The 72,089-nt window shown below is 38.9% G+C and overlaps 1 protein-coding gene across 1 annotated transcript; it reads right to left on the bottom strand.

The window, feature by feature from the left end:
• Positions 1 to 21,623: 21,623 nt before the first annotated feature.
• On the bottom strand, positions 21,624 to 51,518 carry LOC140122875 (receptor-type tyrosine-protein phosphatase eta-like). The gene is made up of 12 exons (XM_072144120.1): positions 51,480 to 51,518; positions 48,381 to 48,438; positions 47,801 to 48,052; positions 32,839 to 33,087; positions 31,631 to 31,879; positions 28,972 to 29,226; positions 27,550 to 27,807; positions 26,869 to 27,126; positions 24,284 to 24,538; positions 22,953 to 23,207; positions 22,016 to 22,270; positions 21,624 to 21,652 (listed from the first exon to the last, which is right to left on the bottom strand). Exons 1-12 carry the CDS (start codon positions 51,516 to 51,518, stop codon positions 21,624 to 21,626), a joined length of 2,412 nt encoding a protein of 803 aa, XP_072000221.1.
• Positions 51,519 to 72,089: the final 20,571 nt, after the last annotated feature.

The raw sequence follows: 72,089 nt of genomic DNA, 5'->3' as shown, positions 1-72,089 counted from the left end.
AGCATCTCATGATTTTATTAATCACAAATACATTTGAAATCAACATATTGTCTATACATTCAAGCACAGCACAAGCTTTGTACAACAAGAGAGAAACTTTGTTCTTGCTCTCTACTTTGGCCAACAGATTAAGCTCCTAAATCAGGCATCTCCACCCTACCTCATTTAGATTTCTGTTTTAGAGTGTTTACAAATTCGTATTTTTATCCTTGACAATCTCATGATTAATCAGTCTATATGAAACTGATGAAAAATTGACAATCATCAAGAACATACTTGTATCTATAACTTTTCTTAAACTGTTTGCTGCTTACAGACTAAATTATATCAATATTTTTACAAGCTAAACTTTGGTTTATTCAAAAATTTCATTTTTACCAGAATAGGAACGGTCATTTTTTAATTAAATTACACTTATAAAAGCTGAATTTAAAAGATACCTACTTGTGTACTCAAATATTGATGAACTGTTTCCTGTGATGTTTACTCCTACAACAGCTGTGACAAGGAATGTATAACCATACCCAGGTATCAGGCCTTCAACTAAAGTAGATGTTGTAATGACACTACTATTGAAAGATGGTATTTCCAAAATCTGGATATAATAAGAACTTGCATTTCCTTCTGGTTTGCTCCAGCCCAGTGAGATAGAAGTGGTGGTAATGTTTTCAGTCAAGAGGTTCTTTACTACTCCAGGTTCTGAATTGGTAAAGGAAAGAAATGTTTATTGCACTTCACTCATTTTATCAAGATATGAGCCTGTCGATGAAATGTTGTACATTTAAATGATCATTTTTAGATTAACTATCAGGAGGTTTAAATACTAAAATATTTCTAAAGGTTTTCACTAAGAATATAACTTCCAGTCTATGATTTTATTTTTCTCATGAAAATTGTCTTTGTCATAATTATGATGCAGTTTAGAAAAAATCTTCAAAACATCTCATGATTATATTAATCACAAATACATTTGAAATCAACATATTGTCTATACATTCAAGCACAGCACAAGCTTTGTACAACAAGAAAGGATATTTGTTCTTGCTCTCTACTTTGGCCAACAGATCAAGCTCCTAAATCAGGCATCTCCACCCTACCTCATTTAGATTTCTGTTATAGAGTGTTTACAAATTGGTATTTTTATCCTCGACAATCTCATGATTAATCAGTCTATATAAAACTAATGAAAAATTGACAATCATCAAGAACATTCTTGTATCTATAACTTTTCTAAAACTGTTTGCTGCCTACAGACTGAATTATATCAATATTTTTACAATCTCAACTTTGGTTTATTCAAAGATGTCCTTTTTACCAAAATTGTACCGGTCATTTTTTAATTAAATGACACTTATAAAAGCTAAATTTAAAAGATACCTACTTGTGTACTCAAATATTGATGAACTGTTTCCTGTGATGTTTATTCCAACAACAGCCGTGACAAGGAATGTATAACCATACCCAGGCATCAGGCCTTCGACTTTGGTATTTGTTGTAATGACACTACTATTGAAAGATGGTATTTCCAAAATCTGGATATAATAAGAACTTGCATTTCCTTCTGGTTTGCTCCAGCCCAGTGAGATAGAAGTGGTGGTAATATTTCCAGTCAAGAGATTCTTTACTACTTCAGGTTCTGTTTTGGAAAAGGAGAGATATATTTATTGCACTTCACTCATTTTATCAAGATATGAGCCTGTCGATGAAATGTTGTACATTTAAATGATCATTTTTAGATTAACTATCAGAAGGTTTAAATACTAAAATATTTCTTAATGTTTTCACGAAGAATATAACTTCCTGTCTATGATTTTATTTTTCTCAGGAAAATTGCCTTTGTCATAATTATGATGCAGTTTAGAAAAAATCTCCAAAACATCTCATGATTTTATTAATCACAAATACATTTGAAATCAACATATTGTCTATACATTCAAGCACAGCAAAAGCTTTGTACAACGAGAGAGAAACTTTGTTCTTGCTCTCTACTTTGGCCAACAGATTAAGCTCCTAAATCAGGCATCTCCATCCTACCTCATTTAGATTTCTGTTATAGAGTGTTTGCAAATTGGTAGTTTTATCCTCGACAATCTCATGATTAATCAGTCTATATGAAACTGATGAAACATTGACAATCATCAAGAACATACTTGTATCTATAACTTTTCTTGAACTATTTGCTGCCTACAGACTGAATTATATCAATATTCTCAAAAGCTAAACTTTGGTTTATTCAAAAATTTCATTTTTACCAGAATAGGAACGGTCATTTTTTAATTAAATTACACTTATAAAAGCTGAATTTAAAAGATACCTACTTGTGTACTCAAATATTGATGAACTGTTTCCTGTGATGTTTACTCCTACAACAGCTGTGACAAGGAATGTATAACCATACCCAGGTATCAGGCCTTCAACTAAAGTAGATGTTGTAATGACACTACTATTGAAAGATGGTATTTCCAAAATCTGGATATAATAAGAACTTGCATTTCCTTCTGGTTTGCTCCAGCCCAGTGAGATAGAAGTGGTGGTAATGTTTTCAGTCAAGAGGTTCTTTACTACTTCAGGTTCTGAATTGGAAAAGGAAAGATATATTTATTGCACTTCAGTGATTTTATCAAGATATGAGCCTGTCGATGAAATGTTGTACATTTAAATGATCATTTTCAGGAGGTTTAAATACTAAAATATTTCTTAATGTTTTCACTAGGAATATAACTTCCAGTCTATGATTTTATTTTTCTCAGGAAAATTGTCTTTGTCATAATTATGATGCAGTTTAGAAAAAATCTCCAAAACATCTCATGATTTTATTAATCACAAATACATTTGAAATCAACATATTGTCTATACATTCAAGCACAGCACAAGCTGTGTACAACGAGAAAGGATCTTTGTTCTTTATCTAAACTTCGGCTAGCAGATCAAGCTCCTAAATCAGGCATCTCCACCCTACCTCATTTAGATTTCTGTTATAGAGTGTTTACAAATTGGTATTTTTATCCTCGACAATCTCATGATTAATCAGTCTATATAAAACTAATGAAAAATTGACAATCATCAAGAACATACTTGTATCTATAACTTTTCTAAAGCTGTTTGCTGCCTACAGACTGAATTATATCAATATTTTTACAATCTAAACTTTGGTTTATTCAAAGATGTCCTTTTTACCAAAATTGTACCGGTCATTTTTTAATTAAATTACACTTATAAAAGCTAAATTTAAAAGATACCTACTTGTGTACTCAAATATTGATGAACTGTTTCCTGTGATGTTTACTCCAACAACAGCTGTGACAAGGAATGTATAACCATACCCAGGTATCAGGCCTTCGACTTTGGTATTTGTTGTAATGACACTACTATTGAAAGATGGTATTTCCAAAATCTGGATATAATAAGAACTTGCATTTCCTTCTGGTTTGCTCCAGCCCAGTGAGATAGAAGTGGTGGTAATATTTCCAGTCAAGAGGTTCTTTACTACTTCAGGTTCTGTTTTGGAAAAGGAGAGATATATTTATTGCACTTCACTCATTTTATCAAGATATGAGCCTGTCGATGAAATGTTGTACATTTAAATGATCATTTTTAGATTAACTATCAGGAGGTTTAAATACTAAAATATTTCTAAAGGTTTTCACTAAGAATATAACTTCCAGTCTATGATTTTATTTTTCTCATGAAAATTGTCTTTGTCATAATTATGATGCAGTTAAGAAAAAAACTCCAAAACATCTCATGATTTTATTAATCACAAATACATTTGAAATCAACATATTGTCTATACATTCAAGCACAGCACAAGCTGTGTACAACGAGAAAGGATCTTTGTTCTTGATCTCTACTTCAGCCAACAGATCAAGCTCCTAAATCAGGCATCTCCATCCTACCTCATTTAGATTTCTGTTATAGAGTGTTTACAAATTGGAATTTTTATCCTTGACAATCTCATGATTAATCAGTCTATATGAAACTAAAGAAAAATTGACACACTGGGGCATAAAGCAAAGATGTTAACGAAAAGCCGGGTAAGGAAGCTGGGCGACAACAGGATTGATGCCATCAAAAATAAAGCAGGCGAGACAATTCGGGACCCTCAAAAAATTCTCGGGGTGTTTGCGGATTTCTATTCAGGTCTTTATAATTTGGAAAAAGAAGAAGGTTTTCAGAAACCAGACCTGGGCCGAATCAACGAATTCCTCGAGACACTGCATATTCCCAAACTTAATAAGGAAAAAGCTGAGGCCTTAGGTGCTAGGTTTAGTACTGAAGAAGTACTTAGAACTATGGAGAATTTAAAAAAAGCAAAGGCCCCAGGCCCCGATGGCATCATTAATGAATTCTATATAGAATTTGCTAATATCCTCTCCCAACCGCTGACTGATTTATTTAATAATTTCAGGGAAGGAGGAAAATGTTTGAAAGAGATGTTAGAAGCAACAATAGTTACAATCCCTAAAGCAGGAAAGGACAAAACATTTTGCGAAAATTACCGACCGATATCACTTCTCAACTCAGATATTAAAATATTTTCAGCAGTTTTAGTGGCAAGGTTAAGAGCGGTCATTGAATCAATAATTCATCTTGATCAGCTGGGCTTTATGCCAGGTAAGCAAACAAGAGACTCGACTAGACGCACTATCAACCTAATAGAGATTGCAAACAAAATGAGGGCTCCCAGTGTACTTCTGTCAATCGATGCTGAAAAAGCATTTGACAGAGTACACTGGGACTTCTTGAAGGCTGTCTTAGTAAATATGGGACTGCCAGAAACTTTTATCTCCTTAGTTATGAACCTTTATAACAGGCCCTCAGCCTCAGTATCTAACATGGGACTCTTCAGTGAGAAATTTGATCTAAGCAACGGCACGCGACAGGGGTGCCCACTATCCCCCCTGCTCTTTAATCTGTTCATTGAGCCCCTAGCATGCTCAATAAGGCATAATGGTGAGATAGAAGGAATTAAAACGAACGCATCGGAGTATAAAATTAGTTTGTATGCTGACGATATTGTGATCTCATGCTCAGACCCGCTAGTTTCACTAAAAGCCTTAAGTAGCACGATTGAGGAATTCTCAATATTGTCCTATTACAAAGTAAATGCGAACAAAAGCCATATTTTGGTTCTTAATGGGAGTCCTATGTTGGAGCAAGAAATAGCAAGTAGATTTAAATACGTAATTGCAAAAGAAAGTTTTGTCTACCTTGGAATAAGAATAGGACGAACAATAGACTACACAAGAAGAGTTAACAGTCAGCTTGTTCTAGAAAAGGTTAAAGAGATATGTAAAAAGGGCTCATCTTTAGTGACAGCTTTACTGGACAGAGTCTTTTATGTTAAGCAAAATATTTTGCCGATAATCCTATATAACCTTAGATGTGTCGCGGTTCCACTAACTAAGCACGTCATAAAGGAAATAGAGAAGTACTTGGTTATATGGGTCTGGGCACATAAAAAACCAAGAATAGCGAGGAGGGTTCTCTACTGCCCCAAGGGCTTGGGAGGTGCAGGACTCCCTAGTATAGCGCTCTATCAAGAAGCAGCATTACTAGAACCTATTTGGAAGTGGTGGGCCGCAGGGAGAGTACAGGATAGGTGGGAAAGAATAGAATTAGAGGTAGCAGATGTACGCTCACTAAAAGCTCTGTTGTTGGATAAACTATTAGAACTAAAGGGGAAAAAAAGAGTAGGTACTTTACGGAGGGATATACTAGTAACGACAGGTGAGACGCTGCATGCATGGAGCAAGTACTGTTATCTGTTTAAAGACAAAATAAAACTTTCCCTAGAGGAAATAGATCTAATATCCGTAGAATGCTTAGTAGAGGACCTTGACTTGACAGAATGGATCAAAGCAGGAATAAAAAATCTTAGGGGTCTGAAGAGAAATGGAAATTGGATATCATTTAGAGAATTAAAAAAGGAATTTAATATACCCCCATCGGATTGGTTTATATATCTCAGGTTAAAATCCCTATCTCATTCATTAAAAGATTTTTTAGAGGAATCGGTCTACACCAGGTTGAGATTCTTAACATATATTAAGGCACTTAGACCAAAGGAAGGCACCTCTGCAGCTTATAGGGATCTTATTCACCGATATAGTAGGGGCAAATTACCGTATATGGTAAGGTGGGAAAAAGAACTGGGACTGTCCTTCTCAGAAGAACAGTGGAGGAAGGCAATAGAGGATTCAAATAGGAATCTGCGATGCACAAATCACATGGATAATTTGTTTAAAATCAGGAGTAGGTGGTATTTAACCCCCCAAAAACTTGCAAAGGCTAATCAAGATGTCAGTGAGTACTGCTGGAGGGGATGTACGGACATAGCATCAACTCTACATATGTGGTGGACCTGTGACCGAGTGGTGCATATATGGAACTATGCTTTTGATCTTATTTCAATAATAAGGAATACACATACTCCACCTTGCCCCGCCATTGCTTTATTGGATATATATATGAGGGGTTTTTCTGAGAATGAGAAATGGCTAATAAGCAGACTATGTGCGGTAGTGAGAATGACTATTGCAAAGCAATGGAAATCTGCTAGCCAGTTTAATAGAGACTCAATAATAGAGAATATGAATGAATGCCATCGCTATGAAATGTATATGTGGGAACAAGGCATAATAAGAAGTAAACAGTTTAAACATAATTGGCGCCCGTGGTTAATTTTGAATCTATGAACCCGAAATGCCCCTTCAAATTCAAATTAAAATTTTAAATTTCAAACCTCAATCTGGTTAGTGTTTAGTCACATATACCCTATAAAGTTAGGAACCGAGATACCTCCTTTGGTTCTGCTATAGTAACTCGCTTCCTGTCAGTACATAAGCGTATTAGGATAGAAAAATACTATATTTATTCTCCCCTTTCCTTTTTTTTTTTTCCTTTTTTTCTTTTTTCCCTTTCTCCCTTTCCTTTTTCCTTTTCTCTTTTTTTTTTTTTCTCTTTCCTCTGTATCTGGGACTCGGATAAACATGTGCCATATTTAAGTATTTAAGTATTAGGAGAAGTACGATGAAGGGAGGATTTTTCCTCCACAATGTATCTATTGACATTTTCATGTTTAAGAAATAATGTCGATCCATCGCTACACTGGAATAAGTAGTAACTAACGGAAAGATTTGCTGTAATAAGTAGTAACTAATTATAAGATTGTTGTTCTATATGAATCAATTTATGTTTTCTGTTGAATGATCAATAAACATGTTGTCAACCCCCTAAAGAAAAATTGACAATCATCAAGAACATACTTCTATCTATAACTTTTCTTAAACTGTTTGCTGCTTACAGACTGAATTATATCAATATTTTTAAAAGCTAAACTTTGGTTTATTCAAAAATTTCATTTTTACCAGAATAGGAACGGTCATTTTTTACTTAAATTACACTTATAAAAGCTGAATTTAAAAAATACCTACTTGTGTACTCAAATATTGATGAACTGTTTCCTGTGATGTTTACTCCTACAACAGCTGTGACAAGGAATGTATAACCATACCCAGGTATCAGGCCTTCAACTAAAGTAGATGTTGTAATGACACTACTATTGAAAGATGGTATTTCCAAAATCTGGATATAATAAGAACTTGCATTTCCTTCTGGTTTGCTCCAGCCCAGTGAGATAGAAGTGGTGGTAATGTTTTCAGTCAAGAGGTTCTTTACTACTTCAGGTTCTGAATTGGAAAAGGAAAGAAATGTTTATTGCACTTCACTCATTTTATCAAGATATGAGCCTGTCGATGAAATGTTGTACATTTAAATGATCATTTTTAGATTAACTATCAGGAGGTTTAAATACTAAAATATTTCTAAAGGTTTTCACTAAGAATATAACTTCCAGTCTATGATTTTATTTTTCTCATGAAAATTGTCTTTGTCATAATTATGATGCAGTTTAGAAAAAATCTTCAAAACATCTCATGATTTTATTAATCACAAATACATTTGAAATCAACATATTGTCTATACATTCAAGCACAGCACAAGCTGTGTACAACGAGAAAGGATCTTTGTTCTTGATCTCTACTTCAGCCAACAGATCAAGCTCCTAAATCAGGCATCTCCACCCTACCTCATTTAGATTTCTGTTATAGAGTGTTTCCAAATTGGAATTTTTATCCTTGACAATCTCATGATTAATCAGTCTATATGAAACTAAAGAAAAATTGACAATCATCAAGAACATACTTGTATCTATAACTTTTCTAAAACTGTTTGCTGCCTACAGACTGATATATATCAATATTTTTAAAAGCTAAACTTTGGTTTATTCAAAAATTTCATTTTTACCAGAATAGGAACGGTCATTTTTTAATTAAATTACACTTATAAAAGCTAAATTTAAAAGATACCTACTTGTGTACTCAAATATTGATGAACTGTTTCCTGTGATGTTTACTCCTACAACAGCTGTGACAAGGAATGTATAACTATACCCAGGTATCAGGCCTTCGACTTTGGAATTTGTTGTAATGACACTACTATTGAAAGATGGTATTTCCAAAATCTGGATATAATAAGAACTTGCATTTCCTTCTGGTTTGCTCCAGCCCAGTGATATAGAAGTGGTGGTAATGTTTTCAGTCAAGAGGTTCTTTACTACTTCAGGTTCTGTTTTGGAAAAGGAAAGATATTTTTATTGCACTTCACTCATTTTATCAAGATATGAGCCTGTCGATGAAATGTTGTACATTTAAATGATCATTTTTAGATTAACTATCAGGAGGTTTAAATACTAAAATATTTCTTAATGTTTTAACGAAGAATATAACTTCCTGTCTATGATTTTATTTTTTTCAGGAAAATTGTCTTTGTCATAATTATGATGCAGTATAGAAAACATCTCCAAAACATCTCATGATTTTATTAATCACAAATACATTTGAATTCAACATATTGTCTATACATTCAAGCACAGCACAAGCTTTGTACAACGAGAGAGGATCTTTGTTCTTGCTCTCTACTTCTGCCAACAGATCAAGCTCCTATGTCAGGCATCTCCACCCTACCTCATTTAGATTTCTGTTATAGAGTGTTTACAAATTGGAATTTTTATCCTTGACAATCTCATGATTAACCAGTCTATATGAAACTAAAGAAAAATTGACAATCGTCAAGAACATACTTGTATCTATAACTTTTCTAAAACTGTTTGCTGCTTACAGACTGAATTATATCAATATTTTTAAAAGCTAAACTTTGGTTTATTCAAAAATTTCATTTTTACCAGAATAGGAACGGTCATTTTTTAATTAAATTACACTTATAAAAGCTGCATTTAAAAGATACCTACTTGTGTACTCAAATATTGATGAACTGTTTCCTGTGATGTTTATTCCAACAACAGCTGTGACAAGGAATGTATAACCATACCCAGGTATCAGGCCTTCGACTTTGGTATTTGTTGTAATGACACTACTATTGAAAGATGGTATTTCCAAAATCTGGATATAATAAGAACTTGCATTTCCTTCTGGTTTGCTCCAGCCCAGTGAGATAGAAGTGGTGGTAATATTTCCAGTCAAGAGGTTCTTTACTACTTCAGGTTCTGTTTTGGAAAAAGAGAGATATATTTATTGCACTTCACTCATTTTATCAAGATATGAGCCTGTTGATGAAATGTTGTACATTTAAATGATAATTTTTAGATTAACTATCAGGAGGTTTAAGTACTAAAATATTTCTTAATGTTTTCACGAAGAATATAACTTCCTGTCTATGATTTTATTTTTCTCAGGAAAATTGCCTTTGTCATAATTATGATGCAGTTTAGAAAAAATCTCCAAAACATCTCATGAGTTTATTAATCACAAATACATTTGAAATCAACATATTTTCTATACATTCAAGCACAGCACAAGCTTTGTACAACGAGAGAGAAACTTTGTTCTTGCTCTCTACTTTGGCCAACAGATTAAGCTCCTAAATCAGGCATCTCCATCCTACCTCATTTAGATTTCTGTTATAGAGTGTTTGCAAATTGGTAGTTTTATCCTCGACAATCTCATGATTAACCAGTCTATATAAAACTGATGAAACATTGACAATCATCAAGAACATACTTGTATCTATAACTTTTCTTAAACTATTTGCTGCTTACAGACTGAATTATATCAATATTCTCAAAAGCTAAACTTTGGTTTATTCAAAAATTTCATTTTTACCAGAATAGGAACGGTCATTTTTTAATTAAATTACACTTATAAAAGCTGAATTTAAAAGATACCTACTTGTGTACTCAAATATTGATGAACTGTTTCCTGTGATGTTTGCTCCTACAACAGCTGTGACAAGGAATGTATAACCATACCCAGGTATCAGGCCTTCAACTAAAGTAGATGGTGTCATGACACTACTATTGAAAGATGGTATTTCCAAAATCTGGATATAATAAGAACTTGCATTTCCTTCTGGTTTGCTCCAGCCCAGTGAGATAGAAGTGGTGGTAATGTTTTCAGTCAAGAGGTTCTTTACTACTTCAGGTTCTGAATTGGAAAAGGAAAGATATGTTTATTGCACTTCACTGATTTTATCAAGATATGAGCCTGTCGATGAAATGTTGTACATTTAAATGATCATTTTTAGATTAACTATCAGGAGGTTTAAATACTAAAATATTTCTTAATGTTTTCACTAGGAATATAACTTCCAGTCTATGATTTTATTTTTCTCAGGAAAATTGTCTTTGTCATAATTATGATGCAGTTTAGAAAAAATCTCCAAAACATCTCATGATTTTATTAATCACAAATACATTTGAAATCAACATATTGTCTATACATTCAAGCACAGCACAAGCTTTGTACAACAAGAAAGGATATTTGTTCTTGCTCTCTACTTTGGCCAACAGATCAAGCTCCTAAATCAGGCATCTCCACCCTACCTCATTTAGATTTCTGTTATAGAGTGTTTACAAATTGGTATTTTTATCCTCGACAATCTCATGATTATAGGCAGGAGGTACGAAAAAAAGAAAAGCAACAGAGGACGGCGCCTCGGGTGATAACGTCAGAGAATCGGCAAAAGAATGGTCTAGGGTGCTCACCTTTGATTTCTCTTGGAGTAAGGCATATATGATATCAACAGTAGGTGCGTGTTGCAGGCACGATGATCACCAGGGGGGAAGTTGATGTAGATGTAGTCTTCAGATTGGGAAATAGTTCACGGGTAGATGACTATAAAGAGCAGCTCTCACAACTTCAAGATCACCGGACACCACTGGGGGCCGGTTGGACAAATGTGTATGAGGAAGGAAAAAAATGAAGTACACGTGGAGCGCTAAAATTGCCTGTACCCGGATAAAAAGAATAGATTCTTCCCAAAAAGCAAGAGGAATAGTCTTTAAAAAATAGAGTTTTATTTACCTTTATCTTAAAAGGAGTAGTGCCAGGTTACAATAAGTCCTAAATGACGCGTTTCGGGTCCACGACCCTTTCTCAAATAACGGACAGGAAGATAATACAATACAAGTGCAATTGAGAGATTATATACAAACAGTAGAGGTACTTACATGTCTGTAGGTGTGACAATCATTAGCGTGATGTGCGCGCTTTGGGCGCATCAAAAAACCCGCGAAACATTGACACCGGGTATCTGTGGGGTCATGCGCCTGCGCAGACGGTGTGCGAGCATCAGTGATGTCGCGCGCTTGCGCAATGGCTGGATGGAGAGGAGCCGCGTTCTACGCATGCGCACTGGTCTGGAATAGCCGGCGGATGAGTGCGCTCACGTGAGGAATCCATCGGACCTCTATTTAGAGAGTAACCAAGGTAACGTATTCCTGTGTATATAGGTATAACGACCCCCACTGGGTGTAGCGGAGTGTGCACCAATTAGTTGTGCTTATACCGGTATGTGATCAAATATTTACACTATGTGTGGATCTATATGTAATCAAACATACATCGGAAATTACAAACTGCATAGGATTAAAAACTATAAGCTTAATATGGGTATGAATAAAAATATATATATATAAATATATATACACATATATATAAATATAAATATAAATATAAATACAGTCATAGAGCATAATGTAGGAATTTAAAATTACTTAAATCCATGCAGGAGTATAATAAATAAGTCAAGGTGCATATAGTAATAAATTAGAAAAATCAAAGACGGTAATCATCTAAAATAGGAAAATCAATTCAACTAAAATATGGAATTAAAATTATATATATACATTAAACTTATATAAAATTATATCAGTATTAATTACACGACATTCTCAAGACTCTCATTTAAACCCAAAGGGGTCAGGCACTGCAGTTTAAAGATCCAGAACATTTCCCTTCTTTTGAGGTAAGTAAACCTCTGTGGTGTTGATGGAGGAATCTGTTCAATAGGGACAATGTTAAACTCCTTCATGTTGCAACCATGGTGAGAAGCCGCATGACGAGAGACACTGTGTAGGGCATACCCATTTTCTATGTTATGTCGATGTTTGTTTAGTCTCTCGCGGAGTGGTAAGATTGTGCGGCCAATATACTGTAGCTTACATTTACATTCTATCAAGTATATAATGTAATTAGAGCTGCAATTCATGAAGCTTTTTATTGGAAAGGACTCTCTTGTGGTGTGTGACGTAAACGTATTTAGTCTGTGTCTGATACTGTCACAGCACTTGCACCGGTTGTGACCACATCTGTAACTCCCTATAACTTTTGGAAAAAAGAAAGAACTTGAATTGGTGACTGGTTTGTTTGGGCGCAATCTGCTCGGTGCCAGGATATTTTTAAGTGTTTGCGATCTTCTGAATGTGAGGCGGGGGTTTTTTGGGATAGTATCTCTTAAATAGGGATCGTGGAGCAGAACCTCCCAGTGCTTTGTCAGAATCTGCCGGATTTTTTGGCTATCTGTGGAAAAGGTCGTAATAAAATTGACATCAAGGCTTTCTTTGTTTACTTCTTTTACTCTAGGTTGTAGGCAAGTTTCTTGTGACAGTGTTCCTGCTTTCTTTGCGGCCCTTTGAATAAGGGTGGATGGATAATTCTTCGCCTTAAACCTTTTGGTTAGAATCTTGCTTTGTTGAATATAGTCTAGGTCATCAGTACAATTCCTGCGGATCCTTTTGTACTGCCCAAAAGGTATATTAGTTAACCATTTTTTATAATGGCTACTACTAAAATCTAGGTAACTGTTACTATCTACTTGTTTGAAATATGTTTTGGTTTTAATGGTGTGGTCAGGGGTATGGTATACTATTACATCCAGGAATTCAGCATGATTGTTTGTAATGTTGCATGTGAACTTTAAACCCCACTCGTTTTCGTTGATGTCACTAACAAATTTGAGTGCTTCGGCTTCACTCCCTTCCCAGATAATAAAAATATCATCTATGAATCTTTTGTAAAAATGGCACTGTTTGAAGTTTTCTTGTTTGTAGATGATTTGCTCTTCGAATAGGCCGACATATAAGTTGGCGAAACTGGGGGCAAATTTACTGCCCATTGCAGTTCCCCTTTTCTGCAGGAAGATTTTATTAAGGAAGGAGAAGTAGTTATGTTGTAAGATAAATTTAATAGCTCTAAGGAGAAAGTTGGCTTGTTGGGCGCCCATATTCGGGTCTTTATTCAGAAAATATGAGATGGCGTGTATACCTAAGTCGTGTGGGATGTTTGTGTATAATGATGTGATATCCATAGTCAAGAATAGAAAGGAATCATCCCATTTTGTTGTAGTAACTTGCCTAATTAAATCTGAAGTATCAAGGAGGAAGGCATCTAAAGCTTTTACATATTTTTGAAGAAACAAGTCTACATAATGGGACAAGTTTGATGTCAATGAATTAATCCCGGATATTATGGGTCTGCCTGGAGGGTTAATTAAGTCCTTATGGACTTTCGGCAGGTGATAGAACACTGCTGTAGCTGGTTCCTCAATTTTTAAATATAGATATTCCTTCTTATTCAATACCCCCATTTTCAACCCTTCTTCCAGTAGTGCGTAAAGTTCTGTTTTAAATTTAATTGTTGGGTCCCCGGACAGCCTGAGGTAAAATTCTGAATCCGATAGTAACCGGGTTGCTTCCTGTTCATAGTGGTCCCTATTTTGGATAACTATCCCTCCCCCTTTGTCCGCTGCTTTAATTACTAAATCTTCCTTAGCGGCCAGGTTTTTTAATGCTGATCTTTCTCTCATACTCAGGTTATTTCTTTTTACAGAAGTATGATTGGTGTCATCTTGTGAATACATGTTGTGGAAATCCGTTGAGACCAGGGTGTAAAAAGTCTCAACGAAGTTACCTTTGTGATGGGTGGGATAGAATGAGGATTTGGGTTTAAGGGTAGTGTGCACCACAGTGGGTCCTAGCGAGGCGGACTCAAAATCCGAGATTCCGTCTACCGAGGTAATAGGACTTTTCTTTATTTCGTTGCTTCCAATCAGATTAAAGTGCCTTTTCAGAGTCAAGCTCCTTACAAATTTATTGAGATCTATAAACAGATCAAACTCGTTTGAGCGTTTTGTTGGACAGTATGAAAGTCCTTTTTCAAGGAGCTTGGTTTCATATGGGGATACAGTATATGATGATAAATTGAAAATCTTTACTAGATTGCTATTGTTGGTCTTTTTCTCTTCAGGAGGGATTTCTGTGGCCGATTTCACCAAGCAACCAGTCTTAGACCCTATTTGGTCCTTTTGTTCTTTGGTGTCTCTATTAGGGAATCCTCCTGTGAGGGAGGTGTGCCGGGTTCTTTTTCTACCACCTCTCTTTCCTCTCTTACGGTATTTTTTCTTTTTAGGCTCAGAGGTGGAGCCGGGAATACTGTCTCTTTCAGGATAGGGTTGAAAGTGTACTGTTGTGGTGGTGGATACAACATCTCCCCGGGTAGCCCTAAAAAAGACACCGAGTCGTTGAAGGAGGGTGCCTCTGGGTTGCGTGTGTATTCAAGGGGGGCTTCTATGTTGGTGTTGCTAGTAGTGTTTCCAATCAGCGGAGTATAGAATTGAAGTACTGTTTCTTCCGTCGGGCTAGATGATGTGTAGCTGGTGTTATGCACAGTTAGGATGGAAATGTTTGAATCAGAGTTATTAAATTTGCCTGAAGGAAGTAAAGGCTTTGGTCTAACCAGCCCTTGGAAGGGCAGCTCCTCTAGAGGGGGGGAGGGACCTCTGTGAGTAGAGGGCTTAGGGGATGGGGATGTAGTAGAGTCCTTTCTTTTGGTGGTTACATTGGTTACTGGGTTGTTATTTAGGGATGATTTAAAGGTTCTAGCTTGTATATAGTTTCCTTTAAGTTGTTTAGTGGGGTTATTATAGTTGGAGGAGGGTTTTCTAATTGCGGGGATATTCTTTTTATTGGTTTGTTGACCTCTATGCCATTTTTTGTTGTGTGTACTGTTAGTGTTAGAAGTGTCTTTGTGTTTATCCATATCCTCTTTATTTTTTATCCAGTATTTAATGGACCCTGTTCTATAATCTTTTCTATCCCTGTCAAGTTTTCCCACCTTCTTTTCTAGTATGTCTTTTTCGTAGATTTCTATGGAAAGTTTGAGCTTTTTATTAAACTTGTTATAGTTGTTACTTTGTTCATACGGACCAAGTTTGGTTAAAATGTTATCTATATTTTCAGCAGAGGTTTTTGAAAGTGACAACCGCTTATTACATAGACATTTCATTAAAGCTAACGAACAATCATGCAATATTTTATCCCAATTTTCCATAAATAACGGATCATTTTTAAAAGCTGGTTCAGGTCGTAAACGTAGGCCTCTAGGGACTATGTTTTCTTTTAGATAAGTGTCCAGAAAAAGTTTATCTAAATGGTGTTGAGATTCTGATTTCATCCATTTTTCCAGTTCAAAAAATAAATGTTCAATATATTCCTCGTCAGCTCGGTTCGGAGGCTCTGGTTCGGCAGGTTTTCTTACCTGTTCAGGAGAAGTCTTGGTGTAGAGCGAGAAGGCATGTTCTCTTTGTTGGAATCTTCTTTCGAAGCTAGACATTATGCCGGATTATTCTGTCTCACCTTGTCAGCCCCAACTGTTGCTCTGTACCGGAATATTCCTATACTCCGGAAATACTATAGGCAGGAGGTACGAAAAAAAGAAAAGCAACAGAGGACGGCGCCTCGGGTGATAACGTCAGAGAATCGGCAAAAGAATGGTCTAGGGTGCTCACCTTTGATTTCTCTTGGAGTAAGGCATATATGATATCAACAGTAGGTGCGTGTTGCAGGCACGATGATCACCAGGGGGGAAGTTGATGTAGATGTAGTCTTCAGATTGGGAAATAGTTCACGGGTAGATGACTATAAAGAGCAGCTCTCACAACTTCAAGATCACCGGACACCACTGGGGGCCGGTTGGACAAATGTGTATGAGGAAGGAAAAAAATGAAGTACACGTGGAGCGCTAAAATTGCCTGTACCCGGATAAAAAGAATAGATTCTTCCCAAAAAGCAAGAGGAATAGTCTTTAAGTACCTCTACTGTTTGTATATAATCTCTCAATTGCACTTGTATTGTATTATCTTCCTGTCCGTTATTTGAGAAAGGGTCGTGGACCCGAAACGCGTCATTTAGGACTTATTGTAACCTGGCATTACTCCTTTTAAGATAAAGGTAAATAAAACTCTATTTTTTAAAGACTATTCCTCTTGCTTTTTGGGAAGAATCTATTCTTTTTATCCGGGTACAGGCAATTTTAGCGCTCCACGTGTACTTCATTTTTTTCCTTCCTCATACACATTTGTCCAACCGGCTCCCAGTGGTGTCCGGTGATCTTGAAGTTGTGAGAGCTGCTCTTTATAGTCATCTACCCGTGAACTATTTCCCAATCTGAAGACTACATCTACATCAACTTCCCCCCTGGTGATCATCGTGCCTGCAACACGCACCTACTGTTGATATCATATATGCCTTACTCCAAGAGAAATCAAAGGTGAGCACCCTAGACCATTCTTTTGCCGATTCTCTGACGTTATCACCCGAGGCGCCGTCCTCTGTTGCTTTTCTTTTTTTCGTACCTCCTGCCTATAGTATTTCCGGAGTATAGGAATATTCCGGTACAGAGCAACAGTTGGGGCTGACAAGGTGAGACAGAATAATCCGGCATAATGTCTAGCTTCGAAAGAAGATTCCAACAAAGAGAACATGCCTTCTCGCTCTACACCAAGACTTCTCCTGAACAGGTAAGAAAACCTGCCGAACCAGAGCCTCCGAACCGAGCTGACGAGGAATATATTGAACATTTATTTTTTGAACTGGAAAAATGGATGAAATCAGAATCTCAACACCATTTAGATAAACTTTTTCTGGACACTTATCTAAAAGAAAACATAGTCCCTAGAGGCCTACGTTTACGACCTGAACCAGCTTTTAAAAATGATCCGTTATTTATGGAAAATTGGGATAAAATATTGCATGATTGTTCGTTAGCTTTAATGAAATGTCTATGTAATAAGCGGTTGTCACTTTCAAAAACCTCTGCTGAAAATATAGATAACATTTTAACCAAACTTGGTCCGTATGAACAAAGTAACAACTATAACAAGTTTAATAAAAAGCTCAAACTTTCCATAGAAATCTACGAAAAAGACATACTAGAAAAGAAGGTGGGAAAACTTGACAGGGATAGAAAAGATTATAGAACAGGGTCCATTAAATACTGGATAAAAAATAAAGAGGATATGGATAAACACAAAGACACTTCTAACACTAACAGTACACACAACAAAAAATGGCATAGAGGTCAACAAACCAATAAAAAGAATATCCCCGCAATTAGAAAACCCTCCTCCAACTATAATAACCCCACTAAACAACTTAAAGGAAACTATATACAAGCTAGAACCTTTAAATCATCCCTAAATAACAACCCAGTAACCAATGTAACCACCAAAAGAAAGGACTCTACTACATCCCCATCCCCTAAGCCCTCTACTCACAGAGGTCCCTCCCCCCCTCTAGAGGAGCTGCCCTTCCAAGGGCTGGTTAGACCAAAGCCTTTACTTCCTTCAGGCAAATTTAATAACTCTGATTCAAACATTTCCATCCTAACTGTGCATAACACCAGCTACACATCATCTAGCCCGACGGAAGAAACAGTACTTCAATTCTATACTCCGCTGATTGGAAACACTACTAGCAACACCAACATAGAAGCCCCCCTTGAATACACACGCAACCCAGAGGCACCCTCCTTCAACGACTCGGTGTCTTTTTTAGGGCTACCCGGGGAGATGTTGTATCCACCACCACAACAGTACACTTTCAACCCTATCCTGAAAGAGACAGTATTCCCGGCTCCACCTCTGAGCCTAAAAAGAAAAAATACCGTAAGAGAGGAAAGAGAGGTGGTAGAAAAAGAACCCGGCACACCTCCCTCACAGGAGGATTCCCTAATAGAGACACCAAAGAACAAAAGGACCAAATAGGGTCTAAGACTGGTTGCTTGGTGAAATCGGCCACAGAAATCCCTCCTGAAGAGAAAAAGACCAACAATAGCAATCTAGTAAAGATTTTCAATTTATCATCATATACTGTATCCCCATATGAAACCAAGCTCCTTGAAAAAGGACTTTCATACTGTCCAACAAAACGCTCAAACGAGTTTGATCTGTTTATAGATCTCAATAAATTTGTAAGGAGCTTGACTCTGAAAAGGCACTTTAATCTGATTGGAAGCAACGAAATAAAGAAAAGTCCTATTACCTCGGTAGACGGAATCTCGGATTTTGAGTCCGCCTCGCTAGGACCCACTGTGGTGCACACTACCCTTAAACCCAAATCCTCATTCTATCCCACCCATCACAAAGGTAACTTCGTTGAGACTTTTTACACCCTGGTCTCAACGGATTTCCACAACATGTATTCACAAGATGACACCAATCATACTTCTGTAAAAAGAAATAACCTGAGTATGAGAGAAAGATCAGCATTAAAAAACCTGGCCGCTAAGGAAGATTTAGTAATTAAAGCAGCGGACAAAGGGGGAGGGATAGTTATCCAAAATAGGGACCACTATGAACAGGAAGCAACCCGGTTACTATCGGATTCAGAATTTTACCTCAGGCTGTCCGGGGACCCAACAATTAAATTTAAAACAGAACTTTACGCACTACTGGAAGAAGGGTTGAAAATGGGGGTATTGAATAAGAAGGAATATCTATATTTAAAAATTGAGGAACCAGCTACAGCAGTGTTCTATCACCTGCCGAAAGTCCATAAGGACTTAATTAACCCTCCAGGCAGACCCATAATATCCGGGATTAATTCATTGACATCAAACTTGTCCCATTATGTAGACTTGTTTCTTCAAAAATATGTAAAAGCTTTAGATGCCTTCCTCCTTGATACTTCAGATTTAATTAGGCAAGTTACTACAACAAAATGGGATGATTCCTTTCTATTCTTGACTATGGATATCACATCATTATACACAAACATCCCACACGACTTAGGTATACACGCCATCTCATATTTTCTGAATAAAGACCCGAATATGGGCGCCCAACAAGCCAACTTTCTCCTTAGAGCTATTAAATTTATCTTACAACATAACTACTTCTCCTTCCTTAATAAAATCTTCCTGCAGAAAAGGGGAACTGCAATGGGCAGTAAATTTGCCCCCAGTTTCGCCAACTTATATGTCGGCCTATTCGAAGAGCAAATCATCTACAAACAAGAAAACTTCAAACAGTGCCATTTTTACAAAAGATTCATAGATGATATTTTTATTATCTGGGAAGGGAGTGAAGCCGAAGCACTCAAATTTGTTAGTGACATCAACGAAAACGAGTGGGGTTTAAAGTTCACATGCAACATTACAAACAATCATGCTGAATTCCTGGATGTAATAGTATACCATACCCCTGACCACACCATTAAAACCAAAACATATTTCAAACAAGTAGATAGTAACAGTTACCTAGATTTTAGTAGTAGCCATTATAAAAAATGGTTAACTAATATACCTTTTGGGCAGTACAAAAGGATCCGCAGGAATTGTACTGATGACCTAGACTATATTCAACAAAGCAAGATTCTAACCAAAAGGTTTAAGGCGAAGAATTATCCATCCACCCTTATTCAAAGGGCCGCAAAGAAAGCAGGAACACTGTCACAAGAAACTTGCCTACAACCTAGAGTAAAAGAAGTAAACAAAGAAAGCCTTGATGTCAATTTTATTACGACCTTTTCCACAGATAGCCAAAAAATCCGGCAGATTCTGACAAAGCACTGGGAGGTTCTGCTCCACGATCCCTATTTAAGAGATACTATCCCAAAAAACCCCCGCCTCACATTCAGAAGATCGCAAACACTTAAAAATATCCTGGCACCGAGCAGATTGCGCCCAAACAAACCAGTCACCAATTCAAGTTCTTTCTTTTTTCCAAAAGTTATAGGGAGTTACAGATGTGGTCACAACCGGTGCAAGTGCTGTGACAGTATCAGACACAGACTAAATACGTTTACGTCACACACCACAAGAGAGTCCTTTCCAATAAAAAGCTTCATGAATTGCAGCTCTAATTACATTATATACTTGATAGAATGTAAATGTAAGCTACAGTATATTGGCCGCACAATCTTACCACTCCGCGAGAGACTAAACAAACATCGACATAACATAGAAAATGGGTATGCCCTACACAGTGTCTCTCGTCATGCGGCTTCTCACCATGGTTGCAACATGAAGGAGTTTAACATTGTCCCTATTGAACAGATTCCTCCATCAACACCACAGAGGTTTACTTACCTCAAAAGAAGGGAAATGTTCTGGATCTTTAAACTGCAGTGCCTGACCCCTTTGGGTTTAAATGAGAGTCTTGAGAATGTCGTGTAATTAATACTGATATAATTTTATATAAGTTTAATGTATATATATAATTTCAATTCCATATTTTAGTTGAATTGATTTTCCTATTTTAGATGATTACCGTCTTTGATTTTTCTAATTTATTACTATATGCGCCTTGACTTATTTATTATACTCCTGCATGGATTTAAGTAATTTTAAATTCCTACATTATGCTCTATGACTGTATTTATATTTATATTTATATTTATATATATGTGTATATATATTTATATATATATATTTTTATTCATACCCATATTTAGCTTATAGTTTTTAATCCTATGCAGTTTGTAATTTCCGATGTATGTTTGATTACATATAGATCCACACATAGTGTAAATATTTGATCACATACCGGTATAAGCACAACTAATTGGTGCACACTCCGCTACACCCAGTGGGGGTCGTTATACCTATATACACAGGAATACGTTACCTTGGTTACTCTCTAAATAGAGGTCCGATGGATTCCTCACGTGAGCGCACTCATCCGCCGGCTATTCCAGACCAGTGCGCATGCGTAGAACGCGGCTCCTCTCCATCCAGCCATTGCGCAAGCGCGCGACATCACTGATGCTCGCACACCGTCTGCGCAGGCGCATTACCCCACAGATACCCGGTGTCAATGTTTCGCGGGTTTTTTGATGCGCCCAAAGCGCGCACATCACGCTAATGATTGTCACACCTACATACATGTAAGTACCTCTACTGTTTGTATATAATCTCTCAATTGCACTTGTATTGTATTATCTTCCTGTCCGTTATTTGAGAAAGGGTCGTGGACCCGAAACGCGTCATTTAGGACTTATTGTAACCTGGCATTACTCCTTTTAAGATAAAGGTAAATAAAACTCTATTTTTTAAAGACTATTCCTCTTGCTTTTTGGGAAGAATCTATTCTTTTTATCCGGGTACAGGCAATTTTAGCGCTCCACGTGTACTTCATTTTTTTCCTTCCTCAATCTCATGATTAATCAGTCTATATAAAACTAATGAAAAATTGACAATCATCAAGAACATACTTGTATCTATAACTTTTCTAAAACTAGTTGCTGCCTACAGACTAAATTATATCAATATTTTTACAATCTAAACTTTGGTTTATTCAAAGATGTCCTTTTTACCAAAATTGTACCGGTCATTTTTTAATTAAATTACACTTATAAAAGCTGAATTTAAAAGATACCTACTTGTGTACTCAAATATTGATGAACTGTTTCCTGTGATGTTTACTCCAACAACAGCCGTGACAAGGAATGTATAACCATACCCAGGTATCAGGCCTTCGACTTTGGTATTTGTTGTAATGACACTACTATTGAAAGATGGTATTTCCAAAATCTGGATATAATAAGAACTTGCATTTCCTTCTGGTTTGCTCCAGCCCAGTGAGATAGAAGTGGTGGTAATATTTCCAGTCAAGAGGTTCTTTACTACTTCAGGTTCTGTTTTGGAAAAGGAGAGATATATTTATTGCACTTCACTCATTTTATCAAGATATGAGCCTGTCGATGAAATGTTGTACATTTAAATGATCATTTTTAGATTAACTATCAGGAGGTTTAAATACTAAAATATTTCTAAAGGTTTTCACTAAGAATATAACTTCCAGTCTATGATTTTATTTTTCTCATGAAAATTGCCTTTGTCATAATTATGATGCAGTTAAGAAAAAAACTCCAAAACATCTCATGATTTTATTAATCACAAATACATTTGAAATCAACATATTGTCTATACATTCAAGCACAGCACAAGCTTTGTACAACGAGAGAGAAACTTTGTTCTTGCTCTCTACTTTGGCCAACAGATTAAGCTCCTAAATCAGGCATCTCCACCCTACCTCATTTAGATTTCTGTTATAGAGTGTTTACAAATTGGTAGTTTTATCCTTGACAATCTCATGATTAATCAGTCTATATGAAACTGATGAAAGATTGACAATCATCAAAAACATACTTGTATCTATAACTTTTCTTAAACTGTTTGCTGCTTACAGACTGAATTATATCAATATTTTTAAAAGCTAAACTTTGGTTTATTAAAAAATTTCATTTTTACCAGAATAGGAACGGTCATTTTTTACTTAAATTACACTTATAAAAGCTGAATTTAAAAAATACCTACTTGTGTACTCAAATATTGATGAACTGTTTCCTGTGATGTTTACTCCTACAACAGCTGTGACAAGGAATGTATAACCATACCCAGGTATCAGGCCTTCAACTAAAGTAGATGTTGTAATGACACTACTATTAAAAGATGATATTTCCAAAATCTGGATATAAAAAGAACTTGCATTTCCTTCTGGTTTGCTCCAGCCCAGTGAGATAGAAGTGGTGGTAATGTTTTCAGTCAAGAGGTTCTTTACTACTTCAGGTTCTGTTTTGGAAAAGGAGAGATATATTTATTGCACTTCACTCATTTTATCAAGATATGAGCCTGTTGATGAAATGTTGTACATTTAAATGATAATTTTTAGGAGGTTTAAATACTAAAATATTTCTAAAGGTTTTCAATAAGAATATAACTTCCAGTCTATGATTTTATTTTTTCTGAAAAATTGTCTTTGTCATAATTATGATGCAGTTAAGAAAAAACCTCCAAAATATCTCATGATTTTATTAATCACAAAAATAATTGAAATACACATATTGGGGTTAATTTACTAAGGGCCCGATTCGTGTTTTCCTGAAGTGTTACCCGAATATTTCCGATTTGCGCTGATTTCCCCTGAATTGCCCTGGGATTTTGGCGCACGTGATCGGATTGTGGCGCATCGGCGCTGGCATGCACGCCACGGAAATCGGGGGGCTTGGCCGAACGAAAACCCGGCGGATTCGGAAAAAACGCCGCTTTTTTAAAAAAAAATGTGTCGCGGAGCTTGCAATTACCTTCACTAGGAATAAGCCGGTGAACTTGAGTGCGTTCCGATGCTCTTCAGCGCAGCAGTTACACCTGGTGGACGTCGGAGGAACTGCCTTAATGAATCCTGTCCGGACCCGAATCCACCTCAGAGAACGCGTCGCTGGATTGCGAATGGACCGGGTAAGTAAATCTGCCCCATTGTCTAAACATTGAAGCATAGCACTAGCTTTGTACAATGACAGAGGATCTTTGTTCTTGCTCTCTAGTTTGGCCAACAGATCAAGCTCTTAAATTTAGGCATCTCCACCCATTTAGATTTCTGTTATAGAGTGTTTACAAATTGGTATTTTTATCCTCGACAATCTCATGATTAATCAGTCTATATGAAACTAAAGAAAAATTGACAATCATCGAGTACAAACTAGTATCTATAACTTTTCTTTAATTGTTTGCTGCCTACAGACTGAATTATATCAACATTTTTACAAGCTAAGCTTTGGTTTATTCAAAAATGTCATTTTTACCAGAATAGGAACGGTCATTTTTTAATTAAATTACACTTATAAAAGCTGAATTTAAAAGATACCTACTTGTGTACTCAAATATTGATGAACTGTTTCCTGTGATGTTTACTCCTACAACAGCCGTGACAAGGAATGTATAACCATACCCAGGTATCAGGCCTTCGACTTTAAAAGATGTTGTAATGACACTACTATTAAAAGATGGTATTTCCAAAATCTGGATATAATAAGAACTTGCATTTCCTTCTGGTTTGCCCCAGGCCAGTGAGATAGAAGTGGTGGTAATGTTTTCAGTCAAGAGGTTCTTTACTACTTCAGGTTCTGTTTTGGAAAAGGAAAGATATATTTATTGTACTTCACTAATTTTATCAAGATATAAGCCTGTGAATAAAATGTTTTGCATTCAGTATTCATAATTAACTTTCAGGAGCTTTAAATACTAAAATATTGATATTTAAGTGTTCCGTGGAAAATAGGTTGTTTTATAATTATGATGCAGCTATGAAAAAATAGAAGAAATATCCAAAATAACTCATGAACTCCTGAGAATCTGAAATCAACAGATTGTCTGCAATGAGGCACAGGACAGGTTGTCTGCAACATTTGACACTCTTTGTTCTTGCTCTCTACTTTAGTCAAGAGATTCTAAAAGAGGCATCCCCACCCTCTTTCAATACTATAACTGTGATAAAGTGTTTACAAATTGGTATTTCAAGCCTGGAATATCTCATCGAAGAACTGTCCATAAGCAACTGATGGAAACTTGACAATCGTCAAGAAAATATTTGTTTCTATAACTATTCTAAAATCAACTACTAAAAACGTCCGCTTCCACAGTAATTTTATTTTTACCAGATCAAACTTTTTACCAGGTCATTTTTAAATCGAATTTGCTTAGAAAACCTGAATTTAAACAATACATACTTATTTTTAGTTTATTAGTTTATTACTATTCCCTGTGATGTTTTCTCCAACAACAGCCATGACAAGGAATGTGTAACCACAAGTGAACAGGTGAATCCAACAATGAGCTCTAGAATTTGGGCAGAACCCATGTCCTCCATGTGTTACTTAGAACCATCACAGTACATTGTTCAGATTTTTAGCATACAGTATTTTAACTACCCTATAATTGAATTGGTTTATTTTCTAGCAAACTTCTCAGTTAATTTTTGGATGACAGAGATGACATACAAATATATTGTCTAGTAACCAGTATTGTTCCTCCATTGGGCTCCTCAATCTTTCTGCAGAGTCTAATCACATTGCAGTATCCAACCTGCTATTTTATCAGCTTGTTTTCCTAGCTCACAAAGCTTAAAGGGCCTAAGTTTAAGACAAAGGCCAATCAGCAGATAATGACCAGGCTTCTATGATCATAGCACTCCATGGCAAGGGCCAGAAAGCCAGGCAATCATCAGCATTGTTTTAGGCATTTGTGAATTAAAATCATGTACAATTTGCATGTAGGTATACAGTCCTAAGAACTCCCCATGAATAAAATCTTTTTGTTTCAAATTATAAATTTTATACATTAACCATAGAAGGTTTAAATACCTAAATAATTCTAAATGTAATAAAGATGTATACAACATTTTAAAAAAAAAACATACAACGCGATTCGGCTCAGTACAGGCATATACCTGACGAAGGCTCATGTACTGAGCCGAAACGCGTTGTACCGTTCTTTTAGCTCATTTTATACTTTATACTCTTTATAAGATAAAACCTTACATTTTTGGAACTCAAAATTACTGGTTCCTAGAGGTTTTTTGGATCCTGGAGCGCCGGTCCTTCTCCTGTTACTTCATTGGGTACCCACATTGCTTCACTGCCACCCCGCCTTCTGGATCGGGTAAAGCTGACATCAGGAAAGAAACAGCTGCTATATGCTCTATACTCCCTGGATAAGGTGAGCGGCGACACTGCCACATTTCCCTACTTCTTCATGCCAGTTTGACATACCTCACGAGGTTAGTGCCTCTTGTCTTTCTTTTTACCCTTCTTATATCCGCTGGACCTATCACCCCCGGAGTCTATTAGAAGGTATCGTTCTACCAGATCCCTACACACTTAGATTCTGGTCCCAGGTGTCAGTACCATCTCCCGCAGTGGTCCAGGGGGTTCACTGATCCCGAACTCTGACATCACATCTCCAACCAGTACAATGGTAAAGACTGGGTAAAGACTTTGATGAAGAAATGGTCTCCGGCACTGTAGTTCAAATTTCAATACTTTATTTCATATTCTTAAAATATGGTTAATATAGACAAACTTTCCAGCTGAACTGTTTCAGGTGTACAAATTGCCCTCAAGGTGTCAGCTGGAAAGCTTGTCTGTATCATCCATATTTTAAGAAAATAAAATAAAGTATTGAAATTTTAACTACAGTGTTGGGACCCATTTCTTCTTTGAGATATTTAATCAGTTGGAGCAGCATATACTGTTGTACAAGTTGGAGATGTGATCATTGCATTCAACTGACTGAAGGAGGATTTTCATCGAAATATTTACTGAACCTGTCAATATTAGCTCTACTAATGACCACAGTTTTAATAATGTAAATTGCGAAGTGTAAGCTCCTGAAAATCCCATTTTAGACTAGTAATAAAATGAATGGGAAAATGCTTCCCTATAGTAAAATAACTTACTTGTGTATTCAGAAATATAATAGCCATCTCCTCTTATACTATTTTCAAATGTAACAGAAGAAACCAGAAATATGTACTCATTTCCAGGAATAAGATTTTCTATTGTTACTGATGTCAAAGTAACATTTGTATTAAGGGTAGCATTCTCCAAAATTTCAACCATATATGACTGTACATATCCAACTGGTGGCAACCAACTGAGAGATATTGATGTAGTGGTAACATTTTCAGTTTTTAGGTTCATTGCTTTTCCTGGTTCTAAGGAAAAAAGAATCATTATTATCATTATCATCATTATTTTACAGGTCTTATATTATTCTGAAATATATGGTATATGTGAGACTCACATTTATACCAAGGATTTAGTTTCTTACATACCAGTTTAAAATTGGGACATATAAAGGAGCATATCCTAACATATGCAGCACTATTGAGTTTTCTGTAGCCTGTCAGGTTTGTGTTAAGCTACTGGGCAAAATAATGGAGCCGAATATACTGTTTGGTTGAGCAAAAATTGATTAAACACGAAAACATGATTGTGTGTTATGACACTTAATGTACGGTGATTAATACTTAATCACCCTCGTTGCTTAATCCCTGTCCACCCTCATATTTTTATTTGTTATCCAATTGCACTATTCAATGTATGGAAATGTAAAGTTGTTGCAAAAAAAATCTTACTTGTAGAATAAAATATCAATGTACTGTTTCCTTGTACAATATGATCAACAGCTAAAGCAGAGACCAGGAAAGTATAAGAGGTCCCGGGTATTAGATTTTCCACTGTAAAGGCAGTTGAGGTGGTGGTGACGCTATAAGAAGATTTCTGCAGGATCTGAATTAAATAAGCACTTGCGCTCCCATCTGGTGGCAGCCAGCTTAGTGATATAGAAGTGTCAGTGATGTTGACTACATTCAGGTTCTTTATGTTTCCAGGCACTGAAATAAGATGAATAATACAAATTATTAGCATTATTAATTTAGTATTATTTAGTATAGTATTATTTAGCATTATTAGCCTATGTTAATAGATTTCAAGGAGGTTTGTCAAATATCCATATATTTTTACAATTCAATAAAAACTTTAAATAATTGCAGGGTCTAAGACAGATCCAGTAAAAAATGCAATACTGCAATATTTCAGTATCAGTGATCAGAGCCGTGTAAAGTTCACGTACCCTAGGTGGCTTAAAAAACAGAATAACATTTAAAAAAAAGTTTTAAAAAACCCCACACAAGTTCAAATTACCCCTCATATTACTGCATCCCAAAATGCCACAGCAATCAAAATGTAAAAATTATCATCCCAAGCGGTAAACCCTGTACTGATAAAATAATATCCAAATGTCCAAATTGCAGTACTTTTATCATTTAACATCACATAAAAATTTCAATAAAATGTTAATGGTAGCAATGAAAAGGTTATGTAATATAACAAAAACTACTTAAGTTTGGTATCTATGTGATGCAAAGAATAACGGAGAGGTGAAAACCTTAAATACAATTACCATTAGCAAAAGGCACAAATGAGTTTTTTGTAATTGTATTTGGAATTCTTTTCCTGCTCCAGGCCAATAACATAGAAGTACAGTTTTCAGTGCACATAAAAAACCCTCATACAGCTCTGTACATGGAAAATAACAAAAGTTATGGCTTTTGAAAAGCAAGGGGTGAAAATCCAAAAATGAAAAAGGGTCAGGTTGTTAATGGGTTAAATATCAGAACTGATATACAATACTAACAAAATAGAGGGAAAAAAATCAATATATAATGTAATGCACATGTTAAAGTGCATTTAGTACTTGTAAAGTATCCACAGTATCCACAGACAGTGGTAGGTCTGAAAAATATGTTTAATTTCAGGAACAAGTAAATTTCATATGACAATCAAGAAACAAAATACACCGAAACAATGTGTGGTGTAAAAGGCTAGCAGTGGCACCATAAAAGTGTGCAGCTCCAATCATAGAGGCACAGGTAATCTTCTCCTAAGCATAGATTTTTAGGTGAAATACAATTTATAACCATACTTATAACATTGACAAGACACTTTTTTCAACCAGTTTCCAAACATTTAGCACAGTTACAGAAATCTATACTCACTGGTTGTAGCCAGCACTGTTGAAGAATCTCCAATGACATCTGTTCCAGTCACTGCCCTGATGCTAATGGTATACTGATTTCCAGGTGTCAGTCCACTGATATGGAGTGACTGGGAGATATCTGTCACATTCAAGTAAATGTCTCCTATAACTTCAGTCAGGTAATAACTGTAATTGCTTTCAGGAGGGAGCCAGGTAAGATCCATAGAGTTGGTGGACACATTACCAATTTGGATATTTCTTACAATGCCAGGACCTGGGGGTTAGAATAAGAAATAGTGTTCTTTAAAAATATGTCTCGATCTATAAACACACTGCTTGAATTGTAACTATACTTTCAATCAAGTTTTCATTTTTTTAAAGTATGAGTCCTAATAATAAAAATATAATATATTTTATTCAATTATTTTATTTGCTGTTACCAACACATGAAAACGGGTATACAGACGGTCCCCTACTTAAGAACACTCGACTTACATACGACCCCTAGTTACAAACGGACCTCCGGATATTGGTAATTTATTGTCCTTTAGTCCTAGGCTACAATGATCAGCTGTAACAGTTATCAAGCCTGATTCTTATGACAACCCAACATTTTTAAAATCCAATTGTCACAGAGACCAAAAAAGTTCTGCCTGGGATTACAATGATAAAATATACAGTTCCGACTTACATACAAATTCAACTTAAGAACAAACCTCCAGACCCTATCTTGTATGTAACCCGGGGACTGCCTGTATATGGGTAACTTGTTTCCTTATTTTTTCCAATGCGCAATACGGCCATCCAATAAATTGTGCACCGCACTGTACCATACTATTTTTGAACTGTATAAAAATATAGAGCATGTCCTATTTTGTCATTTATTTGTGTCCATATGCCCCATAGAAATCTATGGGAAACGTATACCGTATGCTGCCATATATACACTCACCGGCCATTTTATTAGGTACACCATGCTAGTAACGGGTTGGACCCCGTTTTTGCCTTCAGAACTGCCACAATTCTTCGTGGCATAGATTCAACAAGGTGCTGGAAGCATTCCTCAGAGATTTTGGTCCATATTGACATGATGGCATCACACATTTGCCGCAGATTTGTCGGCTGCACATCCATGATGCGAATCTCCCGTTCCACCACATCCCAAAGATGCTCTTTTGGATTGAGATCTGGTGACTGTGGAGGCCATTTGAGTACAGTGAACTCATTGTCATGTTCAAGAAACCAGTCTGAGATGATTCCAGCTTTATGGCATGGCGCATTATTCTGCTGTAAGTAGCCATCAGATGTTGGGTACATTGTGGTCATAAAGGGATGGACATGGTCAGCAACAATACTGGCTGTGGCGTTGCAACGATGCTCAATTGGTACCAAGGGGCCCAAAGAGTGCCAAGAAAATATTCCCCACACCATGACACCACCACCACCAGCCTGAACCGTTGATACAAGTCAGGATGGATCCATGCTTTCATGTTGTTGACGCCAAATTCTGACCCTACCATCCGAATGTCGCAGCAGAAATTGAGACTCATCAGACCAGCCAACGTTTTTCCAATCTTCTACTGTCCAATTTCGATGAGCTTGTGCAAATTGTAGCCTCAGTTTCCTGTTCTTAGCTGAAAGGAGTGGCACCCGGTGTGGTCTTCTGCTGCTGTAGCCCATCTGCCTCAAAGTTCGACGTACTGTGCGTTCAGAGATGCTCTTCTGCCTACCTTGGTTGTAACAGGTGGCGATTTGAGTCAATGTTGCCTTTCTATCAGCTCGAACCAGTCTGCCCATTCTCCTCTGACCTCTGGCATCAACAAAGCATTTCTGCCCACAGAACTGCCACTCACTGGATGTTTTTTCTTTTTCGGACCATTCTCTGTAAACCCTAGAGATGGTTGTGCTTGAAAATTCCAGTAGTTCAGCAGTTTCTGAAATACTCAGACCAGCCCTTCTGGCACCAACAACCATGCCACGTTCAAAGGCACTCAAATCACCTTTCTTCCCCATACTGGTGCTCGGTTTGAACTGCAGGAGATTGTCTTGACCATGTCTACATGCCTAAATGCACTGAGTTGCCTCCATGTGATTGGCTGATTAGAAATTAAGTGTTAACAAACAGTTGGACAGGTGTACCTAATAAAGTGGCCGGTGAGTGTATGTGCAGTATGCAGAACCATTGGGAGGTGTATTCTGTCAGCCAGCCAATAATCAGCCGTATATCATTTGCCAGCCTTCCGTATTTTATAAGGATGTGGTACGGATACAGTGCCATACGTGCACATATGGATGAAGAAGGTCAGGTATATATGACCTTAAACGGATTCATACAGCATGTAAATACAGGACTGGAGAAATCACACATTAGTGTGAATGCAGCCTTAGGCACAAAGGATTTATCACTGCTTCTACGCAAGTTTTCTGGCGTAGAATCAGTGAAAACCTGCAAATTTATGCGCAGTGCAAGGATTTGCAATTCTTACAGTGACTACACCACCTCCGCACAATGTGGGCATTTAGGGGACCTAGAGGGGCCCTGCACCAGCAGAGTGGGCAGGCATAGGGCGGGTCATATACAGAAATGTTAATAGAAAGTTGTAAAAGGATGAAGGAGGGAAAGTTATACTGTTTTTGATCTTTAAGGTATTTGTCAACTGCAGCTACATGTTACTTACGTGTATACAAACTGATCTCTCCACCATAACCATACAGTATTGAATCTCCCTTATATGCAGAAATCTTGATCGTGTATAAATTCCCAGATGTTAGATTAGTGATCTGTACTTCACTAGTATTTACAGTCAAGTTACTAGAAGGTTCTCCAAAGACAGAGATGTGGTAGGAGGTATTCTCATCCACATAAGAATCCCAAGTTAGCCATATAGAGTGGTTGGTAATAAGTGTAGCTGTGATATTTTCTGCCACTGTGAAAAGAGATAATATGTGAAATTCCAGTACCAGGTTAACACATGTGCATACTATATCACCATATATTTACCAAATACTTCTGGTAAACTTAAAAGCAGACATAGATTTCCCCAATGGACATTCTAAAAAGACACAAAAGTGCTGAAATAAAAAGTCCAGGGGTCATGTCACCAGAAAGAATAACCCCTGTAGAATACTTCTCCATACTCCCAGACCATTGCTTAAACAAGCTAAGAAAGGAAACTCATCCAGACACCAGGCAAAGTGGTATTATAATATAATGTACATGGATGGTGTAAATGTATTCAGCATTGGGGGTGGTTACATATGTTTATGTATTAAAGGGAACCTGTGACAACATAATTTTAACTTATCTTACCCCCTGACAGAATCAAGTATCAGATTTGTTTTGGTTTGGATGCATTTGTGCTGCTCACTCCTCAGCTCTCAGCCCCCACCTTTGTGCTCCTGTAAAACTCCTCCCTCCGCCTCTATTATCAGCTCACCAAAAAGTAAGCTCAGTCCATGTATGAGTAAAGGAGTAAAGGAGCAGGAGGGAGGAGTTGTACAGGACCACAAAGGTAGGGGCTGAGAGCTGAGGGGTGAGCATCACAGACAAGTCGCTTTTTTTAAATGCAGGCAAACCAAAACAAACCTGGGACTCAAAACAAGATTCTGTCAGGGTGTAATATAAGTCAAAACACACAATTTTACTGCAATTCAAATGTTCAGAAAAGGCAGAACGACATCTGTGCAATCCAGCTGTAATGGGCTTCTGAAAATGAGGACCCTGGTGACATGTTCCCTTTAAGATGAATGCACAATAGCTTTCACATTATAGATATTTCCTCTTTTTATGTGGATTGCAATAACAGGCTAGTAAGTTTTAATCACTTTTAGTCCATGTCTGGCCCAGTTTTCAATATAGAACAGCATTATAGTAAATTACAGTTACCTAATATTGAAATCTCCCTGCTGTCTCCCTGCAGACCATTGCCTGCAACTGCAAAGATCTTCACAGTGTACTGGATGCCAGTGGTTAGGTTAGAGAGTGTTACTGATTCTGAAGTCCATGTAAAGTTCTGTGGGGGATCTCCAAGCACTTCTACTAGATAAACACTTCTGTTACCTACTGGGCGTAGCCAACTGATACTCATTGTGTTATTCATTTTAAAAGCTCTTAGCTCAGTTACAGATGCTGGTCCTAAAAAATAAAAACATGAATAATGAATAAAAAGCAATAAAACAATAACATTGGAAATTCAAAATCTTTAATATTTTAAACTGAGGGTAAGTCTACACAGAGGTACACCAAGCAATTCTGTAGTATGGCAGTATATGGTAGGATCGTTAAAGTACCCTAGGGAGTCTGAGAAATAGTAAAAAAAAAAAAAAGTTTAAAAAAAATTATAATAAAAAAACCTAAAAATTCAAATCACCCCCCTTTCCCTAGAACTGATATAAATATAAATAAACAGTGAAAACCATAAACACATTAGGTATCGCCACGTCCGAAAATGCCTGATCTATCAAAATATAATAACGTTTTTTCAAAAAATAAATTAAAAATTCTATAAAAAGTGATCAAAAGGTCGTACAGTCCTAAAAATAATATCATTGAAAACATCATCAAAAGTCGCAAAAAATGACACCACCCTCAACTCCATACAACGAAGTATGGACGGCAAAATAAAAAAAAAATTTTGTTCATGAGGTTTTAATTTTTGTAAATGTATGAAAACATTATAAAACCTATACAAATTTGGTATCCCTGTAATCGCAGTGACCCAAAGAATAAATTAGATGCATCATTTGTGGCGTGAAGTGAAAGCCGTAACATACAAGCCCACAAGAATACGACACAAATGCATTTTTTCACCATTTTCACTGCATTAGGAATTTTTTTCCCGCTTCCCAGTACATGGCATGGAATATTCAATGCAATCACTATGAAGTGCAATTTGTTACGCAAAAAACAAGCCATCACATAGCTTTTTACGTGTAAAAATAAAAAAAGTTATAGATTTTTGAAGGTGGGGAGTGAAAAATGGAAAAGAAAAAACGGGAAAGGGCCCGGTCCATAACCGGTTAACTGACCGGTTCCATACTGCAAGTGTTTAAATCTAAACACATCTGCATTCAGGAGTAACTACTCTCTGATGCTCTTGAATTGCATTTCAAAATGTAATTCAAACACAGCAGGGGTATTTATCACGGCTTGTACATTTGAAAACAGGTGTACATACCATAATTTAGTCGCAATGCCCAACACAGAGTTGGGAATTGCAAATTCTCCCCGCTCTATGCCAGTTGGGCAGGGAGGCGGGGGTACCAACCCTGCAGTGGGCTGGTGTGTTTGCACTGCCTATAGCCTGTTGAGGCCCACGATATGACACCTGCTATAGAAGTATACAACAGCTGCTGCCAGCCGGAATTTATCAAGATGGTGGAGCCTCCTGATGGATCCGTGAAGTGCTGTCTGGTGGGAACACCATCACACAATGGCGTAAATTTAGATAAATGTGCCTATTGTCCCTAATAAGAGCAGAGACATGTTTGTATTTAGCACTTCCACAGACTTAACAAACACCTAAAGAGATTTCCCACTCCCTAACACACAAGAATTTCTATACAAACATAGTAATTACCTCCATAGTTAGTAAAGAAAGTACACAATGACACCACATTGCAAGGCCAAATAATACAGCTACATCATTATCATAACAACAACAACAGAGAGGCCAAACATTGTACAAAGTCCCAAGGCAGAAGGAAAGTCTGAATAAAGGTGGAAGGTCAAGATAGAGATTAGAAATAGCACAATACCTAGATATCAGGAGCTTATTACAAACTGGGTCTATGCATGCACAGAATTAAATAGCTGCAGATTTAGGAATGATTGAAGCACGGCTCTGGTATCCAGGCAAAACAGAACAGCAGGAAAGTGATGTAAGTGGATGGAGAGTCTGTCAATAACAATGGGTTACCTGTTTTCTGCTACATCAATGGGTAAGCACCCTGAAAATTGGTAGCAGCTGCCAATGTTCACTCATTCCATTTTTAGTGGGGGAAGGGGAGGGGGGTATGAAAGAATGATCTATTCCACTGTAGGTGTATACAGTGAAATAAATACTAACCCTCTGTTGTTAGGGTAAATTGGGAATATGCCCGATGTGTCCATACAAAGGAAGAATAAAAAAATACTCCTGAATGTAGCCTATATGTTGTATACCAGCCCTATTTAGCTACAAGCAAGCGGTGTAGTAGAAGCATATATTAAGACTATTTCGGTCTTCAATCTTGTTTCTCTTCTGTGATCGTGGATTAATATATGACAAGGTGCATGAGGAGTATCAAAACTACAAATGACAAACTTGATTTATGCCCTCAGATGTTCCCATAAACTAACTATTGGGAAATAAGAGCTTGCCTTATGGACATTCTGCCAAATAAGGCAAGATAGATATGATATAGATCTATGGATAGATAGATAAATGATAGACAGATTGGAGATAAATAGATACAAAGGCTGAAAATAGAAAGAATTTCATAGATATGAGATAGATAGAGAATACACCTGGTGGAGGCATGGAGGAGGTGGAGGCACCTCCTCCTGCAGATAAACATTATAACTAGAGATGAGCGAACATGCTCGTCCGAGCTTGATGCTCGGTCGAGCATTAGGGTACTCGAAACTGCTCGTTACTCGGACGAATACTTCGCCCGCTCGAGAAAATGGCAGCTCCCGCCGTTTTGCTTTTTGGCGGCCAGAAACAGAGCCAATCACAAGCCAGGAGACTCTGCACTCCACCCAGCATGACGTGGTACCCTTACACGTCGATAGCAGTGGTTGGCTGGCCAGATCAGGTGACCCTGGGATAGACTAGCCGCTGGCCGCGCTGCTCGGATCATTCTGTCTCTGGATGCCGCTAGGGAGAGAGCTGCTGCTGGTCAGGGAAAGCGTTAGGGTGTTCTATTAGCTTACTGTTAGGCAGGAGTGATTCTCAAAGAACCCAACAGCCCTTCTTAGGGCTACAATAACGTTCTACTTTTTTTATTTTAATTTGCATCTTTTACCATTTTGTGAGGAATTAGCAGGGGGACTTGCTACCGTTGTGTTTAGCTCTTAGTGGCACACATATCCATAGCAAAGACCGAAGTGGGAAAATTCAGTAGGGGTTGGATTTCTATTAGGCAATAACTCAGTGTCATCTCATCTGGCATAGTAGTGTGCTTCCTTTGATACTTGGCTAGAAAATAGCCATAGGAGAATACAAACAGCTTCTTGAAGCCTACAGTAGCGTTCTATATATTTGATTTCTGGTTGATCTGCTGGTGGCTGTAGTTTCTGCAGTGCATGTACTTGCCAATTCTGAGCAATTTGTAGTGAGACTTGCGACCGCTGTGTTCTGCGCTTAGTGGCGCACATATCCATAGCAAAGGCCGAAGTGGCAAAATTCAGTAGGGGTTGGATTTCTATTAGGCAATAACTCAGTGTCATCTCATCTGGCATAGTACTGTGCTTCCTTTGATACTTGGCTAGAAAATAGCCATAGGAGAATACAAACAGCTTCTTGAAGCCTACAGTAGCGTTCTATATATTTGATTTCTGGTTGATCTGCTGGTGGCTGTAGTTTCTGCAGTGCATGTACTTGCCAATTCTGAGCAATTTGTAGTGAGACTTGCGACCGCTGTGTTCTGCGCTTAGTGGCGCACATATCCATAGCAAAGGCCGAAGTGGCAAAATTCAGTAGGGGTTGGATTTCTATTAGGCAATAACTCAGTGTCATCTCATCTGGCATAGTACTGTGCTTCCTTTGATACTTGGCTAGAAAATAGCCATAGGAGAATACAAACAGCTTCTTGAAGCCTACAGTAGCGTTCTATATATTTGATTTCTGGTTGATCTGCTGGTGGCTGTAGTTTCTGCAGTGCATGTACTTGCCAATTCTGAGCAATTTGTAGTGAGACTTGCGACCGCTGTGTTCTGCGCTTAGTGGCGCACATATCCATAGCAAAGGCCGAAGTGGCAAAATTCAGTAGGGGTTGGATTTCTATTAGCCAATAACTCAGTGTCATCTCATCTGGCATAGTACTGTGCTTCCTTTGATACTTGGCTAGAAAATAGCCATAGGAGAATACAAACAGCTTCTTGAAGCCTACAGTAGCGTTCTATATATTTGATTTCTGGTTGATCTGCTGGTGGCTGTAGTTTCTGCAGTGCATGTACTTGCCAATTCTGAGCAATTTGTAGTGAGACTTGCGACCGCTGTGTTCTGCGCTTAGTGGCGCACATATCCATAGCAAAGGCCGAAGTGGCAAAATTCAGTAGGGGTTGGATTTCTATTAGGCAATAACTCAGTGTCATCTCATCTGGCATAGTACTGTGCTTCCTTTGATACTTGGCTAGAAAATAGCCATAGGAGAATACAAACAGCTTCTTGAAGCCTACAGTAGCGTTCTATATATTTGATTTCTGGTTGATCTGCTGGTGGCTGTAGTTTCTGCAGTGCATGTACTTGCCAATTCTGAGCAATTTGTAGTGAGACTTGCGACCGCTGTGTTCTGCGCTTAGTGGCGCACATATCCATAGCAAAGGCCGAAGTGGCAAAATTCAGTAGGGGTTGGATTTCTATTAGCCAATAACTCAGTGTCATCTCATCTGGCATAGTACTGTGCTTCCTTTGATACTTGGCTAGAAAATAGCCATAGGAGAATACAAACAGCTTCTTGAAGCCTACAGTAGCGTTCTATATATTTGATTTCTGGTTGATCTGCTGGTGGCTGTAGTTTCTGCAGTGCATGTACTTGCCAATTCTGAGCAATTTGTAGTGAGACTTGCGACCGCTGTGTTCTGCGCTTAGTGGCGCACATATCCATAGCAAAGGCCGAAGTGGCAAAATTCAGTAGGGGTTGGATTTCTATTAGGCAATAACTCAGTGTCATCTCATCTGGCATAGTACTGTGCTTCCTTTGATACTTGGCTAGAAAATAGCCATAGGAGAATACAAACAGCTTCTTGAAGCCTACAGTAGCGTTCTATATATTTGATTTCTGGTTGATCTGCTGGTGGCTGTAGTTTCTGCAGTGCATGTACTTGCCAATTCTGAGCAATTTGTAGTGAGACTTGCGACCGCTGTGTTCTGCGCTTAGTGGCGCACATATCCATAGCAAAGGCCGAAGTGGCAAAATTCAGTAGGGGTTGGATTTCTATTAGCCAATAACTCAGTGTCATCTCATCTGGCATAGTACTGTGCTTCCTTTGATACTTGGCTAGAAAATAGCCATAGGAGAATACAAACAGCTTCTTGAAGCCTACAGTAGCGTTCTATATATTTGATTTCTGGTTGATCTGCTGGTGGCTGTAGTTTCTGCAGTGCATGTACTTGCCAATTCTGAGCAATTTGTAGTGAGACTTGCGACCGCTGTGTTCTGCGCTTAGTGGCGCACATATCCATAGCAAAGGCCGAAGTGGCAAAATTCAGTAGGGGTTGGATTTCTATTAGGCAATAACTCAGTGTCATCTCATCTGGCATAGTACTGTGCTTCCTTTGATACTTGGCTAGAAAATAGCCATAGGAGAATACAAACAGCTTCTTGAAGCCTACAGTAGCGTTCTATATATTTGATTTCTGGTTGATCTGCTGGTGGCTGTAGTTTCTGCAGTGCATGTACTTGCCAATTCTGAGCAATTTGTAGTGAGACTTGCGACCGCTGTGTTCTGCGCTTAGTGGCGCACATATCCATAGCAAAGGCCGAAGTGGCAAAATTCAGTAGGGGTTGGATTTCTATTAGGCAATAACTCAGTGTCATCTCATCTGGCATAGTACTGTGCTTCCTTTGATACTTGGCTAGAAAATAGCCATAGGAGAATACAAACAGCTTCTTGAAGCCTACAGTAGCGTTCTATATATTTGATTTCTGGTTGATCTGCTGGTGGCTGTAGTTTCTGCAGTGCATGTACTTGCCAATTCTGAGCAATTTGTAGTGAGACTTGCGACCGCTGTGTTCTGCGCTTAGTGGCGCACATATCCATAGCAAAGGCCGAAGTGGCAAAATTCAGTAGGGGTTGGATTTCTATTAGCCAATAACTCAGTGTCATCTCATCTGGCATAGTACTGTGCTTCCTTTGATACTTGGCTAGAAAATAGCCATAGGAGAATACAAACAGCTTCTTGAAGCCTACAGTAGCGTTCTATATATTTGATTTCTGGTTGATCTGCTGGTGGCTGTAGTTTCTGCAGTGCATGTACTTGCCAATTCTGAGCAATTTGTAGTGAGACTTGCGACCGCTGTGTTCTGCGCTTAGTGGCGCACATATCCATAGCAAAGGCCGAAGTGGCAAAATTCAGTAGGGGTTGGATTTCTATTAGCCAATAACTCAGTGTCATCTCATCTGGCATAGTACTGTGCTTCCTTTGATACTTGGCTAGAAAATAGCCATAGGAGAATACAAACAGCTTCTTGAAGCCTACAGTAGCGTTCTATATATTTGATTTCTGGTTGATCTGCTGGTGGCTGTAGTTTCTGCAGTGCATGTACTTGCCAATTCTGAGCAATTTGTAGTGAGACTTGCGACCGCTGTGTTCTGCGCTTAGTGGCGCACATATCCATAGCAAAGGCCGAAGTGGCAAAATTCAGTAGGGGTTGGATTTCTATTAGCCAATAACTCAGTGTCATCTCATCTGGCATAGTAGTGTGCTTTGATACTTGGCTAGAAAATAGCCATAGCAATAGGATAGCATTGTTTGGTTTTAAAAACTCAAAAAAAAACAAAAAACACAAAAAAAAAAAAAAAACACAAAAAAAAACAAAAAAAAGTAAAAAAAAAAAAATAAAGTTATAACTCTCATTTTAAAAATGTTTAACCCGAGGGCTAGGGGTAGAGGACGAGGGCGGGGACGTGGGCGTCCAACTACTGCAGGGGTCAGAGGCCGTGGTCCTGGGCGGGGTGAGACACCACCTGCTGATGAGGGAGCAGGGGAACGCCGCAGAGCTACACTCCCTAGGTTCATGTCTGAAGTTACTGGGACTCGTGGTAGAGCACTGTTGAGGCCAGAACAGTGCGAACAGGTGATGTCGTGGATTGCTGACAATGCTTCGAGCAATTTGTCCACCACCAGTCAGTCTTCCACGCAGTCCACCCATGTCACCGAAATCGCCACTCCTCCAGCTCCTGCACCTCAGCCTCCTCCCCCCCAGTCTGCCCCCTCCCAGGAAAATTTGGCATTTGAACCGGCATACTCTGAGGAACTGTTTTCTGGACCCTTCCCACAGTCACAAACCACTTGTCCGGTTGCTGCTGAGCAATTTTCCGATGCCCAGGTTTTCCACCAGTCACAGTCTGTGGGTGATGATGACCTTCTTGACGTAGTGGAAGTGTGTAAAGAGGTGTCCGACGATGAGGAGACACGGTTGTCAGACAGTGGGGAAGTTGTTGTCAGGGCAGGAAGTCCGAGGGGGGAGCAGACTGAGGGATCGGAGGATGATGAGGTGACAGACCCAAGCTGGGTTGAGAGGCCGGGTGAACACAGTGCTTCTGAGACGGAGGAGAGTCCTCGACCTGAACAGGTTGGAAGAGGCAGTGGTGGGGCCAGACGGAGAGGCAGGGCCAGAGCTGGTGCATCAGCGCCACTGTCAACTAGTGAAGCTCCCGTGGTGAGGGCTCTTGCGGCGAGGGCTAGATCTTCAGAAGTGTGGAGGTTCTTTAAGGAAACACCGGATGACCGACGGACTGTGGTGTGCAACATTTGCCAAACCAGGCTCAGCAGGGGTTCCACCACTACTAGCTTAACTACCACCAGTATGCGCAGGCATATGAATGCTAAGCACCCCACTCAGTGGCAACAAGCCCGTTCACCTCCGGCCGTGCACACCACTGCTCCTTCCCCTGTGTCAGCTGCTAGTCAGCCCCCTGCCCAGGACCCTGGCACAAAAACCCCATCGTCGCCTCCACGATCCTCCACAGCATCCACCAGCGTTCAGCTCTCCATACCCCAGACGCTGGAGCGGAAACGCAAATATAGTGCAACCCACCCGCACGCCCAAGCCCTTAATGTGCACATCTCCAGATTGCTTAGCCTGGAGATGCTGCCCTATAGGCTAGTAGAGACCGAGGCCTTTCGCAACCTCATGGCGGCGGCCGCCCCTCGGTATTCGGTCCCCAGCCGCCACTACTTTTCCCGATGTGCCGTCCCAGCCCTGCACCAGCACGTGTCAGACAACATCATCCGTGCCCTGACCAACGCCGTTTCTGACAAGGTCCACCTGACCACGGACACGTGGACGAGTGCTGCCGGGCAGGGCCACTATATATCGCTGACGGCACATTGGGTTAACTTGGTGGAGGCTGGGACCGAGTCTGACCCTGGGGCTGCTCATATACTGCCGACGCCGAGGATTGCGGGGCCTACCTCGGTCCAGGTGTTTCAGGCCTACTATGCCTCCTCCTCCTCCCACCCCTCCTCCACCTCCTCCTCCGAACTACCATCCGTGGGCACGGCGCCATCAGTCGGTAGCTCTAGGCACAGCAGCAGTGCCGTCGCTAAGCGACAGCAGGCGGTGCTCAAACTGCTGAGCCTAGGCGACAAAAGGCACACCGCCCAAGAGCTATTACAGGGCATCACGGCGCAGACTGATCTGTGGCTGGCACCGCTGAACCTCAAGCCGGGAATGGTTGTGTGTGACAACGGCCGTAACCTGGTGGCGGCTCTGCAACTCGGCAGACTGACACATGTGCCATGCCTGGCCCATGTGTTAAATCTGATAGTGCAGCGTTTCCTCAAGACATACCCCAATCTGTCTGATTTGCTCACGAAGGTGCGCCGCATCTGTGCGCATTTCAGGAAGTCCAGCCCAGATGCTGCCACTCTCAGGGCAGCGCAGCGCCGCCTCCAACTGCCCGCTCACCGACTGTTGTGCGACGTGCCCACGAGGTGGAATTCAACACTGACCATGTTATCCAGAGTTTACCAGCAGCGCAGAGCGATTGTAGACTGCCAGATGTCAACTTCCACCAGAACTGGTAGTCAGGTCAGTCAGCTTCCTCAAGTCTACAATGAGGAGTGGACGTGGATGTCTGATATCTGTCAGGTGCTGAGTAACTTTGAGGAGTCAACACAGATGGTCAGTGGCGATGCCGCCATCATCAGCCTCACCATCCCGCTGCTTGGCCTGTTGAAAAACTCTCTGGTCAGCATGAAGTCGGAAGCTTTGCGCTCGTCACAAGAGACGGGGGAAGAAGATTCCCTTGTTGATAGCCAAAGCACCCTGAGGTCTGTTTCTCAGCGCATATCGGAGGAGGTGGAGGTGGAGGAGGATGAGGAGGAAGAGGAGGAGAATGTTGGCGAGACACAAGAGGGGACCATTGTTGAGTCCTTCACTGTTCAGCGTGTATGGGCAGAAGAAGAGGAGTTGGAGGAGTTGGAGGAGGAGGAAATGGACAGTCAGGCCAGTGAGGGGAGTGAATTCTTACGCGTTGGTACTCTGGCGCATATGGCAGATTTCATGCTAGGCTGCCTATCCCGTGACCCTCGCGTTCAAAGAATTTATTCCAGCACCGATTACTGGGTGTTCACTCTCCTGGACCCACGGTACAAGCAAAATCTTCCCACTCTCATCCCTGGAGAGGAAAGGAGTGTGAGAATGCATGAATACCAGCAGGCCCTGGTGCACAAGCTGAAACAGTATTTCCCTTCTGACAGCGCTAGCGGCAGAGTGCGTAGTTCTGCGGGACAAGTAGCGAGGGAGAGTAGGCGAGCAGGCAGCTTGTCCAGCACTGGCAAGGGTACGCTTTACAAGGCTTTTGCCAGCTTTATGTCACCCCAGCAAGACACTGTCACCTGTCCCCAGTCTCGGCAGAGTAGGGCTGATCTTTACAGAAAGATGGTGAGGGAGTACGTAGCTGACCATACCATCGTCCTAAATGATCACACAGCTCCCTACAACTACTGGGTTTCAAAGCTGGACATGTGGCACGAACTGGCGCTCTACGCCTTGGAGGTTCTTGCCTGCCCTGCCGCTAGCGTCTTGTCCGAGCGGGTTTTCAGTGCAGCTGGTGGCATCATCACCGATAAGCGTACACGCCTGTCGACTGACAGCGCTGACAGGCTGACGCTTATTAAAATGAATAAAGGCTGGATTTCTCAGAATTTCCAATCTCCACCAGGTGAAGGAAGCTCAACCTGAATAATTGATCCACTCCTCCTCCTCCTCCTCCTCATTTTCCTCCTTCTCCTCCTCTTTGTACAGTAAAGCAGAGGAAACTGGCTATTTTTTGACAGGGCCCACTGGCTCTTGCTATAGTACTTCATGCATTTAATTTTTCTGGAGGGCCACCTACCCGGTCCTCTGTTTGAAACAATTTTTGTGAGTGCCACATACAGGCACTCAATCTATTCCATTTTACTGCAGGGCCACCTACCTGCTCCTCTGGTTTGAAACATTTTTGGGACTGCCACATACAGGCACTCAATCTATTCCATTTTACTGCAGGGCCACCTACCTGCTCCTCTGGTTTGAACAATTTTTGGGACTGCCACATACAGGCACTCAATCTATTCCATTTTACTGCAGGGCCACCTACCTGCTCCTCTGGTTTGAACAATTTTTGGGACTGCCACATACCGGCACTCAATCTATTCCATTTTACTGCAGGGCCACCTACCTGCTCCTCTGGTTTGAACAATTTTTGGGACTGCCACATACAGGCACTCAATCTATTCCATTTTACTGCAGGGCCACCTACCTGCTCCTCTGGTTTGAACAATTTTTGGGACTGCCACATACAGGCACTCAATCTATTCCATTTTACTGCAGGGCCACCTACCTGCTCCTCTGGTTTGAACAATTTTTGGGACTGCCACATACAGGCACTCAATCTATTCCATTTTACTGCAGGGCCACCTACCTGCTCCTCTGGTTTGAACAATTTTTGGGACTGCCACATACAGGCACTCAATCTATTCCATTTTACTGGAGGGCCACCTACCTGCTCCTCTGGTTTGAAACATTTTTGGGACTGCCACATACAGGCACTCAATCTATTCCATTTTACTGCAGGGCCACCTACCTGCTCCTCTGGTTTGAACAATTTTTGGGACTGCCACATACAGGCACTCAATCTATTCCATTTTACTGCAGGGCCACCTACCTGCTCCTCTGGTTTGAAACATTTTTGGGACTGCCACATACAGGCACTCAATCTATTCCATTTTACTGCAGGGCCACCTACCTGCTCCTCTGGTTTGAACAATTTTTGGGACTGCCACATACAGGCACTCAATCTATTCCATTTTACTGCAGGGCCACCTACCTGCTCCTCTGGTTTGAACAATTTTTGGGACTGCCACATACAGGCACTCAATCTATTCCATTTTACTGGAGGGCCACCTACCTGCTCCTCTGGTTTGAAACATTTTTGGGACTGCCACATACAGGCACTCAATCTATCCCATTTTACTGGAGGGCCACCTACCTGCTCCTCTGGTTTGAAACATTTTTGGGACTGCCACATACAGGCACTCAATCTATTCCATTTTACTGCAGGGCCACCTACCTGCTCCTCTGGTTTGAACAATTTTTGGGACTGCCACATACAGGCACTCAATCTATTCCATTTTACTGCAGGGCCACCTACCTGCTCCTCTGGTTTGAACAATTTTTGGGACTGCCACATACAGGCACTCAATCTATTCCATTTTACTGGAGGGCCACCTACCTGCTCCTCTGGTTTGAAACATTTTTGGGACTGCCACATACAGGCACTCAATCTATCCCATTTTACTGGAGGGCCACCTACCTGCTCCTCTGGTTTGAAAAATGTTTGGGACTGCCACATACAGGCACTATCCAAATTAAATTGTCTCCATAGCAGCCTCCACACGTTGTCTCCATTGCTACCTCCAAAAGTCGTCCATATAGCTGCCTCCATACATCGTCCCTTTATCAAACGAGGTGTGTCAGGCAGAAATTTGGGTTGTTTTCATGGATTCCACATCAAAGTTGTTAACTTTGTCGCCACCCTGCTGTGTTATCCACAAAATATACTGGCAAACTTTTACCATTTAGGGATATTATTTCAGCGCTTCTTGCGCATCTGTTTACATTCCCCTCACCCGGCATATCCTAAACTTATAAGAACGCTACTACACTTGATCTTATACAAAAGGTTCTTAGAAGTGCTGTTTGGGGAGTAGCCTAGAGACAGGGGCTTGGATTGGCGAAAGCTCGCCTGGCAGCGGAACGCCAGCTCCATGCGCATCATGCGCTTCTTGCGCATCTGTTTACATTCCCCTCACCCGCCATATCCCAAACTTATGAGAACGCTACTACACTTAACTTGGTGCAGGCTGGGACCGAGTCTGACCCTGGGGCTGGTCATATACTGCCGACGCAGAGAATTGCGGGGCCTACCTCGGTCCAGGTCTCAAAGGCCTACTATACCTCCTCCCACCCCTCCTCCACCTCCTCCTCCTCCGAATTACCATCCGTGGGCATGGCGCCATCAGTCGGTAGCTCTAGGCACAGCAGCAGTGCCGTCGCTAAGCGACAGCAGGTGGTGCTGAAACTGCTGAGCCTAGGCGATAAAAGGCACACCGCCCAAGAGCTATTACAGGGCATTCCACATCAAAGTTGTTAACTTTGTCGCCACCCTGCTGTGTAATCCCCAAAATATACTTGCAAACTTTTACCATTTAGGGATATTATTTCAGCGCTTCTTGCGCATCTGTTTACATTCCCCTCACCCGCCATATCCTAAACTTATAAGAACGCTACTACACTTGATCTTATACAAAAGGTTCTTAGAAGTGCTGTTTGGGGAGTAGCCTATAGACAGGGGCTTGGATTGGCGAAAGCTCGCCTGGCAGCGGAGCGCCAGCTCCATGCCAAGATCCAACTAACATAGTTTTAACTGCAGCACCTTTAATCTACTACTAGTTCACTGCCTCCATACATCGTCCCCTTATCAAACGAGCTGTGTCAGGCAGAATTTTGGGTTGTTTTCATGGCTTCCATGTTAACTTTGTCGCCACCCTGCTGTGTAATCCACAAAATATACTGGCAAACTTTTATCATGTACCGATATTATTTGAGCGCTTCTTGCTCACCTCCTTTGGTTCCTCTCTGCCACCCATTGGTTTGAAGCCTGAGTCCATTTAGGGTATGTCGCCATGACACTCTCTAGCCTGCTGCCGCTGCCTCTGCATGCCGTCCCCTATAGTGTCAGGGTCAATTATTGGATGTTTTAGATGCTATCTAGCTTCATTCTGTCACTCTGTCATGGCCATGCTGTTGCCCATAATTTTGGCATAATGGTGCGATTATGCAGCCTCAGAGGCATCCATGCATGCTGCCCCTGCTGTTTTCTGTCCATTTCCGTGGTGTTTCCATCCTTTTCTGAGGTTCCCAGGTGTTTGGCCAAGCTTCCCTGTGCAGAGCCTTGGTCCCCTTGAAAAATGCTCGAGTCTCCCATTGACTTCAATGGGGTTCGTTATTCGAGACGAGCACTCGAGCATCGGGAAAAGTTCGTCTCGAATAACGAGTACCCGAGCATTTTAGTGTTCGCTCATCTCTAATTATAACATAACATAAACATAATGGCTCATTATATCAAACACCCTACTGGATCCCTGTTGTAAGGATAACATCCTTCATTACACTATTATAGTGTGATAGAAAATGAGAGAATACACCTGGTGGAGGCATGGAGGAGGTGGAGGCACCTCCTCCTGCAGATAAACATTATAAAATAACATAAACATTACGGCTCATTATATCAAACAGTATAATTAGAGCTGTGTGATACTAATAAGCTGGCCTCCTGTGTGACATCACATGACCATGGAACAGTGTTTATCTACTGTAAGTAAAGCAGAGATCTAGCAAAACTGTTAGGAATTGATACAGAAGTATACTGGAAATTTGTATAACCTTTCTTTACACAAACAATATCAATTATTTGCTGTAATGTGCTTAAAGTCGACAACACTTTTTACATTAAATTTCTGCGTTGGTGAACTGGACGGGGAGAGCAAGGCACAGGATTTTCCAAAAGCCACTGTTGGCGATTAATGGGCACCTCTTGATCCATGCTATAAAGATGAATTAATTTCACCACTGCAGCTCATGATAAAAAAAAATAGGGAATGCATTAGTGGTGGAGTTCCCATCTGACATTGAGGGCTCAGTTGTATATACAGATTACTACGCTCCCCTCCCCGATATTATAGACACCACATGTATCACTCATTACAGTTTCCATGAAAATTTACTAGTGTATAGTCAATGTCTGTTCTATTTGATTGATTATATTCAGTGTTAAATTGATCTGAATGGAGGATAACCACTATTCAAGGGCCAAATCTGTTTTACTAATGACAAAAAACATGCAAGCTGTGCCATTGATTAAGTGAAAAGCTTGGAACATGTATTTTTAAGTTTGATATGGATACATATGCAGAAAATCGACATTGCTACTTAACAAAAAAACATGCTTGCATTGAATACATTTTGTACAAGTTTGTGATTACAGATACAGAAAATTGACAATGCTACTTTGTAATAAAAACACACTCACGGTGAGCATGTAGGTGCAGGTGAGTGATTGCCATATACACTGACCAAAGCTTTGTAACCATTTTGCAAAGTCTAGTGCTCATCTTATACACTATACAAGACTGAGCACCTTAGATACTAAGAACAATAGTAAATGCAGGATTAAAGGTTTTGCCTGTGAAACTGACTTGTGATTATGGATTACCAATAAATTACCATTGATGCTCACATTTAAAAAATATAATTATTTGGTAACCTTTGTTGCTCCTGATGTGCTAGAATGTAACCAACAAACTTTTCATCAGGGTGAAAATTCTTTGACTAGAAAGAATTTATAATATGTAAATATAAAAATTACTCACGTGTGTACTCAGATATTATAGAACTGTTTCCTGTGTTGTTTTCTCCAACTATGGCCGTGATGACAAATGTGTAATAATTCCCAGGTGTCAGGCCTTCGATTGTATTGTAAGTTGTATAGACTGTTCTATTGAAAAAGGGTACTTCAATAATCTGGATATAAAAACTTGCATTTCCCAATGTTTTTTCCCAACTCAGTGATATAGAAGTGGTGGTAATGTTCCATGTCAACAGATTCTTTACTGCGTCCGGTTCTATTATAAAACAAAAAAGGTATGTTTATTGTATGTCAGTAATTTTGAATGGAATTAATCAAAAAATCAAATACTGCAGTTTCATCTGACACATTTTGTAGTTTAATTACAGTAGATAAGTAAACAAAATTCACCAAAGAATTGAGAATAAGCCATTGATTTTATCTGGACGGCAGCAAATAATAACAATTCAAATAATAATAAAACTTTATTTTTATAGTGCTATCACATTCACAGTTGTAAGGAGCGGTGACTTGGAGGACAGTGAAAGATAGACTGAACGATGAGCCCTAATCTGAGTCCCCCAAGCTGTCACCTGCCTACTTACTGGTCGTCACCCTTAAGCAGTGGGCAGTAACTGGGCATTGGTCCCTCCTTAAGCCACACTGGTGCAGACACAAAACAAGACTGAAAGACAAACGCAGACGGGTCACAACGAGATAGCAAGTATAGTACAGAATCGGAGTCCAAACTGGGTAGTCGATAGTACAAAACCGAGATCAGAAAACCAGAGTAAGCGATAGAAAACCAATAGCAACCATGAGCAAGAAACAAGCTGAGAGTCACATTATAAACAGCCAGGTCTGATGGGACTGGGTAGCTATATAAAGCAGATCCTGAACGCGGACTGGAGCAGCTGTCCATCAAGCTAATAACCCTTAGCTGGGTAGAGCTGAACTGTAGAGACCTAAGCCACAGTTCACACAAAGAAAATACAAACAAATTAATGCCACCTAATCTGTCAACTGTGGATAAAGGAATGTTTTGTCACAGATGTTACAACCGTACAAATCATGAGGTACATATACAAATAATAAGACATTAGATAACATAACCATATGAAACAATAGGGATGAGAATCTTGCTCACAAAACATTACAGTCTTTGAGGAGATACAAAGCATGCAAATATGTGGTAAAAAAAAAGTACTTTTCTTTGAAGACTCGGAAGATATATTACAAAATTCCTTATATTCCTTTTTACTATTAAATAGTTAGCGGCTATTAAAAGCTGTTAAATAAGAATTCAATAACATCTAAAATAAATTAGAGCTGGGTGGTGTGCAGTGTCCATCACTGTGAGTTTCCTTTTCTACTACGTATATCTTACCAACATGTATTTACTTCGATTTTGCTTTTTATCTTATGCACTTTATTTTGTGGTCTCCTCTATCACAGGTTGCTGCTATGATAAACTTTTACTAATGATGTTTGTCGCTGCCCATTTCTGTGTACTGTCACTTTTTTATTTTATATGTCCATATGTTTTTAATACATACCTAATAAATTTATTGTTTAATCATTGTCATATTGGCTTGTACTCCTAAATTGATAATTCGAATTTTTTGAGTTCAGTTATAGCTAAAATGTTATGTACCCATGACATTATTTTTAATTAAAAGGGATACATTATTTGCAAAACCTGTTATCACTGATATCATTTGGGACTATTTGAGGTTCATATTAGGTAAATGGGGTTTTGGTGATATGTTCTTGGGTTTACTTCAGGTCCTATATTGTTCCCCATCGGCGAGTTAATGTAGCAGGTTATTTATTAGCACCCTTTCCGATACTAAGAGGTACACACCAGGGATGCCCTTTATCCCCTATACTTTTTATACTTGCAATAGAACCCTTGGCCCACCTGATAAGGTGGAATGAGAATGTTAAGGGGCTAGAGTGAGGAGGCGTGTCGCATAAGTGCACCCTTTTTGCAGACGTTATCCTCTCCACTCACCTCACTCCCTAATCTATTTCAAACACTAAATGAGTTTTCGGCTCTATCGGGCTTGAAGGTAAACCATGACAAATCTTTGGCCTTGAATGTTTCTGTAGCTCCCTCCATGGCTAAACTTTTGTAGCTAAATTTTAATTTTCAATGGAGAGAGGCTAAAATTCCATACCTGGGCATGTTTCTGACCTCCTCCATTGATAATTTATTTACAGCTAATTACAAACCACTTTTCCATAAGCTGAGAGGCAAAGTCGCCGGCGGCATTTAAAAGACGTTGCCGCGATCGGATGCCATGGTAGCCTTGGGTCTTCATTTGACCCAAGGCTTAATGGCTTCTGCATTGTAATGAATTAGCTGCAAAAATGCCATATATTGCAATACAGAAGTATTTCAGTATATGGTAGGAACGATCTGACGATCTAGGGTTAATGTACCATAGATGGTCTAAGAATTAGAGAAAAAAAAAAGAAAAAAAAAGTTTAAAAAATAAAAAAACTAATAAAGTATGAAAAATTCAAATCACCCCCCTTTCGCTAGAACTGATATAAAACATAATAAACAGAAAAAATCACAGACACATTAGGTATCGCCGCGTCCCAAAATGCCCGATCTATCAAAATATAAACACAGTTATGGCCGGCGGTGACCTCCCAGACAGGAAATGGCACCCAAATGTCCGATTTGCGACTTTTACACCTTTTTACATCACATAAAAAATGGAATAAAAAATGATCAAAATGTTGCACAGACCTCAAAATGGTAGCAATGAAAACGGTGGCTCATTTCGCAAAAAATGACACCTCACACAGCTCCGTGCGCCAAAGTATGCAAAAGTCATTAGCTTCAGAAAATGGCAAAATTTTTTTTTTCTTTTTTGTACACATTCGTTTAATTTTTGAAAATGTATTAAAACACAAGAAAACCTGTATAAATTTGGTATCACCGCGATCGCACCGAACCAAAGAATAAAATAGGCATGTTATTTGGAGCGAAGAGTGAAAGTCGTAAAAACTGAGCCCACAAGAACGTAACGCACGTGCAGTTTTTTAAAAAATTTTCCACATTTGGAATTTTTTTTCAGCTTCGCAGTACACGGCATGTTAAAATAAATAAAATTACGGGAAATTAAAATTTGTTACGCACAAAATAAGCCCTCACACAGGTCTGTACTTGTAAAAATGAAAAAGTTATGGATTTTTGAAGGTGGAGAGCGAGAAATGAGCGAAAAAACCCTGCGTCCTTAAGGGGTTAAATGTCAAGAATCTGATCCAAACTCTACCTATCTTAGACATCTAATAAAATGTTTGCCTAACATGCACCCTGTGCTTGCTATAAGACTCTTATACAGCTATCTGACATTTAGGCTGCATTCAAACTTCTGTATGGGGGACGTATATACAGACATATATACGGCCTATTCACGTCCCCCAAAGGCAGAAATGGGCGCACGGCACCCTACAGGAGCTGTAAGATGCAGCACACTTGCGGGACCGTATAGTTACGTACCCCATGAAAACAAAGGACATCTTTTCTTGGTATATGGCGCCATGCATCATGTTCCTCTATAGAGAGGGGCACGGGTGAGCAGCGCGTGTAAATGTAGCCTTATCTTGACTTCTTTATCTTGCATTCCTTCAATCTTTGCCTGGTTTGTTCCCACCCACTTTGACTATAGATACTGTACTGCATTTACCTTTTGTTTTTGACCAGTATTTGTCGATTGCTCTTCCATGTTTGTATTGCTCAGTCTTTGTCTCTGTGTTATACTTTGGAGCAGGAAGGGAATTTGACACCTACCATGGGCTAGTAATTTGGTAAACACAGCTGTAAATGGGGTATAGCCTTAGGGCTTATTGCCCCTGTCTGTTCTCAAGCCCATCCAAACCACTCTATTACTGCCTAACAGCTATTGTTTTGTTTTGAGAACAAACAAATTTAAAATTATAATGAATACAATACTACATAAGTTTTACCAGGAGTGCTGCCTCTCTTAATTTTTTGATTACTACTTGCTCATCTTGAGCCCGGTGAGCGGAGGCCTGAACCCACACTAGGACTTTAGTCCATTATTTCACTGTGCTGCTCCAGTCTTTTTGCACTTGTTAAAGCAGATATTTCTGAACTGTTTCCTCTGACATTATATTCCCCAATCAGAGCAGTGACCAGCAAGATGTAATAATTCCCAGGTGTCAGGCCTTGAATTGTAGAAGATGTTGTAGTCACTGTATACGTGGAATTTAGATCTCCCAAATTCTAGATTTCATATGAAAACCAGTCAAGAATCTGATCCATATTCTTCCTATTTTGGGACATCTCATCAAATGTTTGACTAAGTTTCTGCCGGTGCTTGCTATAAGTTTTTTAAAGCTATCTGACATTTATCTTGACTTCTTTATCTTGCATTACTTCACACTTTGCCTTGATTGTTCCCACCCATTTTGCCTATAGATTCGGTACTGCATTGACCTTTTGATTTTGACCAGTATTTGTCGACTGCTCTTCCATGTTTGCATTGCTCAGTCTTTGTCTCTGTATAACACTTTGGAGCAGAAAGGGAATGTTATCTATTCGACACCTACCGCTTAGTGTAGGCTAGGTAATTAGGTAAACACAAATGGAAATGGGGTTTAGCCTTAGGGATAACTGCACCTTCTGTTGTCTAGTCCTTCCAAACTACTCCATTGCTACCTAACAACTACTATCTTATTGTGAGAACAAAAAAATTCAAATCAGAATGAATACAATACTAACTTGTATAAGCAGATATTTCTGAACTGTTTCCTCTGACATTATATTCCCCAACAAGAGAAGTGACCAGCAAGATTGCTGCCTGTGCTTGCTATAAGTTTTTTGAAGCTATCTGACATTTATCTTGACTTCTTTATCTTGCATTCCTTCACACTTTGCCTAGCTAGTTTCCACCCATTTTGCTTATAGATTCGGTACTGCTTTGTCCTTTTGTTTTTGACCAGTATTTTTTAACTGCTCTTCCATGTTTGTATTGCTCAGTCTTTGTCTCCATATAACAATTTGGAGCAGGAAGGGAATGTTGTCTATTTGACACCTTCCGCTTAGTGTAGGCTAGGTTATAAGGTAAAGACAGCTGGAAATGGGATTAAGCCTTAGGGCTAACGGTCCTTGTCTGTTGTCTAGTCCATGCAAACCAATTCATTAATGCCTAACAGCTATTGTTTTGTTTTGAGCACAAACAAAAATTAATATCAGAATGAATACAATACTCACTTGTATAAGCAGATATTTCTGAACTGTTTCCTCTGACATTATATTCTCCAACAAGAGCAGTGACCAGCAAGATATAATAATTCCCAGGTGTCAGGCCTTGAATTGTAGAAGATGTTGTAGTCACTGTATATGTGGAATTTGGATCTCCCAGAATCTGGATTTTATATGAACTTGCATTTCCGGCTGGTGGGTCCCAGCTCAGAAATATAGAAGTGGTGTTTATGAGCCCAGTCATTAGGTTTTTCACAATTTCCGGTTCTATTATAAAGCAGTTAAAATAAACATAATGTGCATCAGTGCATTTTTGTTCATATGAGTGTGGAATTACGATAATGTGACTTGTACTGGCCCCAACATTTTAAAGATAATTATGATTCGCTACAGGTATCAGAAAATCTAAATAATAACTTTATTTATATAGTGCACACAAAGCTATCCAAATCGATTTCTACCACATCTGTCAGTCTCCTCTTGCTTTTATCTGGGGTGCAGACAGTTAGATTAGCGGTAATTCACAAAGTCCTTCTCTACTCACGTTCTACCTCTGCTATTTTAAATGCCAAGAATCTGATCCTTACTCTTCCTATCTTGGGGCATCTCATCAAATGTTTGGCTAACTTGCGGCCTGTGCTTGCTATACGTTTTTCTGAAGCTATCTGACATTTATCTTGACTTCTTTATCTTGCATTCCTTTATACTTTGCCAAGCTAGTTTCCACCCATTTTGCTTATAGATTCGGTACTGCATTGCCGTTTTGTTTTTGACCAGTATTTGTCGACTGCTCTCCCATGTTTGTATTGCTCAGTCTTTGTCTCCGTATAACACTTTGGAGCAGGAAAGGAAAGTTGTCTCTTCGACACCTACCGCTTAGTGTAGGCTAGGTAATTAGGTAAACACAAATGGAAATGGGGTTTAGCCTTAGGAATAACTGTACCTTCTGTTGTCTAGTCCAACCAAACCACTCTATTACTACCTAACAACTACTATTTTATTGTGAGAACAAACAAATTTAAAATCAGAATGAAAACAATACTAACTTGTATAAGCAGATATTTCTGAACTGTCTCCTCTGACATTATATTCTCCAACAAGAGCAGTGACCAGCAAGATATAATAATTCCCAGGTGTCAGGCCTTGAATTGTAGAAGATGTTGTAGTCACTGTATATGTGGAATTTGAATCTCCCAGAATCTGGATTTCATATGAACTTGCATTTCCGGCTGGTGGGTCCCAGCTCAGAAATATAGAAGTGGTGTTTATGAGCCCAGTCATTAGGTTTTTCACAATTTCCGGTTCTATTATAAAGCAGTTAAAATAAACATAATGTGCATCAGTGCATTTTTGTTCATATGAGTGTGGAATTACGATAATGTGACTTGTACTGGCCCCAACATTTTAAAGATAATTATGATTCGCTACAGGTATCAGAAAATCTAAATAATAACTTTATTTATATAGTGCACACAAAGCTATCCAAATCGATTTCTACCACATCTGTCAGTCTCCTCTTGCTTTTATCTGGGGTGCAGACAGTTAGATTAGCGGTAATTCACAAAGTCCTTCTCTACTCACGTTCTACCTCTGCTATTTTAAATGCCAAGAATCTGATCCTTACTCTTCCTATCTTGGGGCATCTCATCAAATGTTTGGCTAACTTGCGGCCTGTGCTTGCTATACGTTTTTCTGAAGCTATCTGACATTTATCTTGACTTCTTTATCTTGCATTCCTTTATACTTTGCCAAGCTAGTTTCCACCCATTTTGCTTATAGATTCGGTACTGCATTGCCGTTTTGTTTTTGACCAGTATTTGTCGACTGCTCTCCCATGTTTGTATTGCTCAGTCTTTGTCTCCGTATAACACTTTGGAGCAGGAAAGGAAAGTTGTCTCTTCGACACCTACCGCTTAGTGTAGGCTAGGTAATTAGGTAAACACAAATGGAAATGGGGTTTAGCCTTAGGAATAACTGTACCTTCTGTTGTCTAGTCCAACCAAACCACTCTATTACTACCTAACAACTACTATTTTATTGTGAGAACAAACAAATTTAAAATCAGAATGAAAACAATACTAACTTGTATAAGCAGATATTTCTGAACTGTCTCCTCTGACATTATATTCTCCAACAAGAGCAGTGACCAGCAAGATATAATAATTCCCAGGTGTCAGGCCTTGAATTGTAGAAGATGTTGTAGTCACTGTATATGTGGAATTTGGATCTCCCAGAATCTGGATTTCATATGAACTTGCATTTCCGGCTGGTGGGTCCCAGCTCAGAAATATAGAAGTGGTGTTTATGAGCCCAGTCATTAGGTTTTTCACAATTTCCGGTTCTATTATAAAGCAGTTAAAATAAACATAATGTGCATCAGTGCATTTTTGTTCATATGAGTGTGGAATTACGATAATGTGACTTGTACTGGCCCCAACATTTTAAAGATAATTATGATTCGCTACAGGTATCAGAAAATCTAAATAATAACTTTATTTATATAGTGCACACAAAGCTATCCAAATCGATTTCTACCACATCTGTCAGTCTCCTCTTGCTTTTATCTGGGGTGCAGACAGTTAGATTAGCGGTAATTCACAAAGTCCTTCTCTACTCACGTTCTACCTCTGCTATTTTAAATGCCAAGAATCTGATCCTTACTCTTCCTATCTTGGGGCATCTCATCAAATGTTTGGCTAACTTGCGGCCTGTGCTTGCTATACGTTTTTCTGAAGCTATCTGACATTTATCTTGACTTCTTTATCTTGCATTCCTTTATACTTTGCCAAGCTAGTTTCCACCCATTTTGCTTATAGATTCGGTACTGCATTGCCGTTTTGTTTTTGACCAGTATTTGTCGACTGCTCTCCCATGTTTGTATTGCTCAGTCTTTGTCTCCGTATAACACTTTGGAGCAGGAAAGGAAAGTTGTCTCTTCGACACCTACCGCTTAGTGTAGGCTAGGTAATTAGGTAAACACAAATGGAAATGGGGTTTAGCCTTAGGAATAACTGTACCTTCTGTTGTCTAGTCCAACCAAACCACTCTATTACTACCTAACAACTACTATTTTATTGTGAGAACAAACAAATTTAAAATCAGAATGAAAACAATACTAACTTGTATAAGCAGATATTTCTGAACTGTCTCCTCTGACATTATATTCTCCAACAAGAGCAGTGACCAGCAAGATATAATAATTCCCAGGTGTCAGGCCTTGAATTGTAGAAGATGTTGTAGTCACTGTATATGTGGAATTTGGATCTCCCAGAATCTGGATTTCATATGAACTTGCATTTCCGGCTGGTGGGTCCCAGCTCAGAAATATAGAAGTGGTGTTTATGAGCCCAGTCATTAGGTTTTTCACAATTTCCGGTTCTATTATAAAGCAGTTAAAATAAACATAATGTGCATCAGTGCATTTTTGTTCATATGAGTGTGGAATTACGATAATGTGACTTGTACTGGCCCCAACATTTTAAAGATAATTATGATTCGCTACAGGTATCAGAAAATCTAAATAATAACTTTATTTATATAGTGCACACAAAGCTATCCAAATCGATTTCTACCACATCTGTCAGTCTCCTCTTGCTTTTATCTGGGGTGCAGACAGTTAGATTAGCGGTAATTCACAAAGTCCTTCTCTACTCACGTTCTACCTCTGCTATTTTAAATGCCAAGAATCTGATCCTTACTCTTCCTATCTTGGGGCATCTCATCAAATGTTTGGCTAACTTGCGGCCTGTGCTTGCTATACGTTTTTCTGAAGCTATCTGACATTTATCTTGACTTCTTTATCTTGCATTCCTTTATACTTTGCCAAGCTAGTTTCCACCCATTTTGCTTATAGATTCGGTACTGCATTGCCGTTTTGTTTTTGACCAGTATTTGTCGACTGCTCTCCCATGTTTGTATTGCTCAGTCTTTGTCTCCGTATAACACTTTGGAGCAGGAAAGGAAAGTTGTCTCTTCGACACCTACCGCTTAGTGTAGGCTAGGTAATTAGGTAAACACAAATGGAAATGGGGTTTAGCCTTAGGAATAACTGTACCTTCTGTTGTCTAGTCCAACCAAACCACTCTATTACTACCTAACAACTACTATTTTATTGTGAGAACAAACAAATTTAAAATCAGAATGAAAACAATACTAACTTGTATAAGCAGATATTTCTGAACTGTCTCCTCTGACATTATATTCTCCAACAAGAGCAGTGACCAGCAAGATATAATAATTCCCAGGTGTCAGGCCTTGAATTGTAGAAGATGTTGTAGTCACTGTATATGTGGAATTTGGATCTCCCAGAATCTGGATTTCATATGAACTTGCATTTCCGGCTGGTGGGTCCCAGCTCAGAAATATAGAAGTGGTGTTTATGAGCCCAGTCATTAGGTTTTTCACAATTTCCGGTTCTATTATAAAGCAGTTAAAATAAACATAATGTGCATCAGTGCATTTTTGTTCATATGAGTGTGGAATTACGATAATGTGACTTGTACTGGCCCCAACATTTTAAAGATAATTATGATTCGCTACAGGTATCAGAAAATCTAAATAATAACTTTATTTATATAGTGCACACAAAGCTATCCAAATCGATTTCTACCACATCTGTCAGTCTCCTCTTGCTTTTATCTGGGGTGCAGACAGTTAGATTAGCGGTAATTCACAAAGTCCTTCTCTACTCACGTTCTACCTCTGCTATTTTAAATGCCAAGAATCTGATCCTTACTCTTCCTATCTTGGGGCATCTCATCAAATGTTTGGCTAACTTGCGGCCTGTGCTTGCTATACGTTTTTCTGAAGCTATCTGACATTTATCTTGACTTCTTTATCTTGCATTCCTTTATACTTTGCCAAGCTAGTTTCCACCCATTTTGCTTATAGATTCGGTACTGCATTGCCGTTTTGTTTTTGACCAGTATTTGTCGACTGCTCTCCCATGTTTGTATTGCTCAGTCTTTGTCTCCGTATAACACTTTGGAGCAGGAAAGGAAAGTTGTCTCTTCGACACCTACCGCTTAGTGTAGGCTAGGTAATTAGGTAAACACAAATGGAAATGGGGTTTAGCCTTAGGAATAACTGTACCTTCTGTTGTCTAGTCCAACCAAACCACTCTATTACTACCTAACAACTACTATTTTATTGTGAGAACAAACAAATTTAAAATCAGAATGAAAACAATACTAACTTGTATAAGCAGATATTTCTGAACTGTCTCCTCTGACATTATATTCTCCAACAAGAGCAGTGACCAGCAAGATATAATAATTCCCAGGTGTCAGGCCTTGAATTGTAGAAGATGTTGTAGTCACTGTATATGTGGAATTTGGATCTCCCAGAATCTGGATTTCATATGAACTTGCATTTCCGGCTGGTGGGTCCCAGCTCAGAAATATAGAAGTGGTGTTTATGAGCCCAGTCATTAGGTTTTTCACAATTTCCGGTTCTATTATAAAGCAGTTAAAATAAACATAATGTGCATCAGTGCATTTTTGTTCATATGAGTGTGGAATTACGATAATGTGACTTGTACTGGCCCCAACATTTTAAAGATAATTATGATTCGCTACAGGTATCAGAAAATCTAAATAATAACTTTATTTATATAGTGCACACAAAGCTATCCAAATCGATTTCTACCACATCTGTCAGTCTCCTCTTGCTTTTATCTGGGGTGCAGACAGTTAGATTAGCGGTAATTCACAAAGTCCTTCTCTACTCACGTTCTACCTCTGCTATTTTAAATGCCAAGAATCTGATCCTTACTCTTCCTATCTTGGGGCATCTCATCAAATGTTTGGCTAACTTGCGGCCTGTGCTTGCTATACGTTTTTCTGAAGCTATCTGACATTTATCTTGACTTCTTTATCTTGCATTCCTTTATACTTTGCCAAGCTAGTTTCCACCCATTTTGCTTAAAGATTCGGTACTGCATTGCCGTTTTGTTTTTGACCAGTATTTGTCGACTGCTCTCCCATGTTTGTATTGCTCAGTCTTTGTCTCCGTATAACACTTTGGAGCAGGAAAGGAAAGTTGTCTCTTCGACACCTACCGCTTAGTGTAGGCTAGGTAATTAGGTAAACACAAATGGAAATGGGGTTTAGCCTTAGGAATAACTGTACCTTCTGTTGTCTAGTCCAACCAAACCACTCTATTACTACCTAACAACTACTATTTTATTGTGAGAACAAACAAATTTAAAATCAGAATGAAAACAATACTAACTTGTATAAGCAGATATTTCTGAACTGTCTCCTCTGACATTATATTCTCCAACAAGAGCAGTGACCAGCAAGATATAATAATTCCCAGGTGTCAGGCCTTGAATTGTAGAAGATGTTGTAGTCACTGTATATGTGGAATTTGGATCTCCCAGAATCTGGATTTCATATGAACTTGCATTTCCGGCTGGTGGGTCCCAGCTCAGAAATATAGAAGTGGTGTTTATGAGCCCAGTCATTAGGTTTTTCACAATTTCCGGTTCTATTATAAAGCAGTTAAAATAAACATAATGTGCATCAGTGCATTTTTGTTCATATGAGTGTGGAATTGCGATAATGTGACTTGTACTGGCCCCAACATTTTAAAGATAATTATGATTCGCTACAGGTATCAGAAAATCTAAATAATAACTTTATTTATATAGTGCACACAAAGCTATCCAAATCGATTTCTACCACATCTGTCAGTCTCCTCTTGCTTTTATCTGGGGTGCAGACAGTTAGATTAGCGGTAATTCACAAAGTCCTTCTCTACTCACGTTCTACCTCTGCTATTTTAAATGCCAAGAATCTGATCCTTACTCTTCCTATCTTGGGGCATCTCATCAAATGTTTGGCTAACTTGCGGCCTGTGCTTGCTATACGTTTTTCTGAAGCTATCTGACATTTATCTTGACTTCTTTATCTTGCATTCCTTTATACTTTGCCAAGCTAGTTTCCACCCATTTTGCTTATAGATTCGGTACTGCATTGCCGTTTTGTTTTTGACCAGTATTTGTCGACTGCTCTCCCATGTTTGTATTGCTCAGTCTTTGTCTCCGTATAACACTTTGGAGCAGGAAAGGAAAGTTGTCTCTTCGACACCTACCGCTTAGTGTAGGCTAGGTAATTAGGTAAACACAAATGGAAATGGGGTTTAGCCTTAGGAATAACTGTACCTTCTGTTGTCTAGTCCAACCAAACCACTCTATTACTACCTAACAACTACTATTTTATTGTGAGAACAAACAAATTTAAAATCAGAATGAAAACAATACTAACTTGTATAAGCAGATATTTCTGAACTGTCTCCTCTGACATTATATTCTCCAACAAGAGCAGTGACCAGCAAGATATAATAATTCCCAGGTGTCAGGCCTTGAATTGTAGAAGATGTTGTAGTCACTGTATATGTGGAATTTGGATCTCCCAGAATCTGGATTTCATATGAACTTGCATTTCCGGCTGGTGGGTCCCAGCTCAGAAATATAGAAGTGGTGTTTATGAGCCCAGTCATTAGGTTTTTCACAATTTCCGGTTCTATTATAAAGCAGTTAAAATAAACATAATGTGCATCAGTGCATTTTTGTTCATATGAGTGTGGAATTACGATAATGTGACTTGTACTGGCCCCAACATTTTAAAGATAATTATGATTCGCTACAGGTATCAGAAAATCTAAATAATAACTTTATTTATATAGTGCACACAAAGCTATCCAAATCGATTTCTACCACATCTGTCAGTCTCCTCTTGCTTTTATCTGGGGTGCAGACAGTTAGATTAGCGGTAATTCACAAAGTCCTTCTCTATTCACGTTCTACCTCTGCTATTTTAAATGCCAAGAATCTGATCCTTACTCTTCCTATCTTGGGGCATCTCATCAAATGTTTGGCTAACTTGCGGCCTGTGCTTGCTATACGTTTTTCTGAAGCTATCTGACATTTATCTTGACTTCTTTATCTTGCATTCCTTTATACTTTGCCAAGCTAGTTTCCACCCATTTTGCTTATAGATTCGGTACTGCATTGCCGTTTTGTTTTTGACCAGTATTTGTCGACTGCTCTCCCATGTTTGTATTGCTCAGTCTTTGTCTCCGTATAACACTTTGGAGCAGGAAAGGAAAGTTGTCTCTTCGACACCTACCGCTTAGTGTAGGCTAGGTAATTAGGTAAACACAAATGGAAATGGGGTTTAGCCTTAGGAATAACTGTACCTTCTGTTGTCTAGTCCAACCAAACCACTCTATTACTACCTAACAACTACTATTTTATAGTGAGAACAAACAAATTTAAAATCAGAATGAAAACAATACTAACTTGTATAAGCAGATATTTCTGAACTGTCTCCTCTGACATTATATTCTCCAACAAGAGCAGTGACCAGCAAGATATAATAATTCCCAGGTGTCAGGCCTTGAATTGTAGAAGATGTTGTAGTCACTGTATATGTGGAATTTGGATCTCCCAGAATCTGGATTTCATATGAACTTGCATTTCCGGCTGGCGGGTCCCAGCTCAGAAATATAGAAGTGGTGTTTATGAGCCCAGTCATTAGGTTTTTCACAATTTCTGGTTCTATTATAAAGCAGTTAAAATAAACATAATGTGCATCAGTGCATTTTTGTTCATATGAGTGTGGAATTACGATAATGTGACTTGTACTGGCCCCAACATTTTAAAGATAATTATGATTCGCTACAGGTATCAGAAAATCTAAATAATAACTTTATTTATATAGTGCACACAAAGCTATCCAAATCGATTTCTACCACATCTGTCAGTCTCCTCTTGCTTTTATCTGGGGTGCAGACAGTTAGATTAGCGGTAATTCACAAAGTCCTTCTCTACTCACGTTCTACCTCTGCTATTTTAAATGCCAAGAATCTGATCCTTACTCTTCCTATCTTGGGGCATCTCATCAAATGTTTGGCTAACTTGCGGCCTGTGCTTGCTATACGTTTTTCTGAAGCTATCTGACATTTATCTTGACTTCTTTATCTTGCATTCCTTTATACTTTGCCAAGCTAGTTTCCACCCATTTTGCTTATAGATTCGGGACTGCATTGCCGTTTTGTTTTTGACCAGTATTTGTCGACTGCTCTCCCATGTTTGTATTGCTCAGTCTTTGTCTCCGTATAACACTTTGGAGCAGGAAAGGAAAGTTGTCTCTTCGACACCTACCGCTTAGTGTAGGCTAGGTAATTAGGTAAACACAAATGGAAATGGGGTTTAGCCTTAGGAATAACTGTACCTTCTGTTGTCTAGTCCAACCAAACCACTCTATTACTACCTAACAACTACTATTTTATTGTGAGAACAAACAAATTTAAAATCAGAATGAAAACAATACTAACTTGTATAAGCAGATATTTCTGAACTGTCTCCTCTGACATTATATTCTCCAACAAGAGCAGTGACCAGCAAGATATAATAATTCCCAGGTGTCAGGCCTTGAATTGTAGAAGATGTTGTAGTCACTGTATATGTGGAATTTGGATCTCCCAGAATCTGGATTTCATATGAACTTGCATTTCCGGCTGGTGGGTCCCAGCTCAGAAATATAGAAGTGGTGTTTATGAGCCCAGTCATTAGGTTTTTCACAATTTCCGGTTCTATTATAAAGCAGTTAAAATAAACATAATGTGCATCAGTGCATTTTTGTTCATATGAGTGTGGAATTACGATAATGTGACTTGTACTGGCCCCAACATTTTAAAGATAATTATGATTCGCTACAGGTATCAGAAAATCTAAATAATAACTTTATTTATATAGTGCACACAAAGCTATCCAAATCGATTTCTACCACATCTGTCAGTCTCCTCTTGCTTTTATCTGGGGTGCAGACAGTTAGATTAGCGGTAATTCACAAAGTCCTTCTCTACTCACGTTCTACCTCTGCTATTTTAAATGCCAAGAATCTGATCCTTACTCTTCCTATCTTGAGGCATCTCATCAAATGTTTGGCTAACTTGCGGCCTGTGCTTGCTATACGTTTTTCTGAAGCTATCTGACATTTATCTTGACTTCTTTATCTTGCATTCCTTTATACTTTGCCAAGCTAGTTTCCACCCATTTTGCTTATAGATTCGGTACTGCATTGCCGTTTTGTTTTTGACCAGTATTTGTCGACTGCTCTCCCATGTTTGTATTGCTCAGTCTTTGTCTCCGTATAACACTTTGGAGCAGGAAAGGAAAGTTGTCTCTTCGACACCTACCGCTTAGTGTAGGCTAGGTAATTAGGTAAACACAAATGGAAATGGGGTTTAGCCTTAGGAATAACTGTACCTTCTGTTGTCTAGTCCAACCAAACCACTCTATTACTACCTAACAACTACTATTTTATTGTGAGAACAAACAAATTTAAAATCAGAATGAAAACAATACTAACTTGTATAAGCAGATATTTCTGAACTGTCTCCTCTGACATTATATTCTCCAACAAGAGCAGTGACCAGCAAGATATAATAATTCCCAGGTGTCAGGCCTTGAATTGTAGAAGATGTTGTAGTCACTGTATATGTGGAATTTGGATCTCCCAGAATCTGGATTTCATATGAACTTGCATTTCCGGCTGGTGGGTCCCAGCTCAGAAATATAGAAGTGGTGTTTATGAGCCCAGTCATTAGGTTTTTCACAATTTCCGGTTCTATTATAAAGCAGTTAAAATAAACATAATGTGCATCAGTGCATTTTTGTTCATATGAGTGTGGAATTACGATAATGTGACTTGTACTGGCCCCAACATTTTAAAGATAATTATGATTCGCTACAGGTATCAGAAAATCTAAATAATAACTTTATTTATATAGTGCACACAAAGCTATCCAAATCGATTTCTACCACATCTGTCAGTCTCCTCTTGCTTTTATCTGGGGTGCAGACAGTTAGATTAGCGGTAATTCACAAAGTCCTTCTCTACTCACGTTCTACCTCTGCTATTTTAAATGCCAAGAATCTGATCCTTACTCTTCCTATCTTGGGGCATCTCATCAAATGTTTGGCTAACTTGCGGCCTGTGCTTGCTATACGTTTTTCTGAAGCTATCTGACATTTATCTTGACTTCTTTATCTTGCATTCCTTTATACTTTGCCAAGCTAGTTTCCACCCATTTTGCTTATAGATTCGGTACTGCATTGCCGTTTTGTTTTTGACCAGTATTTGTCGACTGCTCTCCCATGTTTGTATTGCTCAGTCTTTGTCTCCGTATAACACTTTGGAGCAGGAAAGGAAAGTTGTCTCTTCGACACCTACCGCTTAGTGTAGGCTAGGTAATTAGGTAAACACAAATGGAAATGGGGTTTAGCCTTAGGAATAACTGTACCTTCTGTTGTCTAGTCCAACCAAACCACTCTATTACTACCTAACAACTACTATTTTATTGTGAGAACAAACAAATTTAAAATCAGAATGAAAACAATACTAACTTGTATAAGCAGATATTTCTGAACTGTCTCCTCTGACATTATATTCTCCAACAAGAGCAGTGACCAGCAAGATATAATAATTCCCAGGTGTCAGGCCTTGAATTGTAGAAGATGTTGTAGTCACTGTATATGTGGAATTTGGATCTCCCAGAATCTGGATTTCATATGAACTTGCATTTCCGGCTGGTGGGTCCCAGCTCAGAAATATAGAAGTGGTGTTTATGAGCCCAGTCATTAGGTTTTTCACAATTTCCGGTTCTATTATAAAGCAGTTAAAATAAACATAATGTGCATCAGTGCATTTTTGTTCATATGAGTGTGGAATTACGATAATGTGACTTGTACTGGCCCCAACATTTTAAAGATAATTATGATTCGCTACAGGTATCAGAAAATCTAAATAATAACTTTATTTATATAGTGCACACAAAGCTATCCAAATCGATTTCTACCACATCTGTCAGTCTCCTCTTGCTTTTATCTGGGGTGCAGACAGTTAGATTAGCGGTAATTCACAAAGTCCTTCTCTACTCACGTTCTACCTCTGCTATTTTAAATGCCAAGAATCTGATCCTTACTCTTCCTATCTTGGGGCATCTCATCAAATGTTTGGCTAACTTGCGGCCTGTGCTTGCTATACGTTTTTCTGAAGCTATCTGACATTTATCTTGACTTCTTTATCTTGCATTCCTTTATACTTTGCCAAGCTAGTTTCCACCCATTTTGCTTATAGATTCGGTACTGCATTGCCGTTTTGTTTTTGACCAGTATTTGTCGACTGCTCTCCCATGTTTGTATTGCTCAGTCTTTGTCTCCGTATAACACTTTGGAGCAGGAAAGGAAAGTTGTCTCTTCGACACCTACCGCTTAGTGTAGGCTAGGTAATTAGGTAAACACAAATGGAAATGGGGTTTAGCCTTAGGAATAACTGTACCTTCTGTTGTCTAGTCCAACCAAACCACTCTATTACTACCTAACAACTACTATTTTATTGTGAGAACAAACAAATTTAAAATCAGAATGAAAACAATACTAACTTGTATAAGCAGATATTTCTGAACTGTCTCCTCTGACATTATATTCTCCAACAAGAGCAGTGACCAGCAAGATATAATAATTCCCAGGTGTCAGGCCTTGAATTGTAGAAGATGTTGTAGTCACTGTATATGTGGAATTTGGATCTCCCAGAATCTGGATTTCATATGAACTTGCATTTCCGGCTGGTGGGTCCCAGCTCAGAAATATAGAAGTGGTGTTTATGAGCCCAGTCATTAGGTTTTTCACAATTTCCGGTTCTATTATAAAGCAGTTAAAATAAACATAATGTGCATCAGTGCATTTTTGTTCATATGAGTGTGGAATTACGATAATGTGACTTGTACTGGCCCCAACATTTTAAAGATAATTATGATTCGCTACAGGTATCAGAAAATCTAAATAATAACTTTATTTATATAGTGCACACAAAGCTATCCAAATCGATTTCTACCACATCTGTCAGTCTCCTCTTGCTTTTATCTGGGGTGCAGACAGTTAGATTAGCGGTAATTCACAAAGTCCTTCTCTACTCACGTTCTACCTCTGCTATTTTAAATGCCAAGAATCTGATCCTTACTCTTCCTATCTTGGGGCATCTCATCAAATGTTTGGCTAACTTGCGGCCTGTGCTTGCTATACGTTTTTCTGAAGCTATCTGACATTTATCTTGACTTCTTTATCTTGCATTCCTTTATACTTTGCCAAGCTAGTTTCCACCCATTTTGCTTATAGATTCGGTACTGCATTGCCGTTTTGTTTTTGACCAGTATTTGTCGACTGCTCTCCCATGTTTGTATTGCTCAGTCTTTGTCTCCGTATAACACTTTGGAGCAGGAAAGGAAAGTTGTCTCTTCGACACCTACCGCTTAGTGTAGGCTAGGTAATTAGGTAAACACAAATGGAAATGGGGTTTAGCCTTAGGAATAACTGTACCTTCTGTTGTCTAGTCCAACCAAACCACTCTATTACTACCTAACAACTACTATTTTATTGTGAGAACAAACAAATTTAAAATCAGAATGAAAACAATACTAACTTGTATAAGCAGATATTTCTGAACTGTCTCCTCTGACATTATATTCTCCAACAAGAGCAGTGACCAGCAAGATATAATAATTCCCAGGTGTCAGGCCTTGAATTGTAGAAGATGTTGTAGTCACTGTATATGTGGAATTTGGATCTCCCAGAATCTGGATTTCATATGAACTTGCATTTCCGGCTGGTGGGTCCCAGCTCAGAAATATAGAAGTGGTGTTTATGAGCCCAGTCATTAGGTTTTTCACAATTTCCGGTTCTATTATAAAGCAGTTAAAATAAACATAATGTGCATCAGTGCATTTTTGTTCATATGAGTGTGGAATTACGATAATGTGACTTGTACTGGCCCCAACATTTTAAAGATAATTATGATTCGCTACAGGTATCAGAAAATCTAAATAATAACTTTATTTATATAGTGCACACAAAGCTATCCAAATCGATTTCTACCACATCTGTCAGTCTCCTCTTGCTTTTATCTGGGGTGCAGACAGTTAGATTAGCGGTAATTCACAAAGTCCTTCTCTACTCACGTTCTACCTCTGCTATTTTAAATGCCAAGAATCTGATCCTTACTCTTCCTATCTTGGGGCATCTCATCAAATGTTTGGCTAACTTGCGGCCTGTGCTTGCTATACGTTTTTCTGAAGCTATCTGACATTTATCTTGACTTCTTTATCTTGCATTCCTTTATACTTTGCCAAGCTAGTTTCCACCCATTTTGCTTATAGATTCGGTACTGCATTGCCGTTTTGTTTTTGACCAGTATTTGTCGACTGCTCTCCCATGTTTGTATTGCTCAGTCTTTGTCTCCGTATAACACTTTGGAGCAGGAAAGGAAAGTTGTCTCTTCGACACCTACCGCTTAGTGTAGGCTAGGTAATTAGGTAAACACAAATGGAAATGGGGTTTAGCCTTAGGAATAACTGTACCTTCTGTTGTCTAGTCCAACCAAACCACTCTATTACTACCTAACAACTACTATTTTATTGTGAGAACAAACAAATTTAAAATCAGAATGAAAACAATACTAACTTGTATAAGCAGATATTTCTGAACTGTCTCCTCTGACATTATATTCTCCAACAAGAGCAGTGACCAGCAAGATATAATAATTCCCAGGTGTCAGGCCTTGAATTGTAGAAGATGTTGTAGTCACTGTATATGTGGAATTTGGATCTCCCAGAATCTGGATTTCATATGAACTTGCATTTCCGGCTGGTGGGTCCCAGCTCAGAAATATAGAAGTGGTGTTTATGAGCCCAGTCATTAGGTTTTTCACAATTTCCGGTTCTATTATAAAGCAGTTAAAATAAACATAATGTGCATCAGTGCATTTTTGTTCATATGAGTGTGGAATTACGATAATGTGACTTGTACTGGCCCCAACATTTTAAAGATAATTATGATTCGCTACAGGTATCAGAAAATCTAAATAATAACTTTATTTATATAGTGCACACAAAGCTATCCAAATCGATTTCTACCACATCTGTCAGTCTCCTCTTGCTTTTATCTGGGGTGCAGACAGTTAGATTAGCTGTAATTCACAAAGTCCTTCTCTACTCACGTTCTACCTCTGCTATTTTAAATGCCAAGAATCTGATCCTTACTCTTCCTATCTTGGGGCATCTCATCAAATGTTTGGCTAACTTGCGGCCTGTGCTTGCTATACGTTTTTCTGAAGCTATCTGACATTTATCTTGACTTCTTTATCTTGCATTCCTTTATACTTTGCCAAGCTAGTTTCCACCCATTTTGCTTATAGATTCGGTACTGCATTGCCGTTTTGTTTTTGACCAGTATTTGTCGACTGCTCTCCCATGTTTGTATTGCTCAGTCTTTGTCTCCGTATAACACTTTGGAGCAGGAAAGGAAAGTTGTCTCTTCGACACCTACCGCTTAGTGTAGGCTAGGTAATTAGGTAAACACAAATGGAAATGGGGTTTAGCCTTAGGAATAACTGTACCTTCTGTTGTCTAGTCCAACCAAACCACTCTATTACTACCTAACAACTACTATTTTATTGTGAGAACAAACAAATTTAAAATCAGAATGAATACAATACTAACTTGTATAAGCAGATATTTCTGAACTGTCTCCTCTGACATTATATTCTCCAACAAGAGCAGTGACCAGCAAGATATAATAATTCCCAGGTGTCAGGCCTTGAATTGTAGAAGATGTTGTAGTCACTGTATATGTGGAATTTGGATCTCCCAGAATCTGGATTTCATATGAACTTGCATTTCCGGCTGGTGGGTCCCAGCTCAGAAATATAGAAGTGGTGTTTATGAGCCCAGTCATTAGGTTTTTCACAATTTCCGGTTCTATTATAAAGCAGTTAAAATAAACATAATGTGCATCAGTGCATTTTTGTTCATATGAGTGTGGAATTACGATAATGTGACTTGTACTGGCCCCAACATTTTAAAGATAATTATGATTCGCTACAGGTATCAGAAAATCTAAATAATAACTTTATTTATATAGTGCACACAAAGCTATCCAAATCGATTTCTACCACATCTGTCAGTCTCCTCTTGCTTTTATCTGGGGTGCAGACAGTTAGATTAGCTGTAATTCACAAAGTCCTTCTCTACTCACGTTCTACCTCTGCTATTTTAAATGCCAAGAATCTGATCCTTACTCTTCCTATCTTGGGGCATCTCATCAAATGTTTGGCTAACTTGCGGCCTGTGCTTGCTATACGTTTTTCTGAAGCTATCTGACATTTATCTTGACTTCTTTATCTTGCATTCCTTTATACTTTGCCAAGCTAGTTTCCACCCATTTTGCTTATAGATTCGGTACTGCATTGCCGTTTTGTTTTTGACCAGTATTTGTCGACTGCTCTCCCATGTTTGTATTGCTCAGTCTTTGTCTCCGTATAACACTTTGGAGCAGGAAAGGAAAGTTGTCTCTTCGACACCTACCGCTTAGTGTAGGCTAGGTAATTAGGTAAACACAAATGGAAATGGGGTATAGCCTAAGGAATAACTGTACCTTCTGTTGTCTAGTCCAACCAAACCACTCTATTACTACCTAACAACTACTATTTTATTGTGAGAACAAACAAATTTAAAATCAGAATGAAAACAATACTAACTTGTATAAGCAGATATTTCTGAACTGTCTCCTCTGACATTATATTCTCCAACAAGAGCAGTGACCAGCAAGATATAATAATTCCCAGGTGTCAGGCCTTGAATTGTAGAAGATGTTGTAGTCACTGTATATGTGGAATTTGAATCTCCCAGAATCTGGATTTCATATGAACTTGCATTTCCGGCTGGTGGGTCCCAGCTCAGAAATATAGAAGTGGTGTTTATGAGCCCAGTCATTAGGTTTTTCACAATTTCCGGTTCTATTATAAAGCAGTTAAAATAAACATAATGTGCATCAGTGCATTTTTGTTCATATGAGTGTGGAATTACGATAATGTGACTTGTACTGGCCCCAACATTTTAAAGATAATTATGATTCGCTACAGGTATCAGAAAATCTAAATAATAACTTTATTTATATAGTGCACACAAAGCTATCCAAATCGATTTCTACCACATCTGTCAGTCTCCTCTTGCTTTTATCTGGGGTGCAGACAGTTAGATTAGCGGTAATTCACAAAGTCCTTCTCTACTCACGTTCTACCTCTGCTATTTTAAATGCCAAGAATCTGATCCTTACTCTTCCTATCTTGGGGCATCTCATCAAATGTTTGGCTAACTTGCGGCCTGTGCTTGCTATACGTTTTTCTGAAGCTATCTGACATTTATCTTGACTTCTTTATCTTGCATTCCTTTATACTTTGCCAAGCTAGTTTCCACCCATTTTGCTTATAGATTCGGTACTGCATTGCCGTTTTGTTTTTGACCAGTATTTGTCGACTGCTCTCCCATGTTTGTATTGCTCAGTCTTTGTCTCCGTATAACACTTTGGAGCAGGAAAGGAAAGTTGTCTCTTCGACACCTACCGCTTAGTGTAGGCTAGGTAATTAGGTAAACACAAATGGAAATGGGGTTTAGCCTTAGGAATAACTGTACCTTCTGTTGTCTAGTCCAACCAAACCACTCTATTACTACCTAACAACTACTATTTTATTGTGAGAACAAACAAATTTAAAATCAGAATGAAAACAATACTAACTTGTATAAGCAGATATTTCTGAACTGTCTCCTCTGACATTATATTCTCCAACAAGAGCAGTGACCAGCAAGATATAATAATTCCCAGGTGTCAGGCCTTGAATTGTAGAAGATGTTGTAGTCACTGTATATGTGGAATTTGGATCTCCCAGAATCTGGATTTCATATGAACTTGCATTTCCGGCTGGTGGGTCCCAGCTCAGAAATATAGAAGTGGTGTTTATGAGCCCAGTCATTAGGTTTTTCACAATTTCCGGTTCTATTATAAAGCAGTTAAAATAAACATAATGTGCATCAGTGCATTTTTGTTCATATGAGTGTGGAATTACGATAATGTGACTTGTACTGGCCCCAACATTTTAAAGATAATTATGATTCGCTACAGGTATCAGAAAATCTAAATAATAACTTTATTTATATAGTGCACACAAAGCTATCCAAATCGATTTCTACCACATCTGTCAGTCTCCTCTTGCTTTTATCTGGGGTGCAGACAGTTAGATTAGCGGTAATTCACAAAGTCCTTCTCTACTCACGTTCTACCTCTGCTATTTTAAATGCCAAGAATCTGATCCTTACTCTTCCTATCTTGGGGCATCTCATCAAATGTTTGGCTAACTTGCGGCCTGTGCTTGCTATACGTTTTTCTGAAGCTATCTGACATTTATCTTGACTTCTTTATCTTGCATTCCTTTATACTTTGCCAAGCTAGTTTCCACCCATTTTGCTTATAGATTCGGTACTGCATTGCCGTTTTGTTTTTGACCAGTATTTGTCGACTGCTCTCCCATGTTTGTATTGCTCAGTCTTTGTCTCCGTATAACACTTTGGAGCAGGAAAGGAAAGTTGTCTCTTCGACACCTACCGCTTAGTGTAGGCTAGGTAATTAGGTAAACACAAATGGAAATGGGGTTTAGCCTTAGGAATAACTGTACCTTCTGTTGTCTAGTCCAACCAAACCACTCTATTACTACCTAACAACTACTATTTTATTGTGAGAACAAACAAATTTAAAATCAGAATGAAAACAATACTAACTTGTATAAGCAGATATTTCTGAACTGTCTCCTCTGACATTATATTCTCCAACAAGAGCAGTGACCAGCAAGATATAATAATTCCCAGGTGTCAGGCCTTGAATTGTAGAAGATGTTGTAGTCACTGTATATGTGGAATTTGGATCTCCCAGAATCTGGATTTCATATGAACTTGCATTTCCGGCTGGTGGGTCCCAGCTCAGAAATATAGAAGTGGTGTTTATGAGCCCAGTCATTAGGTTTTTCACAATTTCCGGTTCTATTATAAAGCAGTTAAAATAAACATAATGTGCATCAGTGCATTTTTGTTCATATGAGTGTGGAATTACGATAATGTGACTTGTACTGGCCCCAACATTTTAAAGATAATTATGATTCGCTACAGGTATCAGAAA

This window comes from Engystomops pustulosus, chromosome 3 (genome assembly GCF_040894005.1).
Source record: "Engystomops pustulosus chromosome 3, aEngPut4.maternal, whole genome shotgun sequence".
Lineage (NCBI taxonomy): Eukaryota > Metazoa > Chordata > Amphibia > Anura > Leptodactylidae > Engystomops > Engystomops pustulosus.
Note: the sequence above shows the minus strand (reverse complement) of the source record. Positions and strands in the feature narration are given on the sequence as shown.

Coding starts and splice junctions, on each gene's coding strand:
- LOC140122875 (XM_072144120.1), bottom strand. CDS start 51,518: ATGGAAGAGCAATCGACAAATACTGGTCAAAAACAAAAG. Junction 33,088..47,800: donor TATAATATCTGAGTACACAC/GTGAGTAATTTT, acceptor TTTATTTTTTAG/GACCAGCATCTGTAACTGAG. Junction 31,880..32,838: donor CAGGGAGATTTCAATATTAG/GTAACTGTAATT, acceptor CTCTTTTCACAG/TGGCAGAAAATATCACAGCT.